At 40.3% G+C, this 62,565-nt stretch overlaps 7 protein-coding genes and 1 pseudogene across 9 annotated transcripts in view; 4 read left to right on the plus strand and 4 right to left on the minus strand.

Annotated features, from left to right (window-relative positions):
* Positions 1 to 3,437, plus strand: part of LOC120294309 (ankyrin repeat-containing protein At5g02620-like) — a 4,097-nt gene extending 660 nt beyond the window's left edge. The window contains exons 1-3 of the mRNA XM_039314328.1: positions 1 to 79; positions 1,417 to 1,946; positions 2,553 to 3,437. The exon at positions 1 to 79 is cut by the window's left edge and continues 660 nt beyond it. Coding sequence (XP_039170262.1) covers positions 1 to 79; positions 1,417 to 1,946; positions 2,553 to 3,437 — 1,494 coding nt within the window. The remainder of the gene's footprint in view (positions 80 to 1,416; positions 1,947 to 2,552) is intronic.
* A 24,807-nt stretch (positions 3,438 to 28,244) lies between these two features.
* Positions 28,245 to 31,910, plus strand: LOC120294875 (annotated as a pseudogene).
* A 216-nt stretch (positions 31,911 to 32,126) lies between these two features.
* Positions 32,127 to 33,382, minus strand: LOC104448350. The gene has a single exon (XM_010062135.3). It carries the CDS (start codon positions 33,299 to 33,301, stop codon positions 32,282 to 32,284), a length of 1,020 nt encoding a protein of 339 aa, XP_010060437.2. The 5' UTR covers positions 33,302 to 33,382; the 3' UTR covers positions 32,127 to 32,281.
* A 1,358-nt stretch (positions 33,383 to 34,740) lies between these two features.
* LOC104448352 (photosynthetic NDH subunit of lumenal location 3, chloroplastic) lies at positions 34,741 to 36,628 on the plus strand. Its single transcript, XM_010062137.3, has 3 exons — positions 34,741 to 35,128; positions 35,679 to 35,965; positions 36,349 to 36,628. The coding sequence occupies exons 1-3, from the start codon at positions 34,843 to 34,845 to the stop codon at positions 36,445 to 36,447; spliced, it is 672 nt and encodes a 223-aa protein (XP_010060439.2). The 5' UTR covers positions 34,741 to 34,842; the 3' UTR covers positions 36,448 to 36,628.
* A 1,719-nt stretch (positions 36,629 to 38,347) lies between these two features.
* On the minus strand, positions 38,348 to 40,392 carry LOC104448353 (21.7 kDa class VI heat shock protein). Of its 2 annotated transcripts, none has more exons than XM_010062138.3 (2): positions 39,140 to 40,392; positions 38,348 to 38,870 (listed from the first exon to the last, which is right to left on the minus strand). In XM_010062138.3, the coding sequence occupies exons 1-2, from the start codon at positions 39,444 to 39,446 to the stop codon at positions 38,587 to 38,589; spliced, it is 591 nt and encodes a 196-aa protein (XP_010060440.1). In that variant the 5' UTR covers positions 39,447 to 40,392; the 3' UTR covers positions 38,348 to 38,586. The 2 variants fall into 2 exon arrangements, with proteins under 2 accessions (XP_010060440.1, XP_010060441.1); XM_010062139.3 differs by having other exon boundaries at positions 38,348 to 38,867; positions 39,140 to 40,378.
* A 2,905-nt stretch (positions 40,393 to 43,297) lies between these two features.
* Positions 43,298 to 49,851, plus strand: LOC104448355 (formin-like protein 5). The gene is made up of 7 exons (XM_010062140.3): positions 43,298 to 44,239; positions 45,169 to 45,853; positions 45,948 to 46,623; positions 46,723 to 46,925; positions 47,734 to 47,969; positions 48,482 to 49,356; positions 49,461 to 49,851. Exons 1-6 carry the CDS (start codon positions 44,060 to 44,062, stop codon positions 49,334 to 49,336), a joined length of 2,835 nt encoding a protein of 944 aa, XP_010060442.2. The 5' UTR covers positions 43,298 to 44,059; the 3' UTR covers positions 49,337 to 49,356; positions 49,461 to 49,851.
* Positions 49,852 to 50,656: 805 nt separating this feature from the next.
* LOC104448356 (probable histone H2A.1) lies at positions 50,657 to 51,646 on the minus strand. The gene is made up of 2 exons (XM_010062141.3): positions 51,336 to 51,646; positions 50,657 to 51,131 (listed from the first exon to the last, which is right to left on the minus strand). Exons 1-2 carry the CDS (start codon positions 51,522 to 51,524, stop codon positions 50,919 to 50,921), a joined length of 402 nt encoding a protein of 133 aa, XP_010060443.1. The 5' UTR covers positions 51,525 to 51,646; the 3' UTR covers positions 50,657 to 50,918.
* A 3,877-nt stretch (positions 51,647 to 55,523) lies between these two features.
* LOC104448357 lies at positions 55,524 to 58,650 on the minus strand. Of its 2 annotated transcripts, none has more exons than XM_039315283.1 (3): positions 58,371 to 58,650; positions 58,079 to 58,281; positions 55,524 to 55,965 (listed from the first exon to the last, which is right to left on the minus strand). In XM_039315283.1, the coding sequence occupies exons 1-3, from the start codon at positions 58,602 to 58,604 to the stop codon at positions 55,752 to 55,754; spliced, it is 651 nt and encodes a 216-aa protein (XP_039171217.1). In that variant the 5' UTR covers positions 58,605 to 58,650; the 3' UTR covers positions 55,524 to 55,751. The 2 variants fall into 2 exon arrangements, with proteins under 2 accessions (XP_039171217.1, XP_010060444.3); XM_010062142.3 differs by having other exon boundaries at positions 58,079 to 58,284.
* Positions 58,651 to 62,565: the final 3,915 nt, after the last annotated feature.

Consider the following 62,565-nt stretch of genomic DNA (forward strand, 5'->3'; position numbering starts at 1 on the left):
GAAGGTGTTCGGGATCGCGCTTTGAGGGGCCCGGAAGGCCAAAACCCCTTGCACGCTGCTGTTCTTGCTGGAAGTAGGAGTATGTCAATTTTCATACATGCTTAAAATGAGTAATTACATGGTCCTTTATATTCTGAAAATCAATTTATTAGGACTTATAAATCAATTAAAAGACGTGGCATCACACGTGCATATAGCATCTTATTTTCTCTATCCTTTCTGTGCTCATCCATAGGGGCTAGTCGCACGCTTACCAGTCAAAGCAGATATATGGAAAGCACTATGGAAATAGATTTTTAAAGTACTTGCATGGAATTAACAATCTAATAATAGACTAAAAATATTTACCAAACATAGAAAACTCTACTATGTACCAGTCTTAAGACTATACATATAGTTTTTTTTTGCAACATGTAAGTGTTCGATATAATGCAAAATTTAACAATGGTACTCATATGACTAGCAGATTTATTTTTGAGAACGGGAGGTTCCATCCGGGGCAAAATCAAGTATGATCTGAAGTGTGCGTTTCTATTTTTACGAAGCATTGATATGTTTTCAGCCCGTGTCGCCTTTCAACTTTTTAATTCAAGCAAACGCTTAGGTAAGAAATATAGAAACTATACTCTTTTAATGTACATGAACAAGCAAGAAATGCTATGTGAAGGCATATGATGTTGAAGGAAATGAGGGAGTTCATTCGTACCAGCACTAATTGATCACTTTGAACTTTGTGTTGTTAACAACCGAAATCAATTGAGGCATCTCTCCGTCCTCCAAAAGAAAAAAGAAAAAGAAACGGATTTAAACTTGCGTGAATGGTAATTGAGGAATTTTGAAAATGGATTTTTTATTTTCTTCAAGCTTTATTGACTTACCATACTATGTAGTGAAACCCATAACAAAATCCAAAAAGACATGTGCTTTTGTAATTTATCATCCCCATCTTCTTTAATTAGTTCTATGATGTATTTCATAGTCAACCTTCAATTTCAACAAGAGACAAAAGTATGGCAACATGACTATACTTTTAGGCAGTCTAATCTACGGTTCCAGAAACTAAAAACCAATCCTTCTAAACAAATTTCAGAGTGGGGCCGGACCGCACCAAAAACCATTCACCTTACTCTAAACTAACTTATCGATGATTGCAATGGCGGATTGTGTAATTCAAAGAGCATTTCATATGAAACCCAAGAAGAAAAAGCGAACTTTGGTGGCAAAATTACCGATATAAACTAGGCTTACTTCAATTAAATCAATTACATGTCCCTTAGGAGATGTTATCATCTAGATGCTATGCTTAGAGCAGACTAGCCCACATATAAAGAAACCATAACATCAGCAGCTACATCTCCCGTTTCTTTTATTATATTTCTATCTACTCTTTCTAACGAGTTCTTCCTCGTGTCCTAGATTGCGTGGAAGCTCTCATAAATCTCCAAGGATCGGATATGATCAACAAGGCCGACGACAACGGAAGAACAGCCCTGCACTTCGCAGCGAAAGCCGGAGAGAAAGACATCGCCACCCGCCTCCTCCTAGCCGACCCTTCCTCGGCCTACACCAAGGAACGCACCCATGGCCGAACCCCACTGCTCGAAGCCGCCTCGTCGGGCCACCTCCACGTCCTGAGAGAGATCCTCGAGCACTGCCCCGACACGGTTGAGGTCGCCGACGACGAGGGCCAGAACGTGGTTCACCTCGCGCTGAAGTGCGGGCCGAAACACTCTAAGGCGGTGTTGAGATTGCCCGAGCTGGTGAGGCTGGTGAACGAGGCCGACCGCTTTGGGAACACGCCGCTGCACGTGGCGGCTGGGGACCTGAACTACAGAATGGTGAAGAGGTTGCTGAAGATTCCTGGGGTGGATCTGAGGGCCAAGAACGACGAGGGCTGCACGTTTCTGGATATTTGTGAGTCTGAGTGGCAATACACCAAGAGGAAGGTAATTATTAGCTCATCTGACTAAATTATCTTTTGCACATGGGATTCTGCGTCGGGTTATGTGGTGAAATAGCGAGAAAATTAAAAGATTTTGTAACATAATTTTAATGAGGGACAAAAATAGTTATCAGAGAAATCAACGGAATAATAAAGAGCACTCAAGATTTATATGAGTTGGTCCAAATTTTTTGTGAAAATTTGAGCTGGAATTTGGTTTGTTCTTTTCTCTATAATATTGTCAACATTTTTTTCGCCATAACCCATTATTGTCGTCATATGTTATAGTGCTTACTGATACTTCTTATTAAATTGAGTAAATAAATCTATTGGAGCTCATATATTGGGCTTTGTATATTAATAGAGGTATTAAAACTAATTTACAGAACTACGTGGCAGACTCAATAAAATTCTATAAAGATTGTATCCATATGGGGGATTTAAACTAGTGCTTCCTCTAACCGATCTATCTATATAGATTTACGTTATTTGGCGGGAAATCTAGGCTGTTGACGACCTTGAAAATTCACACGAGCCTTACCATAAAATAGAATGGTCTATTTCCGTCACCTGCTTCTATTAACTGCTGATCGTTATTGCTCATCTGCAGGACTACCTTTACCGATACCTGAAGTCCATCCCGGCTGGCCGAAAGCCTCAGACCTGGAACCACCCCGCCGGCCAACCCACCTTCCTCGACAAGCCCGAAGCCGACCTCAAGGGCCACGCCAATGCCCTCTGCGTCGTGGCCACCCTCCTTGCTACCATCACTTTTGCCGCCGCCTTCACATTGCCTGGTGGTTTGACGCCTGAAGATATTGACACTCCTGAAGATATTGACACTCTTCCACCGCTGCCATCCCCCTTATGCAACTTCCATGACTTCCCTCAGCACCCACCTCCGGCGAAATTAAGCGGCCAAAAAAACCACAAACCTGGCCAGCCTATCCTCATTGATAAAACCGCTTTCAAGGTCTTCATCCTAGCCGACGTCCTCGCTGTATCTACTTCCCTGACAGTCCTGTTCCTCTTGATCTCAGCCATGCTTGCCGAGGAAATGGCCTTGAGAAGGGCCATCGTGTACAGTAAGAAACTGCTTTACATCTCCTCGGGGGACCATGGTTGCCTTCATGACGGGGCTGTACAGCGTCATACCGAGCGATGTTGTGTGGTTGGAGTTTTCTGTGGGGGTCATTGGATCGAGCATCCCGTTCCTGATCAAGTATTTCGAGGTCAAGAGCTTCACTTCTACCTGTGCGTCTTCATCTGCTCCTCAGCAAGAAGAGCTCGAAGAAGCCTTGGAGTGTCAGTTGGAATGGGAAGGTTCACAATAACTCTGAGTCCTCCGATAAAACTAATTCCGTCGATGATGAAATCAAGCGGACTGTGCCACCTCGTCTATCTTTGGGTCCACATTGCAAGCGCTTCTCGTCATAAGGTCCACGTTCCAAGCACCACCAGTGTTCCCTCTTTGCTGATTTTAGGCTCTCGTTGACTTGTCTTGTTTTTACCAAACTCAGAACTCAATTTTATCATGGTATTAGTTGTGGACTACGCATTCAAAGTCGTTTAGACATTCGTTGTGGAAGTCGAAACCATTTTCTTCTTTTTGTTTGCATGTCATTCATCCGTTATATCCTGCATAAATAAAAATCTACCCGGACGTGGAAGATTTGAGACCTAAAATTAAGTCAGGTTCGACAAATATTTGCAAGTTCAGAAGAAACTGTCCGCGTACTCCTTCAACAATCTCTACTTGGCATCTCTCCGGGCTGTTCATTCATGATCTAATGCACGCAGATGTCGACGTTAAGTAATTCCCTGAATGGAGTTTTTCCCGTTCTTCACGAAAATGGCTCTAAAGGGGCTCGCGGTTTCTCAATAATCTGCCATGACCATCAATCCAAGTTTGCTGGAATCATTGATTTCTGTTATTTAATTTCAGATTCTCCTCGAAATACTTAAATACTTTAACGCACGCCCTTTTGGTGTTCTAGCGGGTACCTCAACCTTATCTCTCCGTAAGATGGCTCGCTATAAATGGTAATCATCACCTAACGCTAATTCTATCTACCACGTAGTTCTATGGTCCTTTATCTTGCAGATCTAAGAGCTTCGTATTCTCCTCTCCAATGTCAGAAAACAATTACTTAAAGATCAATAAGGAAATTGCAAAGATTGTGATTGAATCGGAACAGTGACCAGAGTTGAACGATATACTTTTCAAAGGAAATCAATAAAAAGCATAGATAAAGTAAGACTCAACTTGAAAGCTTTCCTACTCAAAGACAAATATTAAACTTAGGAATAATCTAATTTGAATTTGAAACTCAAACCCTCAACAAAGATATGATCTTAATAATTTTTTCCTAACTTGATGGACTCCTTGATAGATGCAGCATGATTCTCGTTCAAAGTATTGAAACGATTTGAAAGATATGTGCATGTGTAAATAAGTGTGCAAACTCTTATTCCTCTTCATCTTTAATGGGCGATTTTGTTGTGCGTCTTTGATTTTCCTATGCAAGAATCTCTAATTGTCTCACGCTACTTCAAGATGACTTGTGACCGCTTTCAATCCTTTAGCTATTGTTATCCCTTAGTTGATGGATCCTTCTTGGCTCAAATTCAACTTTCATTCATGTTTGGAATCGATCAATCGTCCACACATGTCTTGATCTCTACTAAAACTCTCTTCATTGAAAACTCCTAATCGATGAGCTCTTTAGACCCATCGATGGGTTTCATGGGCCAAGCCTATTAACTTAACATTTATGATCGACAAGCTTTTTTAGGCATTTAATTGAGTAGGTCTTATTGGTTAAGTGTAGTATTATGCTTTTGATTTGGGATATTAGCTTCTTTATGTTTTGGTCTAGATTTTGGGTCTGGTGTAAACGAATCTGTACTTGTTAACTAGATAAAATGTAATTAAAAGAACCACTTGGGAAATTATACATACACATTACACGATGCATGCATGGATTAGAAATTTTAACCCAAGTGGCTAATTGGCTCTGGTGGCTCCCATGTATAGCTATAAAAAATTTGTGATCCGAAGCTTCACATTTTAGTTTTACTCAATGTATCCTTAGAAGCAACAAATTACTTTCTTGCCGATTCATCTTTGGGAAGACAATGAAGAAGTTTTTATTCATCGTAAATCTAAACATTCTTTTCAAATCCATTTAACCGAAGGATAAACAATATATGAATATAAGGATACACAAAGTGATTCATTGAAGAATAATACTAGTTCGTGTATGTCTGTATACATATATATACATATATGTTCGAGGACAAGTGTCCTTATTTTAGATGTGTAAATCCAAATGATCACTTCAAAGAATTTATTGTAGAAAATTATTCACATAATTTAACTTATTGTAGCAATCTAAATTTCAGGTGCACCACCTAAAATTAGGTTAATAGATTACTAAGACTAAACTTAGCTCAGGCTCTCCCAAGCCAGTATCAATTCGCAACTTAGGTTCAAGTTTTTAAGTGGGTCGATTAGAAACTCAAGTAAAATAACAGGAGATTTACTTTACTCCTACCAATTAGAGATTATGAGTATGGGGACTTGGTTATGCTAGATTTCTCTAACGCCATTTCGGTACATTTCCCTTTTTATTTAAAAAAAAAATATTTTACAGGCAACTTGAATTGATTTTAATTTACCTCCCTAACATGTGAGGTGATGCGCAAACCATCAATTTAGCCCTCAAGAAAGCAAATGAATAAATTGCAAAACTTACCTCATAACAACGAAAGCATCTGCAATGTTAGATTAGAATTCACATCAACGATCCTAGATATAATTTCTAATTAACACGCAATCACTCAATTTTGTATTTAATATGAATAAGCATGCAATCTATCCTAAAGCATGAAATGAATTTATTTTAAAAAATTTTGTATTTTCCATTAAATTCGAAATTAAAGAAATGCAACAATTAAATATGCAATTTAAATTAATCAAATGACCTAATTCTAATGACGAGCAATTTCTAACTAAATGAAACTAGCAACAATCACTAGATGACAAAAATTTCATAACATAATCCTACATGTCTGATTTATTAAACCTACATGCTTTGATGCAAGATTTTGATTTTTCTTTTAATTTTTTTAATGTTTTTCCAAGACAAGTAATTATTAAATAAATGTTAAATCTAAACAATCAAGATATTCAACAAATAAATGATTAAAATAATCAAAAAAATAATCCATCGTCTCATGGGTTAAATTAACAATTACTTTAACCTTAAACATCATTCAAATAATTAAAAATCTGATCCGAAATCTTACGAATCAAATTAATAATTATAATGATTTAACAATTAAAATACTATCAAAATGCCCAAAAATTAATGTAATTAAGAAAATGATCCGACGTCTTACGGATCAAATTAATAATTACAAAATTTTGGACAAAACCCCTACGAATCAACTCCCAATGTTTCAATTGGTAGAATAATAACATAAACAAAAAACACCTAAAGGGAGACTTGGAAAGGGACAGCAGCGCCGTCGGGTAGGGGTGTCAAGAACCGAACCGAAAACCGAACCGAACTGAACCGAAAAAATCGGTTTTTTCGATTCGGTTCGGTTCTCGTTAAAACCGAAATCTCTTTTATCGGTTCGGTTTTTATCGGTTAACCGAACCGAACCGAACCATGAACCGATAAAATCTCTTTTATCGGTTCGGTTTATTCTCTCCCGTCCCGTCGGTCCCGACTCTAGGTTTTATTCTGTCTCGACTCTTGCCCTCTCCTCTCGTCTCATGTCTCCTCTTGGTCGGCTTGGAGGTGCAACGGCGACGGCGGCAGGGACGGCGACGGTGGCAGGGACGATGACTGCAACGGCGACGGCGGTAGCACGGCGACTGCGACGGCGACGGCAACCGATTGAGGGACAGAGCCCCTCTTCCTTCTGCGACGGCGCGCGCCGCTTTGGGTCGGGGCGGCCAAAGTCTCTCTTCGTCACTTTACACGATGTTTGGCTAAGACCAAACAAAAATCTCCTCCTCCTCGTCTTCGCTACCTTGGGAAACCACGGCGCAACCCCCCTCTCTCTTTTCTCTCGTAAAGGTGACTCTTTTCTCTCGAATCTTGGTTGATGGTGATTCTCGCGTGCAATTCGTGCACATCGAGTGTGTCAGAGGGTTGTCAGATTGATGAATTTTGTGGGTGGAGTTCAGCTTGACATTCAGCTGGACTGATCGGATGAACTGGGCTCTACTTTCGTTTTGTAAAAATTGCTTTTTGTCCCCTGGGCGGGGAGTTGATTTTGGAATTATGGGATTTGAGTATGCTGGCTATGCTTGTGGTTTCATCCGGTGTCGATCTCTTGCTTGGTCGATTCCAGTGTGGGAAGCGAAAAGGGTTGGTTTTTCCCATTATTGATTTCAGGGTAGTGTATGGTGTCTGTAAATTGAGTTGCTGAGCGAAACTTCAGTTAGGTTTTGCTTGTTTTATTTATTACGGTCGTTGAAATGTTGCCTTGATTCTTTCATGCTCTGTCCACTTTATTGCAGACTTATGTGCTAAAGTCCCCTACAGATTAAAGAGTTTAGGGAAACTTTTGTTTGATGACGAGAGGCTCTTGTACATTTGATGGACAGAACATCATGAGCAAATTCAGGCTTTAGATGGAAGTTCTAATGATGGCGGTGGATTTTTAGAGCTTTTGGGCAGTTCCTTCTAATTCTTGAATTATCAGACTGCATAAACTGTTTTTTTTTTATTCCGTTTGCCCCTCAAAGCAGCTTGGCAATGCAAATATTAAGGGATCAACTATACTTGTTTGAGGAGTGGCTCCGTCATTGCCTCGTAGAACCTGAAAATTAACTCAGCAAAGGTAGTTTTTAGATTTATTGATGATCATGGTTGGAGTGATTTCGATAGTTTCTTTTAAGGGAAAACTAATGCCTCTGGGGCCTTGAGGACATTGTGGATGCTTCAGGACTTAAACTCACTCTTTGGGCTTGTTAATAAAACCGACTATTATCAAACAAGTGAAAGGTTAGGCAAGTGTTATCCACTAAGAAGTCCTATAACTTCATAAGATTTTAACTTGAATATAGGAGCTTATGCCTGATTCTTTTCATCTGTTTTTCTTTTTCCCTTTGTCTCTTTATCTCGTGTTTGGTTTAAACAATTATTCTTTTCACAAAAGTATCAAGTTCGACAATTGGAAAAGGGTTCCAACTTCTCATTGTAGATTCTTGACTCTTTTCGTCTGTTTTCCTATTTCTTTTCTATACGAACTTGAATTCTACCATCTTCCATAGATAGCATCTAATGTAGCTAAAAGTTTTGGGCCTTGGATCTGTCTCTGTTATGTGTCCTTGCCTTCTCTATTATGTGTCCTTGCCTTCTTCAGAGGGAATTTATCTATAAAACCATAATGATTTGATTGAACTTGAGAATCTAGTCTGGGGTTTAAGCAATTTGGATTTTATTCTGTTCCTATGGTGATGTACCCCTTTCTTCACCTTTGAGGTGGAACTACTTATTTCCCTCTCTTCTTAGATATGTTGAGCTTAAAACAATCTTGCATGTTCATAGAGAGTGACTTTCTTCCTTTTCAAGCAATGATGCAAATAGAAAACACAGAAGCGAAAAGTATATATTGTGACATCAGATTCCTAAGTTGAGATCACTAATTTTATTTCAATTGTTTTGGTCAGGGTATACAAAAGAAAGGAGCAGCATTGTGGTTATTGGGCTTAGCGTGCACACAACTCCCGTGGAGATGCGTGAGAAACTTGCCATTCCCGAGGCGTAATGGCCTTGAGCCGTTGGAGAACTCGTAGTTTGAATCATATAGAAGAAGCGGTTGTAATATAATGGAGATATATGTTGTCGCTTTGTCTCAGCATCGTGGGGTTAAAGAAGTGACTGAATGGATGTCTAATGTGATTTACTTTTGCTCCTTGCCATGACTATAATTTGGATTCTTGCAATAATTAATTGCCCTATGATACTTGTTTTATGGATGAAAAGCACTAGTTTCCTTTGAGTTCTTGTTAATCCGGGATTCTTTCTTCTTCTTTTCTCTTCTTCTTTGGTGAAGAGAATCCCTGTTGAGCTTTGTCAACACCGATTTTGTTGTACAATGGGGATGCTACACAGCATCTTTTTGAAGTCTCAAAGCGGTCTTGATTCTCTTGTCCTTGGAGAAGGACAATTTCCTAGACTAAATGGGTATACTTGCTTAGTGAAATGTGATGTGAGGCATAAAGACTATAGTAGAACATTCAGATGAGAAGATAAGTTGTTAGCATACTTTATCACGATTCCATATGCTTATGGCTGTATTTACGAATCACTAGTGTAAAAAAAAAAAAAACACTTAAAATCGCTACACTACATGTAGGACCAAATATTCCTCTTGGGAACAAATTAAGATTGGAAAAGCTAAAAGCAAGGCAGTTTTTATCCAGGACTAGTTGCCCATGAAACCCCGAAAGTCAAAAGTGAAGCTTTCGCTTCCTTTTGAAACCCAACTAGATTGGAAGCAATGCAAAACTCGAGCCATTTCCGAGCTCAACGGGACAAGCCCACAAAAGAAACCACATCTCGGGAGGCCATCCTCCTTCCAAAGAATTCTCACACAACATTCCGAGCTCCCGTCCTCATCGTCGCTTCTTATCCTCCCTGGTTTCTTCTTGCTTGACTTCTCTTCGAAGAGAAGTCATCTCGCTTCTCATGATGTGATAATTTCAAGAGAGTGAAAGGGCAGTAACAAGGAAGAAGGAAGAGATCTAGCTCAAAGACATAGATATTCGTTTCTTGAATATAGCACAAAAACTAGAGAGAACGTCAATCAATGCTTCAAGGAGCTTATATAGAAGGTAAGCCGTCCCAAAAAAAAAAAAAAACTGAAAACTCGAAACCCAAAATTTGAAAACCGAAAAACCGTCCCGAACCGAACCGAACCGTTCGGTTCGGGACTTATTCGGTTCGGTTGAAAATTTTCTCTAACGGTTCGGTTCGGTTCTTCAAAAACCGAACCGAACCGAACCGAACCGAACCGTTTACACCCCTACCGTTGGGTGGTCGCCCGTGTTAGAGCTCCGGCGAGGGATCCGGTGGCCGAAGGTGGTCTGCGGGGAGGCGGCGGCGCGGCACGCCGGTGCGTGTGGCTGCGGCGGAAGGAGAGTAGCGCGGCTGTGCACGGGCTTGAGCAGAGGAATCTTGGCAGCGGAGCTCGGTAGCGTTGCGGGGGCAAGCGGCTGCGGTCCGTCGGTGCGGGCTCGCGAAGGGCGGCGGACACGCGGCGAGGTGGCGAGCTGCTTGTGATGGCGCCGTCCGGAGGGGGCAGCAAAGTGGTTCGGTTGCAATCGTCGCGGCGGTGCGATCCGACTCGGCCGGCGGAGGAGAGTCACGTGTGGGCGGCGTGCGGAGTCGAGCGGTGTCGCGGTGGTCGAATCTAGCTACGGAAGCGTCGGCTTGGCGTCCGGTGGGACGAGGCGGTGGCGGGACAGAGCACCGTGGCGGGCGTCGATCGGTAGGGGCTGCATCGCGGGCCGGGGCACGTCGAGGCAAGGGTAGCTTCACGGAGTTGCTTGTCGGGATCGGCAGTGGCGGAGCGACGGTAACGGGAGCGTCGCGGGCTTCGAGTTGCTGTTGCGGAGGCGGTGCGAGTTCGGCAGCAGGGGGCTCGAGCGGAGTTGATGGTGCAGCGGCCGGCGCGGGGGCAGAGTGGCGAAGGCACCGACGGAATCTGGTGGCGAGCGGGTTGTAGAGTCGCGGGGGTGCTCGCGGCTGTGGAAGCACGACGAAGGCCCGGATACGAGCGCTGGCGACAGGGCTGGCGCGGGTGCTCGCAGATGGAGGCCGGCAGTGGGCGGCGTAGGGTCGCGGCAGCGTGGCCTGTAACGGAGCAGCGTGGGGGGTTCGCGGAGAAGAAACCCACGAGGAAGATGAACAAAGGCACAATTTTTTTGTTTTTCTCTCTCCCTCACGTCACTTCTCTCTTGTGAAGAAACGAAGAACAGAGAACACAAAATGTAGAAGAAGAAATGAAGAACAGAGAAACGAAAAGCAGAGAACACAAGATGTAGAAGAAAGATTTCTTTATTTCTTGAATCAAACAAGAGCAAAGCATACATTCAACTGAGAGCTTTTTCCATATGCTCTTCAATTGCACTACTCGTTCTTCTCCCCTTACTTTCCTCTCTATTCTATCCTCTGTATTTTATACTCAAGGCAGATGATGTAAAACGAATCAACCGACTCAATACCGGCTCAACCTACTCAACACCGGCTTAACAACTTTGGTTTTATATCTAACAGACTAACCGCCCTAATGTATTAGAACACGTGTGTTAACTTCTGTTTTAAGTCTTGAAGCTCTGCAAACACGTGTGATGAGCAAACTCTCTCTTTGAGTCAGTCTTGAATTTACTATCTTCAAATGCTTCTTCGTTTCTTATGCATTGCCACGACAACGGTCTTCTTATGCATTGCCACGACGCAGTCTTCTTATGCATTGCCACGATGCAGTCTTCAAGTCGCTTCTTTAACATCCCCGCAAATTGGGAGGGGGTAAATACCCCAAACCCAATTTGATTCGAAGATTAAAATGTAGGAAGCGAGGTAAAGATTTTGTAAAAATATCTGCAAGTTGGCGAAACTTGGAATATAAGAGACAATTAAAGATCCTAGCAACCTTTTCACGAACAAAATGAAAGTCTACTTCAATATGCTTTGTGCGAGCATGTAAAACAAGATTAAGTGAAAGAGCAATAGCTGACTTGTTGTCACAAAAGAGAGATGTTGGAGCAGATAAACCAATGCCAATGTCTCGAAGGACAAAACTAACCCATGTAAGATCAGTCAGTAGCCGAGGCTAAAGCTCGATATTCAGCCTCGTCGAGGAACGAAACTGTAGATTGTCGTTTTGCTGACCAAGAAATGAGGTTGGAGCCAAGATATGTACAAAAACCAAAGGTAGATCGCTGGTAGTACTACATCCCGCCCAATCATCGCAAAACCATACAAATGCATGAAGTCATGGAATGAATGGTTAATCCAAGAGCAACAAAGTGCCTTTCACATATCGAAGAACCCTTTTTAGCTTGTGAAAATCACCTAAAGTGGGCTGCTGCATCTTTTGACAGAGAAGATTAGTGGCATAAGCAATATCTGGACGAGTTATAGTGAGATACCGAAGTCCACCCACAAGGCTTCGATATTCAAGAGGATGCTGCAATAATGTGTCATCAGTTATCATGGCTGCAGACCGCACCGCAATGAGAGAGGAGTAGAAACAGGTTTGCAATCTTTCATATTAGCTCGAGTAAGTAAATCAAGAGCATATTTGGTCTGCGAAAGAAATAAGTCTTGTGAAGTTTGTTTAGCCTCAATTCCCAAAAATAATGCAGAAGACCAAGATCCTTCATATGAAATTGAAGGCTTAGTAGATGAATCAAGTGAGAGAGTAAGTGAGCTGAGCTTCCAAAGAGCACAATATCATCTACATAGAGCAATAATAGTATGGTGTCCGAGCCATGATGAAACACAAATAATGAAGGATCCGTGGTCTTCAAGAAAACCCATTCTCAAGAAGAAAGTTACTGAATTTATCAAACCAGGCTCGGGGTGCTTGACGAAGACCATACAAGGATTTCTTAAGCAGACATACATGATGAGGCTTCTGAGGATGTATAAAACCTGGTGGTTGTTGCATATATACTGTTTCATTCAAAGTGCCATGTAGGAATGCATTCTTAACATCAAGCTGATGGATTGTCCAATGCTTTGTCATTGCCACGAAAGAACAATTCGAATAGTAGCATGTTTAATGACAGGGCTGAAGGTCTCTGTGAAATCAATACCTTCTTCTTGATGAAACCCCTTAGCTACTAGTCTTGCTTTTAGTCTATCAAGCTGACCATCTGCAGTAAGTTTAGTTTTAAACACCCACTTACACCCTATGACATTCATGTGATCAGTTTGAGGCACTAATTCCCATGTCTGGTTTGTGTATAATGCATCCATTTCATCTTGCATTGCTTGATACCATCCTCTCGTACGCCGGTGCATTTGACTGTTTTTGGTTCAAGAGGAACTTTATACTCAGTCAAGTATGCATATTTGGGATTAGGTTTGACTATTCCAGATTTTAGTCTGGTTTGCATAGGATGAACAGACATTATACCTCGTGTATTGTCTGGAGAACTGCTTTGTGCTTGATCAGTATTAACCTCTGGCAGTGTTGGCATAGAACATATTTGTTCCTCAGTATGCATTTTAATGATTCAGTAGAATGTGTATTGTCTGGAGAACTGCCTTGTGCTTGATCAGTATTAACCTCTGGCAGTGTTGGCATAGAACCTATTGGTTCCTCAGTATGCATTTGTGCTAATTCAAGGTAGAATCGATGCATGAAAGTGAGAATTCTGTATCAATCCAGTATCTTGCAAAGATCCCATATGTTTATTGGACGTAGACTGAACTTGTTCTGTAGTTATAGAGTCTAGAAAGGTTACTCCATCTATCCACTGTTTGTACAAGTTTGTACCTTGATGATACTCAGTTGGTAGTTGACTGGTGAAAGGAAAAACTTATTCATCAAACACTACATGACGACTTACATAGACATGTCCATTAGTGGGTAAAAGACATCGATATCCTTTATGTCTTTCACTATATCCCAAAAAGATACATATAAGAGATCTTGGATCAAGCTTATGCTGTGCATAAGGTCTGAGGCAAGGATAACAAGCACATCCAAAGACCCTTAAATGTGTATAGCTTGGTTTTTGTTGATACAATTTTCTGTAGGGTGAATTCATATGGAGCTTTGAAGCAGGAAGCAGATTAATGATGTAATTTGCTGTCATGAAAACATCTACCCAGTATTTTAAGGGTACTTTGGCATGGTATAGCATTGCTAGTCCTAACTCCACCACATGTCGATGTTTTCTTTCAACTAGACCATTCTGTTCGGTGTATAAGGACAGAAATGTGCTGTTTAATTCCACATTGTTGTAGATAATTCTCAACTTTGTTGCTGGTGAACTCACTTCCTCCATCACACTTTGAAAGATTTTGATCTTATGATCAAACCGATTCTCGACTTGCTTTTGAAACATGACAAAGATGTCATAAAATTCTGACTTCTATTTCATTGGATACAGCCAACTGTATCTAGAGAAATTATCCACAAAAATGACATAGTATCGAAATTTTTGAAAAGACTGAACTGGTGAGGGTCCCCACACATCACAATGTATCTTTTCTAGAGGAGTATTAGATGTATAGTCGACATAGGAAAGGGTAAGGCTGAACTCTTAGCAATCTGGCAACTACTGCATATGCTTTGAGTTCTTGAATTACATCGAATTAGGTGCCGACTCGCAAATACTTCACCGTTTTTAAACCGGTATGTGCCAGCCTCCGATGCCATAAGTCTTCTCCTACTTCTTTTGAACTTGAGTGAAGAAAACTTCGTGACTTTAGGGTCAACTTGGTACAGTCCCTTGACTTTGCTTCCTAGCCTCACCGTTGTATTGTTGCGGTTGTCCTTTAGATATACCCCATGTTTGTCAAAAATAAAAGAACAGGGGATAATCATCTCATTAACTTCAAACAGACATAGAGATTTTTCTTTATTTTTGGAACTATCAATACCTCATTTAATGGTAATGAGCTAGTTTTTGTATGCAATAAGCCATCACCGACACATGAGATTGATAAACAAGAACCATCTCCTACCATAACAGTATCAGTCCCATTATATAAAGAACAGTATTGAAGCATACCAGATCTGCAAAGTGATATGGGCCGAGGCTCCTGTATCTGGATACCATTCAGTGCCATGTGAGTCTTCAATATGCATTGCTGCTAGTGCAGTTGGTATTTCATCTACTTGATATGAATTATCAAAGCGATGCCAACATCGAAGTGTCATGTCCCGGTCTCTTCTGATTTGGCATTCTAATGGACTATTACTTGCTATTTTCACACTCGCATATTCGATCAGATGCTACACTTTGTGGTGGATAAGACTTAGTGGCTTGATACTTTTGAGAAGAATTTACATATGGTCTGAACCCCTTGTCCATAGTTAGACCAGTTATGTGACAACTTGTTAACCTGATCTTCTTGATTTCAGATTCGGGTTATTCATCCTGTAATGTTGATTTCTTCCTGTTTCAACATAGTCATTACCAGGACCTCTAATATTCATTGCACGTCCCCTGCCATAGCTGTATCCACCTCGACTATTTCCTCTTTGATTTCTGAAGTTAGAGTTTTGCACAATTCCAGCAGACTTTCTTTGGCCATAGTAGGCTAGATTAGGATTATATCGATTCACAAAGTATGTTTGTAGCCTAGTTTCAAATCTCTCAAGCTGAGAGATAACCTCATCATAATCTGGTTGAGGTTTTAAGCAATACATTGTTGTTCTGAAACTTTCATATTCTGAACCTAATCCTCGAGAACACCAAACATCTTGGTTATCTCATCAACAGGTTTTCCAATGGCATTAAGCTGATCACAAATAGACTTAAACTCTCGAAGATACACATTCAATGTTCTATCTCTTTTCTGACATGCTTGCAGTTTTCCCCTTAGTTCGAATTCTTTTGCTACCGACTTTTGTGTGAAACGATTAAGAAGAGTCTGCCATACCTCATATGATGTCTCTAGCCCAATGATCAAGCTTAAAATATTCTCAGACATTGCTCCACTTATCCAGGATGAGATTAACTGATTAGTTTTCATCCAATCTGTATGATCAGGATTCACCACTTCTGTTTCATTACCTTCAATCTCAACCTGCATCATTTGAGCTGGTGGTGGTGTTTCGCCATTGATGAATCCAAAAAGATCCCGACTTCGCAGAACTCCGTGAAACCGTGCTTGCCAAAGTAGAAAATTATCTTCAGCTAGTTTTATTGTAACAAAGTTGGCTATATTGACATGGATCGGGAATGGATACTTCGTATCCTTGCTGCCATTCTGTATTTTCCAGAAGCTTTTGAAGATACGCTTTCTCGACTATTATCAACCAGAAACCAGATTCTGCTCTTGATCTTCTTACTATCTTCTGGATCACACAGACTCTACAGGATTTCGAACAGTATAGTAGAAAAAAAACTAGAGCTCTCAGGATAGCTCTGATACCATGTGAAGAAACGAAGAACAAAGAAACGAAGAACAGAGAACACAAGATGTAGAAGAAGAAATGAAGAACAGAGAAACGAAAAGCGAGAGAACACAAGATGTAGAAGAAAGATTTCTTTATTTCTTGAATCAAACAAGAGCAAAGCATACATTCAATCGAGAGCTTTTTCCATATGCTCTTCAATTGCACTACTCGTTCTTCTCCCCTTACTTTCCTCTCTATTCTATCCTCTGTATTTTATACTCAAGGCAGATGATGTAAAACGAATCAACCGACTCAATACCGGCTCAACCTACTCAACACCGGCTTAACAACTTTGGTTTTATATCTAACGTACTAACCGCCCTAATGTATTAGAACACGTGTGTTAACTTCTGTTTTAAGTCTTGAAGCTCTGCAAACACGTGTGATGAGCAAACTCTCTTTTGAGTCAGTCTTGAATTTACTATCTTCAAATGCTTCTTCGTTTCTTATGCATTGCCACAGACGCAGTCTTCTTATGCATTGCCACAGACGCAGTCTTCTTATGCATTGCCACAGATGCAGTCTTCAAGTCAGCTTCTTTAACATCTCTCACCGGTCTCTCTATACGACTCTATACCCTCTCTGCAGGAGCCAAAGCTTCTGTTGACTTTTCCCTTCTTTTTTGTCTTTTTTTTTTTTTCTACCTTAAACGAAGAGAAGCCCCAAAACCCTATTTGTTTTTTTTTTTTATAGGCCACGAGTTAAGGTTTTAATTTTTCAAAATTCATATCCACAAAGATTTTTTTTTCCAAATGCAACATCTGATTTTTTGAACGCAATATTTGTTGTCATATCTGCTTTATTCAGAAAATTCCATCATATCCCGGAAAGATTTCAAATCTTTATTTTTCACAAAATAATTTTCAATCATAAAAATAAAAATAAAAACAGGCTTGGGCTAATTCGTTCGCCTCGTGGCTTAGTCCTACTCCGCCAAATTAAAGTTCAAAACCACTAATTCAAACTCATATACCACCAGTCAATAAATAAATGCAAAAAATGCAAATTAAAAATAAATGCACCTAAATTTATATGTTATGTAATTAATATTTTTCATGGATAAAATTAAACTTTAATTTTTTAATGTGATAAATGAATAAACGGGTCCCCAAAATTTAAATGTCAACACTTAGTAATTAAGAAGAATTGAATCCATATATGACTATAAAACATAGAGATCAATAAATACAGCGAAGTTAAAGCATACCTACTTGAAGAAAAATAGATCAATCTGATAATTAGAGCTCTATCGGAATGTCAAATCTTCCTCTCTATGACCTATTTTGATATAGCAGCTTTCAATGGAATTCAAGCAATCGATAGGTATAACCGACCATTTTGTAGGCCAGATAGAGACCTAGCAAACCCTAATCAACAGCGTGTCAATTGGGCCCTTCCCATTACAAGCTTCAGTTAAACACAATTGCCTACATTTTGTTACTCAACTAGGCCCGTTATTAATAGATGCCAAAACCTAATTCAATAAAATTACTATAGGTTTAACAAATATCGGAATATCCATTAACCCAATTATTTAAAATTGAAAATTAATTAATTAATGTAAGCCCATATTATAGAAAATTTCCAGCATTCTCCCACTTAAGCTACATTAATTAACTTATTTTATTTTGAAAAAGATTTTATATTGAAAACGACACTATCGGGTTAATAACTAAAAATTTTGTTTTATGTGGCCACAACTTTAAAATTAATATTCCAATAACAGCATATCAAAACCAATCTAATCCTATATAACCTAAGTATAGGACTATGGGGATCAATGTGTTAAGAAAATATCACTACACATGACATTCCATAATCACATATAATGAGCATTATTTCTTCATGGATTATGGCCCTAGTAGTGTAGTAAAAAATAATGCCAACATGTAATCAAAATATATACTATTTCTTATTAGTCCTCAATGCAATTTCTCAACGACATGAAACTACATTAACGCAATTTCTAAACAATATGAAATTGCATGACTATGTCACAATCCAACATGAGATCTCATAATTAGTGACATCCAGTCATCTTTAAACTAAAATTTGTTTAAAGATACTATTTTATATTTTCATTTCTCAGTCAATAGGAGAAAGAATAACGATAGAATCAATAATAACAATCATTGAAAATAAATGCTTTATTAGACATCATAAAAGCATTATCAATATGCATATAATTATAATATCCAAAAATACAAATTATATAGTTCCCACTAACAAAAGAAATCAAAAGAATCTAAAACACCCATATTCTTTACATACTCTTTAAACAAAATGAGTGGTAAACATTTTGTTAGAGGATTGGATATAGACTTAGTTCGATATTCTGAATCACAATGGCCCCGTTTTGTTAACGTTCTTTTTTTCTGTTTATGAACAAAAATCCTGTTTTTTTGTTCCAAGGAACCAAAAAAAAAACATAAATGCATTTGTTTGCGTTTTGTTCCAAATCTATTTTTTTGTTCCCAGAACACATTTGGAACAGAACGAAAAACGAGAAACAAGAAAAACATGTTTCTTGTTTCGGAACAATTTTTAAGAACAAATTTTCTCTCTCCTCTCTTTTTTCTTCTCTTTTTTTCTTCTTTTCTTTTTCTTTTTTTTTTCGTGGTCGGTCGCCGGCCTCAGCCATGGTCAGCGATTGGCCGTCAAGGGCTGGCGACACTTCGGCGAGGCCGAGCGTTGCCAGCCCTAGCGAGGCTCGGCCTCGCTTTGACTGGGTGAGCTCGAGCTCGCCCGCATCCGACGAGCCCGAGCTCGCCCAGCCACCGGCAAGGCTTGTTGGCCTGGCAATGGCCTAGCGAGGCCGAGCCTCGCTGGTGCAGGGCAAGGCTGGGCAAGCTTGGGCTCACCGAATCTGGGTGAGCCCAAGCTCGCCTAACCAAGGTGAGGCCGAGCCTTGCCCAACCACGGCGAGGCTTGGCCTCGCCGGGGGCCAACGAGCCTCGCCGTGGCCGGGTGAGGCCGCCACCCCCTCGTCGGCCTGGTCGCGCCATGGCCGAGGCCGGTGACCGGCCAAAAGAAGAAAAAAAAAAAAAAAGAAAAAAATTAAAATTATAAAAAATTATAAAAAAAAAAAGAAACAAAAAAAGAACACAAATTTACCAAACGTGTTTTTGTTCATTTTTTTATTTCCGGAACAAGTTTATCAAACGCCTTCTTCTGTTCAAAAATTGTTCCTCGGAGTAGAAATAGTTTTTTTTATTTCTGTTCCCTAGAATAATTTTTGAACATAAACATTACCAAACGCGCCCAATGTCTCCCTTTTTGACCAAATCCTTAACAATATAATATTTTATCCAATTAACATTTCAATCATGACATTGTTGTTATTTACAACGAAAATATTTTTTTGTCACACATAATGCAATTAGATTAATTATGGGCAATAAGCAATTCAATAAAATTAATTAGTATACTATAAACTCTCCTTTGGGCAGAGTGCACAATGCATCATTATTTTCCACGGCATGAAGTTTGTAAAGCAACAATAAAGAGAATTACATATAATTGTCAATGACCCATCCCCTTTGGGCAAACAAATCCTTTAAATCATACATCTCCATAATATCAACATAAAAGGGAATTACATATAATTTTCAAAATATTTATCCCCTTTGGGAAAAAAATATTTTTCAATTATACATCTCAATGTTTCAAACATGGGAATTAAACTTCATGATATTTTCCAAATTAATATTCACAATAACCCCATTTGGGCGAGTAATTGTATATATTAATCTTTATCAATAGGGAACTCCAAAAATTTATGCACAAAATTCATCAAAAAATATGAAACACTATACAACATGTGCTTCCAATTATCATATTGCACTTTTTCAAACAAAAAATTTTCCCACATTTTTTTATTTAAAAAAATATTATTTTATTATTTTATTATTTTAATATTTCGGACCCTACCCGCGGGCCCTGACCCGTGCCCGGCCCGTAGACCTGCAGGAGCCCACACAGGCCGCTTGGAAAACGGGCGGGCCAAGAATTAAAATGGCCCACGGATAAAAAATGTAATAAAAATGGGCTAGGCCCTTTATTTTGTTTTGGGCTCACGCCCAGGACCTCTCTTCATTAGGCTAATGGGCGTGAGCCCAGAGCCCATTAAAAACATCCATTGGCCTGGCCCGGCTGGAGGTCTTCTTCAACCTCTAGCCGGGTCACGAAAAAGCCGAAACTCCAAAATAGCATAGAAACATTAATTTTTGATGAAATTTCTCCATGGGTCTTGCTTATAACATGAATATAATTAACTAGATTTAATTAAACGAAGAAAAAAACGAGTAAATCGTCCACATACAAGCTTCAAAGTTTCGGATCTAAGCCGCATGGCTGAAACTTAGTTTCCTTAAATTTAAGCCCTAAAAACTTACTTTGATACGCTAAAACATATATATAACAATACACATGCAACGATTTATAACAAACATCAATCAATTACAAATAATTTGAAAATACTATAACTTTTTTTATATATAAACCCTAGAATTTCAAATTTAAAATTCTCTCTCAATTCTCAACGAAATTATGCAAATTATATATGGTTGGAAAATCTCGACATATAGAACAAAAGCCATATGGTTTCATAATCAATCGAGCAAAAATCCACACGAAAAAATAATGCCTATATTCGGCTCAAAGAGGAAAATTTTGATTGTTTCCAAAAAAAAAAAAAAAAAAATGGGTTTCACAATCATATATAATAAGTTTTGATACCACATGCAGAAAATTATTTACATAATTTAACTTATTAATTAAGAAGAATCAACTAAGTCATTCTCATTACGGGCTTCAATTAAACACAATTGCCTACACTTTGCTGCTCAACTAAGCCCGTTATTAATAGATGTCAAAATCCAATTTAATAAGATCACTCTAAGGTTTAACAAATATTAAAATATCCATTAACCTGATTATTTAAAATTGAAAATTAATTAATTAATGTAAGCACATATTATAGAAAATTTCCAACATTTATGATAGTAGATAAAAACTTGAATCTCTTTAAACCGAAATGAACACAATTATATGATGATTTGAAAGCTCTACAACTCACAATATCAAGCATTTAACCCAAATTATAGCCAACCTTTTTAAGAATTGGATGTTCTTGCTTTAAAATGAATTGTGACCTCAACTTGTGCCCCAAAATTTGTTAATTATTTTTTTAACTTAAACAAACACAACCATAGGTAAATAGATGGTTTTAAAATTCTAAACCTCACAAAATTAAGAATATGACCAATATGAATTATACAAGTTGTCTGTATCTCATAATGCGTGCTTTACTTAGAGAGTGTGTCTTTTTCCCTCGAAAGAAAGTTTTAATTTTTGCATGTCGAACTTAATACATTTCAATCTCAGTCGGATGCCCAACATTTGAAGAAACTTTAATCATACTTTGGTTGAAGCCTTCGTAATAAATTGATGAAATCAGGCGTGTTTAAAATTCGACTGTTTCGGATTATACAAAGGTGAAAATTGAAGCAAGTTTGGCAGGAAGCAACGAACCAAGTTATACTAAATGCAATGGGGTTTGCATTATCCACGATAACACGTAGAAGTCTATAGTGATCTTACCGAAGGACTAAATGTCGCGCACATGTGCAAACAAAAAGTACATGCATCTTCTCAATTTGCTTGTATAGATGTGCCATCTCCCGATAAATTACAAGTTTGCGGGCATGAAATGAGTTGACAGTATGAGCCCCTGAAATTGAGAGTTTGTCCGGCCTATTTTATTGTTCGATCCGCTTGTCTCAGCATTAAAACTTTGGACATAAGTGCTTTTGTTCTTTTGGGCTAGCCATCTCTCTTCTAACAGTGTTTCCTTTGGTTTAAGCAAGATTATCTTAAAGAATGTTAGGGATATATTTAGGATATTCTATGATTCTATAATTCTGTATATTATGCTTGATTTTTTCTTAATTGTTACTTTAGATAGTCATTGTGTAAAGCCTATTCATTAGTCAATGAACGAAATAGTATTTTGCTATTCATTCACATATTATGTCAAAAATGTTTTTCTTAATGGCAATCTCGGGAATGAAGTTTATATGGCACACTATACTCATTCATCTAATAAAATGTGTTGATTATGTTGAGTATTATATGGATTGAAGCAAGCTCCCTGTGTATGGTACTCCAAGTTTAGTTCAGTGAAATTACCAAAAAAGTCTTAAAACTTTTGGAATTGTGCCACCTCAGTCCTAAATTTTTTTTTTTTTTTTTTATCAATTGAGTTCTAAATTTTTTACAATTGTGCTAATTCAATCATTCTGACCAAAATTGGCTAGCCAACACTAACGTGGCTCTGGTTGCACCAGCAAAAAAAAAAATTTAATAATATTTTATTTTTTTCTGAATTATTTTTTTTTTTTTTATTTTTTATCTTTTTTTCTCTTCTTTTTTTGTTGAACCCGAAATCACCATACAGCCAGCCGGCCGCATAAACCAGGGGGAGCACTAGCGCGAGGGCCCACCTCCCACTGCAGTCCACTTTAGTCACGCAATGGAGGTGTGGAGTTTCAACCCCTCCCCTCCTGATGAGGGGGCAAGGCACAAACCAGCGCGTCCACTGCGGGGTGGGTTCTCTCTCTCTCTCTCTTTATTTCCTCCTCCTCCTTCCTCCTCCCCTCTCTTCCCTCCTTCTTCCTTTGGCTCCGGCAACCGGCCAGCCTTGCCAATCGCCGAATTGAGGTGGCTAGGCGAGCTCGCCTCGCCCTCGCCCAACAATAGCGAGCAAGCCCTCGCTAGATCCGACGAGGCTCGCCCCACTAGTGGTTGGGCGAGCTCACCTCACCCAACGACGGTGAGGTAAGCTCGCCAATCAAGCCTCACTTGGCGACGGCGAGGGCTAGCCGACGCCAAAGCCAAAGGAGAGAGAGAGAGAGAGAGAGAGAGAGAGAGAAGAGAGAGAGAGAGAGAGGGTAAAAAAATATGAAAATTTTAATAAAATAATTCGAAAAATTAAATATTATTAAAAAATTCTAGCGGCCATGTCAGCGCCAATAGGCCAATTTTGGTCAAAATGACTAAACCGATATGATTATAAAAGGTTTAAAACTCAATTGACAAAAAAATAAGTTTATGACTGAATTGACAGAATTGCAAAAGGTTTAGAACTTTTTTGATAATTCTCCCAGTTTAGTTCAACGATGGAATCTCTGGGCTATAAATCCAATCCTTATGACCATGCTTTATTTGTTCGACACACGCATCATGGATACATTATGCTGCTCTTATATGTGAATGATATGATTATTATTGGAGAGAATCAGTATAGCATTACCAAACTCTGGTAGCGTCTTAGTAATTAGTTCGAAATGAAAAATCTTAGGCGATTCTGCTATTTTATAGGCTTGGAGGTTGCGTCTGATGCTTTTGGTTATTATCTCTCACAAGCAAAATATACCACTGATCTTATTTCTCAGGGTGGGCTCATTGATGACAAGATTGCTTCTGCTCCCATTGAGTTGAATGCAAAATTCAATGACAATGATAGAACTCTTCTTCCAAATCCTACATTTTATTGGCAGTTGTTTGGTAGTCTTATATATCTCACTGTTATATATTTCAACATCGCTTATAATGTTCACATTATTAGTTAGTACATGACACACTTGTACGACTCATTTTGCTGTAGTTCTTCAATTTCTTCGCTACGCCAACGGTACATTGTTTCATGGTCTTCATTTTTCTACTCATTTTACCTTGGAGTTGACAACTTATTATGATGTTGACTAGGCCGATGACCCTCACAATTGTCGCTCCACTACAAGCTACTACATCTTTTTGGGCGACTCACTTATCTCATGGCATGGCAAGAAACAGACCACTATTGCTGGCTCTAGTACAAAAGCAGAATATTAAGCTCTTGCTGATACAACATCAAAGTTTTTATGGTTATAGTGGATACTAAAAGATATGGGAGTGCATTATCATATTGGAACGATCATTCATTGTGACAATCGAAGTGCTATCCAAATTGCACATAATGATGTTTTTCATGAACATACCAAGCATATCGACATAAATTGTCATTTCATCTGATATCATGTTCTTTGTGACATCATTCGACTTGTCTCCGTTTCATCCGTTGAACAAATTGTCGATGTTTTTGAAAGTGCTAGTACAAACATCTAGAGGGGGGTAAATAGGTATTTAAAAGAAATCTTGACAAATAAATGCGAAATAAAATTAATTTTGAGCAAAGTCTGAATAAGGATTAAAGTCTAATAAACGAGCCACCAGACTTCTGATAAATTTTCAGAATCTGTTATGTAATGAAATGAACTTCTGAAATAACATGTAAGTATACAACAGACTTAAATAAGAAGAGTTAAGGAAAGAGAATGTTGCACACGAAATTTATAGTGGTTCGGCTTAGATTAAACCTACATCCACTTCTCCACGTTAACAGCCTTTTGGCTGGATTTCACTATGCAACCAACAAGGGATTACAACTTTGAGTGCAAACACTTAATGGTAGATCACATTATCTCACTAAGTCACTATTTTGGTATTTCTCTCACGATCACAAATGTTTAACCTCACCAAAGACAAGTGTATGATCGAAGGTCGCTCGAACTTTGGAATTGTAAATTCTACACTCCATGTCTTACTTGTTCATCGATCTTTGATCTTCTTAAATACTCTTCCACTTCCAAACTAGCCGTTGGACAGTATCTAGAGGATCGTCTTCCAATCTACCCATTGGACAGATCTGTATCTAGAAGATTTAGTAGCCGTTGAGTAACAAAAGTATTATCCCAAATTGATTCTAATCGCTCATACAAACATGATCTTTGTTTCCATAAGTAAAGTTTCTTCGTATAGAAAGTTCTTGTCTTCAAGATCCAATTGTCAATCAATTAGATTAAGTCAATCAAATCTATCTTGATGTAGAATCCAAACCAAATCACTAGCGGTTCTATGTTGGGGATTGTGTTGCGTTCTGTCAAGTTGTCTCATTCTGAACATTATCACGTTCTGAACTTGTATCTCATTCAGGATGTAAAGTCTGAGAGTGTTCTGTCGAAAGTAAAGTCTGAGTGTCTTCCATTTGAAGTAGAGTCTAAGTTTTTTCCATCTGAAATAGACTTTACAATCTAGACATAACTTTAAACATATTCTGTTTCTAAACATATTTAGCCTTAAGTTCTGAACACAATCTAAATAAGTTCAGCTTCAGCATAGAGTCTGTCTTCTGATTCTTTCAAGTATAGACTTTGACAATATCCTTTATATGTTTTATCATCTACATAGTCTATTACTCAACCATTAAACATGCTAGTAACTTTTGATTTATTTTGTCATCTTCAAAACATCATAAAGGATTTCCCTAACAGTTTTCACCAAAAGGCATTCACTCGGGTTTTTTCTAAATTTATTTTTCAAACTCACATTGACTTCTTTCAAATCATCTTAAGTTTGAGGGGGGTGTTAGAAATAAATTTAAGTTATTATGTGATTATGTGTATTCTCCTTGATTTATTCTTATATGTTACCTTATATAGTCATTATGTAACACATATAGATATGTACGTGATATTATTCATTAGTCAATGAATAGAATATTATTTTTCTCTTCATACACATATCTCAACTAAGAAGTTGAAATCTCTCGAGAATCTGAGCTTTTCCCATTTGAAGACAGAACTCGAGTGGCTGACTTCTCAGCCTCTCGGCCATTTGACTATTGGCTAATGCCAAAAAGATGTAAAAACCCTCAAATAAGAGTCTATTCTACTAATCAAAACAATGATCTTCATCTTCAAAATCAAAACCTTTAAATATAAGTATTGTCACGTGCAAATGATTGACGCATTGTTAGCTCTGACTTTGCTTCCGTGAGCGGTAGCAGCGCCTTACCTTCTTTAGTCAAGTTGACTTGATTCCCGTCAGGAAAACCTGCTTTTTGAAGAAGAATAAACGGGGTTATGCTGGGTTGGGCTGATTTTGCAGATAACGAGATATCCCCTCTTTAACACAATAAAGTTGCGGGGTAAAGGCGATTAGTGATGATTTCCATTGCACCAATTAAAAGAAAATCGAAGTATGGCTGAAACTGAGGCATAACCACAGAGAAGAGACTTCTTTCTAACATTATCAGGAAGTGAAGTTTTCTCCGGCGACTATGGCAAAGCATCTGAAACATAATTGCACACATGAGCATGCACAAGCCACAAAATGGCCAAAGACAAGTGAATGTGCCAAATATGCAATAAACGCTTAGTCGAGTCGATTGAGATTCAATAATGAAATCGCATTCCATGAAGCTTAGTCATGAGTCTAGCCTTAGTGAAACTAATACTTTTGGGACTACCTTCCTGGATCTTCTATCATAATCCACTTGTGCCTTTGCGTAGATTGCAATAAACTTGTCTTGATGCTACTGGATCATAGGAGCATTTGATGTCTCACAAGGTCTTACCCTTGTCATATTATATCTTCATTTGTTTCGTGAACAATGAATAATTTAAAAGGTATTTGCATTAAAATAATTGCTTATGTTGTTTGAAGTACCGACAATAATTGATGTTTAAACATGTTCGTTGATAATGAAAAAAATTTCGTTTATACATTTTTTGAGTGATATGAGGGATCATTTTTAAGAAAAATATTTTAAATCATTCATTTTTCGCAAAATAAACGCACTTTATAACCATACACATTCGACCGGGACTGATTATCATCTCCAGTCTTCATGAACAGGGGCCCCAATTTGCTGATGTTTGTATTGGGCCTTTTCCAATCTGACAACCCACATGCCGAATTGACCATCTGCAGATACTGAAAACGATGACTTCTAGCCCAACATAGCCTCGCAAAAGAGACAAGGGAAAAGGCAAATGACCGTTTACTTATCCTTTGAGCAGGAAAGTAGGAATTATACAGAAGAAAGAAGTTCCACTAAACTATTAGCATAGGAAAGAATATAACTGAGGGAAATTAAAAAGAAAAAGACACGCATTGATCCGTAAATCATATTATATCATAAATTCTTTTCTTTTTTTCCCAAAGGATAGGGACATTCTATATTTCGTTCTTTCCACTCCAATGTTCTTGAGCAAAAAAAAAAATCATTTGGCCATGACTCCGTCAAGAACATTAGCTCCGACAACGTGAAAGACTTATGTAAATGGCAACTTGATATGACATAAGAAAAGGTTAAATATTCGACCTATAATAAAACTTGCGGAAGTCGAAGTCCCCCCACCTAACAAGTAGGAAGGAAAACGTGTCATTCTTTTTTAAAAAGGAATTGAGTTTGTTAGACCATTTCCTTTGCCCAGCAAAAGAAGCTAGCGGGAGGAATGGGACCTTTCCCTTTAATTAATTCCTTATTTTAGGTTTGATAAGAGCGGCGACCCTGTTCATTCTCATTCTCATTCCAACAACCGGAAGCAAAGAGGACAGAGAGAGGGTCACTGTCGAATCAGAAACCCTGTTCCGTCAAAGTCCAAGGGGTTCGTGTATGCTTCAAAAGTCCTCATCTGGAGGCAAAGCTAAGTAAACACCAGACATCAGACAATGCTCTCTCATCTTACTTTTCCATCAACTTCCGTCCTTCAACCCCAAGCCAGACCTCCCCTCCCCAACAAAAATAATAAATAAAATAAATAAAATAAAAAACAACACCCGCATGGATAATACCTTGTGTTGTCACGATCGCAGCACATAACTCGTGTAGAGCTCGTGTATATTATATGGTGAATGAACACGGTACATATGACAGACACTCGAGACATAAGAACGAATCATTCCCTTTTAGAAGTCACGATGGTCAAATTCCTGTTGTTAAATCGATCCTATCATTGAGAGAGGGGCGTGTCAATCTAACTCTTCTGCCACGATTGAGTTGATCCACCGCATTGGTCGCGAAATCGATGGATCAATAGTCCTGGCTTCTCAAGTCCCATGTCACTTTCCCTTCAACAACAACCCCACCCTCCCCATGTGTAAAATAAACAAAAACACAGAGAACTAGGAACATCTGTTTCTATTACCCCAACTTCTAAGCAAGTTTTGGTGACTGAAAGCTACCTCAAACCCCCCATCAAAACCCCCTGAACTTTTTGCCTGCATGGCACTCCTTTGCCAACACCATTCTCGTTTTGGCCTTTCTTGCCAAACGATTCAGAGAATACACGGAGGGGAGCAGAAACTGGGTGTCCCTTCTGCTTATAGTGGTAACTTATCTTTTTCGTTTGGGCTGAATAAAAGGGATGCAGCTTCATATCTCGCCCAGTTTGCGACACGTGACCGTGCTCCCAGGCAAAGGAGTGAGAGAGTTCATCAATGTCAAGGTCGGGTCGAGACGGTTCTCATACCGCATGCTGTTTTATATGCTGCTGCTCTTCACGTTTCTTCTGCGAGTCATCTTTGTAATGACGGCGGTGGATGGCTTCGATGGGGAAAGGAAGTGCTCCTCTATAGGTGAGCCCTACTTAGTCATAGTTTCTAGCCTAAAGTTCGAAGTTCCTTTTGAAACTAATGAATCAATGCTAGAACTATATGTCTCCCTGTGAAGAAATGCGGTCTGGCCAAGAATGTTAATGAGTTCTCAGAAGCATCTTTCTCTGTTCAGGAAGCCAAAAAGGATAAAGCTACATAAGCATTTCCAGAATAAAATGCAGAACTTATTGCGGATATGTTTGTTTTACGTAGTTTTGCTGACATCAAAATCAAAATGTTCCAAAATTAAGAAAATCTTTCATGAGTTTGTTGTGCAAAGAATAGCATAGGATCCGGTCATTCTATGAACCTCATTTCGGTTGTCAGGTATATTAAATCAGGACAAAATAACACCCTCCAGATTAGAAAGCAGATGGAAACAAAGGGATTCATTCATTTTTACCAAAGATGTCATGAGAGGTACTTTCAAGTTAATTAATCATAACAGAGTTCTGATAACTAGGACTTCGAGTATGTGATGATCCTTTGATAGGTCATATCATAAAAGCATCAAGACATCACGGTACTTTTTCACTGAGTTGAACAAAAATTTATTTAGTGTCTAATTATGTGAATCTTCTGGTTAGAATAGTTATCCTCCATTCATTTGGTATCTGATATTGGGGTCGACTTCTCTCAACCATCAAGTCGGTTTGATGTAGTCTATAACCATCTATAATGCACTTGGTCCCCAGGACACACTTATACCATAGAATTTGCCTGAGGGATTAGCCCAAAAAATTCATTATCATACTCAAATTATGCAGTACCAACAGTAGAGATGATTCCATTTAGGTAATAGATCAGAGAAGCCAATAGTTTTCCAAAGGCTTACATACAATCTGTCTCGACATGGACAAAAATCCAATCCTCGGCTTTATCTAAAGCAGGTTATAAGTTATCACTGCAACCACATGAACACGAGCAATTCTGAAAAGTTTTATCGTTAAATACCTTACTCAGATATTCTACGTGATTATTCAGTGATTACCTCTATGGTGGCAGGTTGCCTCGGGAAGAAACTAGGACCGAAAATTTTGCATCGAAGGCTTGAACCAGCAGTAATCTCTTCTCAAACATCTTCATTGCTCAATAAATCTTGTTCGACATTTACAGTTCAAAGCTTAGGAAGGAAAATAATAACTCTCTTGCCGCTGCCAAGATATAACTCTCACACCATTTTACAGGTTCCAGAAGTAATATACCAGATCTTAGACAAACCCGTTTCAGAAGATGAACTTAAAGGAAAATCAGAAATTCCCCAAACATTGGAAGACTTTGTCACTGAGATGAAGGAAAGCAGATCAGATGCCAAAGCCTTTGCTCTCCGGCTTCGAGAAATGGTACCAACCCAATCTCTGTTCCCCATGATCAGTAATCCCTAGATGCATATTTAATCTTGACAGTTGTTCTTGTTTCATCAATTTGTGTAAATTTACCCTGTCAACTGAACATCATGTCCCTGTTGCATTTTTGGAGCTTTAGCTGATTAGAAAGTTTTACGCTTCAGGTTACTCTACTTGAGCAAAGGACCCGAACAGCTAAAATCCAAGAATATCTGTATCGGCACGTGGCATCTAGCAGCATACCAAAACAGCTTTACTGTCTTACCTTGAAACTTGCCAATGAACACTCGACAAATGCTGCTGCCAGATTGCAGCTTCCATCAGCTGAGTTTGTCCCAGCTCTCGTGGACAACTTGTATTTTCACTTTGTCCTAGCTTCAGACAATGTTTTAGCCGCTTCAGTGGTCGCAGCATCGCTTGTCCACAATTCACTCCATCCCGAAAGGGTTGTCCTCCACATTATAACAGAAAAGAAGACTTATTCTCCAATGCAAGCGTGGTTCTCCTTGCACCTCTATCTCCAGCCATAATCGAGGTCAAGGCACTCCACCACTTTGACTGGTTTGCCAAGGAAAAGTGCCTGTGTTGGAAGCCATGGAGAAAGATCAGCGTGTTAGGTCACAGTTTAGAGGAGGGTCACAGCCATTACAGCTAATAACAGTGAGAAGCCTTATGTGGTTGCAGCAAAGCTTCAAGCACTGAGTCCTAAATACAATTCCATGATGAATCACATAAGAATACATCTACCTGAGGTATGAAGACCACAAGTCTTGGTTATTTCTTCTGTATGATGCAAATAATTTTAATTCTACTTGTTCTTTGCAGCTGTTTCCAAGTCTAAATAAGGTAGTTTTCCTGGACGATGACATTGTGATCCAAACCGATCTTTCCCCTTTTGGGATATCGATATGAATGGGAAGGTCAACGGAGCTGTTCAAACATGTAAAGGGGAGGATAAGTTCGTGATGTCAAAACGATTAAAGAGCTATTTGAACTTCTCCCATCCTCTCATTAGGGAGCACTTTGATCCTAACGAATGTGCATGGGCTTATGGCATGAACATTTTCGATCTAGAGGCTTGGAGAAAGAGTAATATAAGTCTTACTTATTATCACTGGCTTGAACAGGTAAGCACCTCAATATCTAGAATATAATCAGTGCTATGCTTGTGTGGTTTAACCGATCTACAGCATATTGAATATGGACAGGCACACTGTTCGCATTTAATACCTTGCTTACTACATCAGATACATGATAATGACAGTTTGTAATGAAGGAGGGGATAATAGATGTTCTTGGACGTTTCTGTATAACAAAGTGAAAGTATAATGCAGATGTCTCTGCAACTCATAGTGCCTTCAATTTTCCCATGCTCTCTTCTGATAATAACCTGAAAATATAATGCAAAATCTCTGCAACTCGTACTGACTTCAATGTTCTTATGCTCTCTTCTGGTGCAGAACTTGAAATCCGATCTAAGCTTGTGGCAGCTAGGAACATTACCTCCCGGTCTAATAGCATTCCATGGTCATGTTCACATAATCGATCCCTTTGGCACATGTTGGGGCTTGGATACCAGGAAAACATAAGTTTTGCAGACCCTAAGGATGCAGGAGTCATCCATTTCAATGGCAGAGCAAAACCCTGGCTAGACATAGCCTTTCCGAAACTTCGGCCACTGTGGGCCAAGTACATCGATTTTTCTGATAAGTTAATCAAGAGCTGCCATATTAGAGCTTCTTAGAATGCAACCGGAGGGAAGCTGCCTCACCATGTGGAACATAAGAGCTATTGCATCTGTACATGTCGAGAGAAACAGAAGGGAAAGTCCACAAATTTAGCAACTACAACTGAGGGTGCATACGAAAGAACAGCTACATCATCTTGCAAATTTTGGAATCTCTCTTATGCATTGTTATTTACTATGTTCTCTCTCTTAGGGGTTTCAATTACAAGATATCTTCAAATAAGATTCCTCCAAGCATAGTCTTCATGGGAATAGTCCACAGTGACTACAAAGAAAATCTTCCCTCTTTGTATAACCTGCTCCGCATAAACCCGAGTACATCACATTTAAATTAAGAAGATAATAAGCAATGCATTATCAGAAAAGTGTAGGGCAGACATTTCACTGCTTCGGAGGCTTTAGAATGAAATTATTCTCAGATAACCAGCCAGGCAACAAATAAGAAATCAGACATGCGTTAATTGGTCCAGACTTCTTGTTAGGAGCAGTCATCTGAGAAGATGCAGCCAGAATTCTACAGTCAGTCAAGAGTTTGAGGCATAGTATGTAAAAAACCAAAAATTAAACTCAATACTTTTTGCTACAAAAGAAATGCTACTTTCTCCCAGTTACATTGGATACGAGCTCCCTCAAGAACTTTGCAGACTTGGTAATGGGCGAATTGATGGCCATCAAATTATACAACACGGTTTCGACCTCACCAATGGATGGCCGAGAGTTGAACCTCGAGACCACCTTCAAACTCCCTCCTTCTTCTTCGTCGACAAGAACAGCCCATCTCTCCCCACTGACCACCCCATCTCTAACGCACTTAAAGATCACTCCTTTCCTCTTACTCAAAATCCCCTTAACTTCCAAGCCCATGAAGGAATAAATTACCTCAAATGATCCCACAAAACCCCTGAGCTCTCCAAAATTCTCCTCTTCATCAAATGCCCATTTGGGATTAAACAGTACAACCGGCTTCGGGTACACTATCTCAGCCAATTCTTTCACCACATTCAACTGCGAAGACCCTGGAGCTAAAACGACCACCACATCACCAGAACTGAAGATCCGGACATCATCATCCTCTGTAACTGACGACACGTCTGTATGCTCCACCTGACTTGATGAACTTGATCTAAAGCCTTTGGCAGAAGACTGTTTGTCAGGCCACAGGAACAGAATCTTGACAGGGGAGACTTTTCTTTTCACGGGCAAGTCTCGGAACACGTCGGAAACGAGCTGGGACAGCGATTCGGGCGAGTCGTCGACAACCGGGATCTCGACCCTGAACCTGGGTTGCTTCAGTTTCTTGAGCTTGCCGGCGAGCTTGGGGTTGTTGAGAGGCTTCTCTAAGGTGGTGGAGAGGCAAGTCCTGGCTTGCTTGATAGCTTCTTCTCTTGAGGCTGGTGGGTTGGGAGAAGATAGAGAGGCTTGAGCAGAGAGTTTGCTGGTCCAGGGTCTCTGAGGAAGCGTTTGAGGAAGTAGAGCGATACGGCGAATGGATTCGTGCAGGGGAAGTTGGAGGGATGAAGAAGAGATTTTCTGGGGCAACAATCTTGTTGTTGGTGGACTAGGATTCGTGTGTCTGTTGGTGTGTACATGAGTTTTGAAGAGAGGGGAAGCCATTTGAGCTCACTTGAGAAAGAGCAAAGCCTGGAGTGCAGCAGAGCAGAGAACAGTAGCTTCATGCATGATGGGGATAAGGTTTCATTTATGGCTGGTCATACGCCCCACGATTTTCCAGTTTAATAAAAGGAAGAGAACATTGCCTGAGGTGAAGTACTGATCTCGGACGGTTGCATTTTCGAAGTAAATTATTATGGTTTTTAACTCTCACTTACTACTTTTGCTAATGTCTCCGTGGCACATATTTTATAACAGTTTCATCTGTTGCAGAATTTTCATAAGCCAATTAAAATCAATGTGAAATCCCACACACCAAACGACACGTGCGATTGATAGGATCTTTGAGTAGACCAAGATCCAGACAAATATTTCATCTCTAAGAGGGAATATTATATGACAAAATTTCTCTATCAGAGATCAATACAACAACTTCAGAATAAATGGTTTGATAGGAATTTGGGCATTCATGCCTTTCACTCGCTGATCCAACTTTTCCTTCTTGTCTTCACTTATTGCTTCTCATCACGAAGCTCACTCTTCTCACCCTGCTCATGAAAATGCACCTGTTGGAAACCACTGTTCTCCCGAGTAGTCATATCATACGTTAGGGAATCAAGTTCGTTACCGACAAAGTGATAAATAGGAGGAAAGAACTTGATAATTGTCGAAAACTTTAACTCTCGAACAGTCGTTGATTCACTTTCAACTTTCGGGCTTCACCCCACAACTGAGCTTACCATATGAACAGCATCGACTAATATCGCGACTCTTATCAGTTTTGGGAGGCCTTCCTGGCTCCAGGAGAGATCCCAATTCCTGGTTACAAGATGCTTAATTGAAGCGCCACTGCTTTTGTATATTCAGAAAAGAGAAGGAAGACGGGGGACTGCTTCTATCGATCTTTTCACACCTTCTCCGTACACCTTCTAGAGCTGGATGCACCAAATGCTTCAGATCTACTCTGGCCCTGTTAGGCTGATAGTTGAAAAGGGACAAAGGTATGATTGCTTCGGAAATAAGTTGACCAAAATATTAGCACTTATGCAAAGCATGACATATTGATGTTACTGGATAACAACACTTGGTACTCACCAAGAACCAAGAATATAGACGAAAAGAACTGTCTCTGGTCGAGAGAATTAACAAGTTGAAGACTGAATGTAAGGATTACATTCTTAAAATTGAACAAGTTGACGCTCAACTTGTCATAAAAATTAATGAGAGTGAAGTATCGGTTACAATTTTTAAGAAATGTCAATTTACTGAAGATGGTATATTTGCCTATGTCATTTCCTAACAAGCGTTCCATAGAAAGCCACTAACTAACGAACTCCACCGAACAAAAGAAAAGCTTTGTTTTGGTCAAATTTTCTCAGTGGAAGGAAATGACCGAACCGTCCCCGTTGAGAGGATATCATTCCGGTGGTCACGAACAAGCCGCGCTCTTTCAAACGGATATAACCGAAATCCAAAAACACAACCTCGTCTCACTTCTTCACTTCCCACTTCAGTCCGTTCCTTCTCCGATCCCCACCAAATCAATGGAGGGTCTTGCAAACTTAAATGGCCTATCGAAGACCCTGCTTTCACCGGTTCCGGCCCTTCTGAGCCGTCGAGCCGCTCAGAAGAGATTGATGGTGAACGACAATCTGGGCCTTACTTCGGACAACCTTCAAGAACCATATTTGACGCTGCAAACTTCTCGTAGAACGGCTCTCGGCCTCACTTCGGTAGCCCTTGTTGGGAGCTTGGGCAGTGGATTAGCTCTCGCCGAGGACAATGGCTATTGGCTCACCGGCCCCATCCCGGTGCCTCCCATTTACAATAGTAATCATTTACTTTTTCGCCAAATCTCCATATTTGCAGTTCTGGCTCTGTAATTGACTTTCGATATTGTTTTTCGGCATGAAATTTAGGGATAGTTGCTTTTGGCAGTCTTCAATCTGGGGTAATTTCTGATGATAACCTGGACTTGTGAATAACTGTATATTTTGGAACTAGAACGGACCATTTCCACCTGTTGGAACCCGTTGGACTTGAGATGGACTTGCTCTTTTAGATCTTATCAGAGCGAGGCTGCCTTTTCGCCTTCATAATGTTGATGTCTAGATACGTATGCAAATGGAAAGTACAATGTGACCGATCAGAACTCCATGTAGGTTGCATTAGTTTTGGGGCACTAAAGAGTGCAAGAAATCAACACACGCCTTCATTCAGGTGTTGTTAACATATTCTTAACCTTCTTAGGGCCCAAGGATTGCAGTCACTTTATGATAAAATGCAGGATGTATCGCTGTCATCCTAGTGCGTCACTCAAAACTAAGTTGCTTATCCAGAAATAAGTTCTCCATTTCTTATCTGTGGCATGGATTTACAGAGATTGCAAACGAGAAGACTGGGACAAGGTCTTTCGTGAGGAATGGAATTTACATTGCAGACATAAAAGTGAAAGGAAGCATGTTCAGGCTAAGGAAGTACGCATTTGATCTGCTAGCTTTGGGAGATCTGATTGGGAGAGATGTGTTGAATTATGTCAGGAAGTACTTGAGGCTCAAGGGGACTGTCATGTACTATGACTTTGATAAAGTGATCTCTGCTGCTCCTGCTTCTGATAAGCAGCCCCTCACTGATTTGGCCAACAGACTGTTTGACGACTTTGAGAAGGTAAGGGTATTTAAATGTGGTTCACAAAGTGACAATCAGATCACTTTTCGCACTTTCAGAATCGTTCATAAAAAGTTGTGGTGAAAAACTGTTTCAGATAATGGAAATGAAATGGTCATCTGGTGTTTTCAAGTGCAGGGGTACAGTAGGCATAATAGAATTTCTTTAGTCTTCTGAATCAGAATAATGCATTCTCACTTTTCAGATTTAAATTTTTAGTTTAAACATCACCTTCTTTAATTTGTGTTTGTGCATTAAACTCTTCAAACATCAGAGGAACCAGTTAATGAAGAAGACATGCTTTGTTTTTTTCTGAAAAACAGCTTATTACAGTGCCAGTCTTTTAAGGTCTAACGGATGTTGATTTGCATCTGATTTGGCAGCTTGAAGATGCTGCGAAGAAGGAGGACTTGCCAGAGACGCAATCTTGTTACCAAGACACCAGTATCATTCTTCAGGAGGTTATGGATAGAATGGCCTAAATATGAGGCAATTGTGGACCTGAAGGAGATTTTGATCATTACTTCAAGGGGGAAACTAACCCTATTTGGGTGGAGAAATATCATCTTTATTCTATTGTTCATTTTCGCTGTATATTGTACTGTGAAGCCACATCTTTTTGTCTATGGAGGCGATTAAAAATGGCCTTAGATTGATTGAAAATTTTCTAGTTTTAACAGATGATTAAATTATGTATGCCACTTCACAGTCAACAAAAATTGTAAGCATGACATGTAAAGGGTTGTGGCTGTTTGATGCAAGCCTAGGGGAGGCTTTCTCAAACAATAGGATCGGGAGAGTGACTCGCGCACAAGAAACGGGACGAACAGTAATTTCAGCACTGCGCAAGCTCAGGAGAACAGTCGTATCTTTGTCGATACAGATCGGATCAACCTGATTCCAAAGCCAAATGAACAAAGACTTCTGGATCTACAATTTCTGTGTTTTGGGTTTTCTGAAATAAGCACTGTAGGATAGTCGAAATCGGGTTGGAAGTAACGAACAGAACAGGAAAAGATAGGAACTTCGTTGGTTGCTCTTCTAGGCCTCCAAGGAAGTTGAGGGGGGCACCGATTCTTCTAGATCGATGACTGCAACTCTTCAAGGATGCAGATTTCAAAGCTCCGACTCTTCAAGGACGGAGGAAACTCTTCTAGGTTTTCAAGGATATGAACACTACAAGGTTCATGATACTTGCTTCAAGCAAAGTTTTCTTTCATTCATCAAAAGCTGTATGTCTTCTACAAGGGATTGGCTTATATCATCAAAGAAATAAAAAACAGAACGTTGAAACTAGGAGAAATAAAGACAAAGCGTTGAAAACTAGGAGAAATAAAAACGGAGCATTGAAAATAGGAGATATAGTAAAGGGCATGGAAACTATAAACTAGTAAAAGGCGTCACGCGAGCTTCCAAGGTGTCTTTCAAGCTTCCGGGATGGACTCAAGATGTCGTTATGGCTTCTCGGTTTCGTCGAGCTTTAATGCGGGCCGATCTTCTTGGTCGAGAGAGCTGGTCTTCAATGTGGGCTGCATCACTGTTTAACTTGTACCACGCATTCATAGATCTACTTTTCTTGCTCTAGATGTTGGTTGCAGCATAGACAAATTAAGATCGGCCTATGGTTGCAATGCGTCCATGAAATCGTTTCAGTGTATTCTACCTTTTGTTGCACACAGCAAAAATCACCCCATTAATAGCAACAAGGCAAACTCTCTACAGATTCTAGCAGAAGAAAAAAGAAGTCTGGTATATTGGAACAGGAAAAAGAAATACCAGAGCCGAAATTCACCTCATCAGTACACAAAAGCATTGGGGAAAAGGAAAAGAACTGTTTCACCAATGTGGAGATGCGGGGCATCAATCCTCTGGCATGCTAAGCGAGCTCTCTACCATCTGCCTACATTCCTGTTTCAATATATATGTGCTAACAATGCCCATGAAGAAATTTTTTCTTTTTACTCGTGACTCCATTTTGGTTTAGGCTCTTCACCTTTGTCACTGAGATACAGTATGGCAACAAAACCCTGTCTGATTGTACATGGCAAAGCTACAATTCTAAGAGTATGTATGTTGGTTCAGAGCCTATTTAAATGCTCTTGTATCTTGCTGAGTTCTGAATGAGCCTAGTGTCGATAGGCATATTTTTTAAGAAAGAACCTGCAATCTTTATAAGATATTGATTTTGCAGATACCATGTTGATTGATTAACATTCTGCATTGGACGCTGCACACGGATTCGTTTAACCATTAGCTCGTTCCAAATATTGTACTCCCTCCGTCCATCTCTCTCTGATTTTGCAAAACCAGTTTGCTTAATGATGGATCCTTTAGCGTAGTTCTACTAGTAATAGCCATCATTTCTTGCTTTTCCCCTGCCCATTTCCAGCACTACATCCCGCATTATTTGTTGGTATTCAGTCTATACATCCCTTGACTGAAACAGGACGCCAATAGTGTTAGTGAAAAAGGTCAAACCTAAAAAACACGCATCAACCAGACCTTATGGTAACACCCCTTATAGGGGTGTTAGTCATAATCCGTGTTATGCAATGTGATTGTAGTCATACATATTTTTTTGTTACAGAGGCAGCACACTTCAATTAGTACTTTGAATCAGTTCAGCTACATCCCGCCACCCCGTTCTTTCCCTGCACGTTGTCGGAATGCAAATTGGCTTTCGGGATTCTGATTTCTAGATACTTCTCACTGCTCAGCTTTGCCTCTAATTTCCTCCAATCTGCATCATCTGGCAGCTCAAGCCTCCTCACGTATCCATGTTCCCACCAGCGCCCACATCTCCAATCCTTGGTCTTGGACTCTCTGTGTGGCTTCCATTGCCCACTAATTTCCACCACCTTTCCATTATCAGTATAAATCTGGACACCGTTTTCCCCTAAAACTGCTTTAAGCATATGGTTATTGTCACGAAACTGACCTTACTAATGTAACAATATTCTTAAACAAACAAACAGTCTCAATTTACAGCCAACTCTTGTAAATATATGTTCACTCTTTCATAGATGATACTGATTAATTCATGTACTGAGGCCTGGAACTGCAGATAAGCTTCCAGCGAAATAAAGGTATTCTGGAGTCTCCTGACCGAATGATCATTTTAGTTCTTACCCTTTAACCTACAAGGACAGCATAAGAAAAAGCTCAAAAACTTACCTGGAATTTCCGATTTCAACACGTAATCATTATCGGTCTGAAACCATTCGACGGTGGTCTGGCCGCAACTGCGAAGTTTGGACAAGAGCGCATCCGAATCGAAGTCCCACAGAGGGAAAGCATCACATGGATCAAAGAATTTCCCGAACAAAAAGGGGCTAAACAGCGAGCCGTCGCCGAAAACCCCGTGGACCACCGGACTGCCCTGGCTGAAGAACTGCTTGAACACGTCATCGTTCAACGCGACCGACCACTTTTTGGGAGCATGATCGTCGGTTTTAACATCCAGCTGTTTGCAAGTGCTCATCTCACAGAGCTTAGCTTGGATGTTTAGCAGGCGTTTCTTGGGGGTGCAGCTCAGAAGAATTCTTGCCTTTTATAGTGGGAAAGAAGAAAAAGCAGCTGCAACGGGAATATTTGGAGGGCTGTAAAGCTAGCGGGAATATTTCCTTTTCTCTTATCGCATTTTTTCTCTTTGGTCAGAAGAAGTTATGGCAGGCAGGCAGGCCAGGCACGCAAGATGCCCATTTCGCCATTTGTCTAGATTCTGTGCTTCTCGATGTGAAGAATCGAGAAAGAACCTTTCCCTAGTACGAGAGGACCGGGAAGGACGCACCCTGCTTCTAGCAGCCGCTACAGGTCCTCAACCAGCTTCACAATTCTGCATTTTACCGGTCGAGGCCTAACTTTGGATGCAGCTCTTAGTTACCGCTTCATTTCTAGTCCCGCACCGAGCTTATCATTGATATATTTGGCAGTAGATCGAGCAAAATGAGAAGCTTGTTTCTTCTTCTTGATTTCGATTCTCGATAGGCTCTGTGCTTGTTCTTTACTAGGAGCTACCTCAGCTGATCTTTCCATGTGCGAAGCTAGGACCCTACGCTTCATATCATTTCTCCAGAAACATGACTTCCATTGGTGGGTTTCACATAATATATCAGCAGATTCGGCACGAAACCACCTATCGGAGATGCCGATTCCTCCTGATGTGATTAAGAAACCAAGCACGGAAATCAACAACCGCATCACCGGAAGCAAAGGCGAGTGCGAGGAGAATCTTTTGGTGTGACTGATGATGTTCCCACGAGATCTCCCTTTACAAAGACAATTCCAAAATCATCTTTTCTTTTGTGGAAGATGGTTGGCAAAGCGAGATAGGGCATCGGCTTTGATTAATGTCCTGCAAATTTTCAGCCACTGGAGTACCTGAGTCGCCAAGATAAAAAGGAAGGGGAGCACGACTGGTGCCCCCACCTTGGCCATTGGAGGGGGCAATCATTGAAATTCTGAGCATCCGAGGCCCTTTTCTTTATGAGACGAGCGTCTGATGAGACCCAAAGGCCGAGGCTCAGCAAGGGAATGGGAAAAGACCATCTGCCTGCCACAAGTCCCTTCCAAAAAGTTTTGGACGCTGGAAGGAAACAGGTGAAACGTGTGATATCAATTCTAACGTTGTTCAGGACCCTTTTAGCTTGAGATTTCACCAGAGGACATGGTACTTTGTTGCAGTGATAGAGAGCAACCACATCATATCATCAGGAGAGAATTAGCAAAAAAAAATCTTAGATCTATTACAATTATATTAATTCAATCATAAACTTTTGTTTGTAGCCAAACAAGTTCCAAATATTTTGTAATTGTATCAATTTAATCTACCTAATCAAATTTGGTCAACTAACATTGACAAGGCATGATTAGTTCTAATATGGCACTACTAAACGCTCATATAGATATTTTTTAATAAAAAAATTCAGATTTTTAAATTTCTTTTTTTTTCTCTTTATTTATTTTCCCCTTTCTTCTTCCTCTAGCCTATCATTGGAGTGAGACGACCGACAAGAGGCAAAGGCCACAAGGTTGCCTTCACCCAATGACGACAAGGCTCAACTTTTGCTAGGGATGAGCAAGCCAAGCCCTCGCCAGACTTGACGAGGGCTCTTATTACTAGTGGCTGGGTGAGGTGAGCCTCACCAATGGCCAATGATTAGTCCAACGATCAACCAAAGGAAGAGAAAAAAGGAAAAAAAAAGAATAAAGAGAAACAAAAGAAAAAATAATCAAAATTTTTGAAAAATATTAATATATTATTAATCCAACTTAGCGCCGATTGTGCCATGTTAGCACTGGTCATGTCATGCTAGCACTGCGCAGCCAAATATGATCAAGTAGACTAAATCAACACAAATGCAAAAGATTTAAAAATCATTTGATCAAAAAAAAAATATGATTGAATTGGTATAATTGCAATAGATTGAGAACGAGTTGTTCTAGGCTATTCGACTTACGTGGGGACTTTTAAAACGAGTTGCTCCGGGCCGTCCGGCTTACGTGGGGACTCGGGAGAGCAGAAGGGTAGTCTCGGTTTCCGGCGAATCACGCGGTAATTCCTAGCCGGCGGTGGTGTGGTTTGAGTAGAAAAAAGCCCGGAATGACGGTCAATTGGAGCTTGCGTGAGTGCTCTGTACATCGTGTGCGAAAGATGCGCTGTAAAATGCATATTAAACAAAATGGGCGAACGGGAGGCTTTATGCGGCTGCACCTTGTGCTCGTATCCTTCGTCCTTAAGATATTCGGCGGCTTTAAATATAACCCATTCAATTCCGTTTACCCTCTCTCTTTTTTTATTTTCTTTTTCATTTTCTCTTTTCCTTTTTTGCATTTTGCTAAGAGTTAATATAATGAAAAATCCTAAACTCATATACACCTAAGAAATTTACTCCAAATTAATTTGTTGATCACCAAAAATCTCCAAATTGGTACATTTATAATAAATAATTTCTATTAAATTGAACAAATACAACAACAACAAAATCATAAATCGGTACATGTGGAACAAGCAGTATAAACACCAAATAACCGCCACATATCATCTAACTCAATAATTCAATGGTAAAGCTTAACTGAAAAAATATCGGAGGGTTGTATCAATTTGAAATTTTCTAGTGATCAAAAAGTTAATTTTAAATAAATTTATCATAAATATACCGATTTAAAATTTCTTGTAGTATTAACCCTTTTGTTAATAAATTTGTTTGTTCTCTTGCTTTGCGATCAAATAATTTTCATGAATGCTTTTTTCCCCCATTTCCCCTAAACTTTTCAATATTTTTGGGAAATATGATGTGAAAGCTCTCAAATGATCGTGGAAGAAATCATTTATTCTCGAAGGAGGAAAGGGGCATGAGGACCAATGGGCGAGGGCATTCTGAGTTGACGGCTTTGCCTAAATTCAAATTGTCTCCATGCAAATCATTTTTGACTTTTTCTCCCTGGTTGAATTATTGGACCGGTTATATACTGATAATTGATAGTAGCGTTAATGCAATAAAGAAAAATCTCAAATCGATATGCTCACGACACATTTGATCCTGAAATTAATTTTCGTCGCCTAAGAAATCTCAAACTTGTATTCTCATAATAAATGTATCCCCAAACTCACAATAAAATCTAACCAATATCTCATTTTTCACTTATATTTATAATGTGTTTGTTTCAGAAAAAGAAAATCATTCTCCAAGAAAACCACTTTTCAGGTTGGAGAATTTATTTGTTTAACTTTAAGTGAACGTTTTACTAAAACTGATCATTTCAACAAACCAAACGCACTAAAATCTAGAAAACTAATTCGCAAAAAACTCTTTCATTTAAACAAGCACGCCCTTATCCTTTATTAGCATTACATCCAACATCTCATTAAAGGCATACATATGAACATGCTTGAAATTCGAATACAAGACGTAATGATAAACTCGAAGTGGAAACTCCACGTGGGTTATAATCATATATCCTCTAGTGGAGAGTTGATTTGGATCAGAGGTACCTGTTCTATTTATAGCAAACGTGTCACGGGACATCAAATGAGATTTTGTGCGAGACGAACACCAATCCGAGGTGAAAGCGACGCGGAGAATCAATTTTGGACCGGACAATTGGATAAAAGAATTCAATTTTAACAGTTCCTCAGGTGCATAAAATAATATATCAGGGTTAACGGTAACATCATCCGACCGTCACGGGACGGTGAAAAGTCGGTCACGGGCCCCGCTCCCCCGGTTTTTCAAAGCGAGGTTACGGACACGTGGCCGCGGCCGGCCCCACTGACCGGGCCCCACCGGACCCAGCAGCCGTGTTTTCTTCTGCGGACTATGCTGCAGACGAGACGAAGGAACAGGGGCCCCTGTCACGCGTTTCCGTCGGTGCGAAGATATCCATGGTCGCCTCCCGAGATTGAATTTTGCGTGCTGCCCCCTTCGTGAAATCCCAGGAGTTATATAATTCGGAAATGCAGGAATTCCACTCGACCCCCTTGTCCGCTCCCGCACGAAGCCTCCCCATGCGAAAAGGTCCTGCCTTTCGCCGTATCCGGGGTCAACAGCTCCTTCGCTGCTCCTGCATTTACAGCTAAAGTTTTCGGGTTCTCCCCACTTTTTTGTTTTCTTGGTTAGATCCGATCAAAAACCCGAAGTTACCCGGAAAGGGGCGATTCGCGTCTGATTCAAATTTGAAATCTTGGGGCCTGGTTTGTTGAGACTTTTGGGTCCGAAGTAATCTTGCTGTAACTTTTCTTGTCTGGATCGTGGGTGGTGCGTCGGGAACGAGCGTTTGTCCGCCTCATCCGTGTTATCTGATCCGACGTTTTGTCCCCTTGCGGGCTGGAAAATCTTAGGTTTGCTCGTTTGATTGGAATGGTGTTGCGGTCTACCCGTTTGATATATTGAGGCTCTTCTGGTCCTGTTGAAGATTGATTCTGTGTGGTTCTTGGTTGGACAAATTTTTGGTCGTGTGATCAGTAGATACGAGAGCTTGGCGGGTTGGAGAGGCTGCAAAAGGTGAAGCTTGCATTGGAACTTGGGTGCTGTGGGATGTAAGTATAAAGGTGCCCAGAGGTTTTAGCTATCAAGCGGATGAGAAGGATATCACATGTCGAAAAGAATGATTCAGGGGAAAATGGGTCTGACAAAAGTGGGAGCCTTCGTCGTCTTGGTGACTCTGCTTTGCTCTTCTATGGCCTTTTGCTCGAAAGAAAGGGAAAGGATGGGAGAAGAAGTGCCCGTGAGAGATGTGTTAGATCCACTTTCTGGAGTGATGGATAAAGGCTTGGTATGGAATTATCTCTCTTGATTGCTATCCATTTGTAGTTGCAATGTCTGTCAGTTTCATAATCTCGATCCTTAGTCTCGAAGAAAATGATCATATGCTTATGGGTTTGGCAAGTTGCTTCTGTTATGGTAGCTAAGGTTCTATTATCAGTAGCACGTTTTTTTCATTGTTTATGGTGGTTGTATGGTTATAGGGTTATGACTTAAGCTGAGTCTCAAAGTCCAAACTAAGTGGGTTGGTTTCACTGTCAAATAACTGCCTTAAGCATTCAACGTGCACTTGGTTTTGCATCTTTAAGAGTTTAGATGGCGCTATTTAGCTTACTTGAGACTTGACTAGTACTCTGCCTCTTAGATTTCATACTAATGGTGTGCTGCTATAAGGGGACAGACAGCTCCAAACCTTTTTCTTTTTTTGGAGCTGCCTGTTTCCTACCTCTTTCAGACTGCTGCATCTTTATTTTATGCTAGACAGAGCGTAATAATTGTCCATTGGGTGTTTGTTGGTCAAAACTGGTTACCATAAAATTTCACACAAATGTGCCTGGTATGCTACATATATAATAGACTTTTTAAGTGATGGGCATAATTTATTCTCTTTTACGAGGTATAGTACCAGATTTTTATCCTTTGGCAAAATATCCTTCTGAGTTATGAGAATGTGTTGAAGCCCACGGGGAAAAAATTATGCTGCGTGATATGTCAGACTTTAGTGTGCACTATCCAAGATTGATATTTCTAGTCCGTAGTGTAAAGGCTTTCTTTGAGGTTGAAAAAGTGAATCCTATAAAACAGGCGGCACTTGTTGGCAGAAAATAGGCTTGTTGTAGGTAGGCCTATATCAACAGCTTTCAGTTAGATCTTGATTTCCATTATCTTATGCTCTACCTTACAGATGGGCACTCAAGTTTTTTGACATTGATGTGGCAGGTGGAGCAATTATTGATCAATTGTAGGACTGACTTGATTCAAATAAAGGATATTGTTGAAGCCCTTGATGTATGTCTACTGCAAGAAGCATCTGGCAATAGTAACAATTTCGCTTTAGAATGTAGATCAATTGCAAAAGAAAAGATCCAGCAATATTTTGATATCCATCCCCATGCGAAGCACCAGCTAGTAGATTGTTTAAGAAAGCATAGCTTTCTGTTCCCAGTTTCTGGGGAAGATTTTGGCTCCCAGAACTGGTACTCTGAGTATATCGGGTCCTTGAGTTCTAAGCTTGGCTCTTCTAGAAGGTATTTGGCTAGTGAGTCTCCAGCACCTGCCCCATCACCTGTATCAGGACCTCCTGCATCCAGCCCAGCACCATCTCCTGGTGCTCCTAGTACTCCTGTGACTAGTACATCGCCAAGTCCACCATTTTTTCCTCGCAGTCCTGATGCTCCAACCTCACCATCTACAGGCAGTGATAATCAATCAGCAAGCACGCCATCAAATAAGCGGAATAATAAAAAATCAGTTGTTCTTGCTGTTGTAATCACAGCATCGGTCACATTGGTTCTTGTAGCACTTCTATTTTTATGCTATCGACGAGTATGCAGAACTGGCCCTCCTGTGGGCCGAAATGACGAAAGGCCCCTCCTCAGCCTAAGTTTAAGCGACTATTCCGTTGGTAACAGAAAATAACTCGATCTCATTTTCTTATTCTCCTGAATTATTAGTTCATTGGTGATAACCACATTTCCTTCTTAAACAATGCTTCACAGGTTCTCCATATAAGCCTTATGTCTATGGAAGTTCAATTAAGGAAGATAAGCCTGGTCAACAGGCATTCCATAACGAGAAGCCGTCATCTTTAAGCGGCAACTACAATGTTGAATCCAGTGTGCTCAATAACTTCTCAGGCAAGACCTCTTCAGTAGGAATTGAGGTCAATGCTACAAATCTAAATCCGAACCCCTTGCCACTGCCTCCCGGAAGGGCAGGTTCTACTGTTGGTTTTCTAAAGCCTCCTCCCGGAAGGGCAGATCCTCTTCCTCCAGAGCCACCTGCTCCTCCTAAGCCTCCTGGAAGGACAGGCCTTCCTCCTCCTGCTGCTCCACCACCGCCTCCTCCTCCCACTGTAAGACCTTCAGCCGTGGGAGCAGGTCCTAAACCTCCTGGACCACCTCCTCCACCTCCTGGACCTCCAAGGGCCAAACCTGGTCCACCACCCCCGCCACCTCCAAAGGGTGGTGCAGCTCCACCACGGCCTCCTCAACCTCCTGGAGGTTTGAAAGTAACTCGACCCTCTCCTCCTGGTGCAAACACATCTGATGCAGGTGGATCAGACCACGAAGTTGATGCCCCAAAAGCCAAGTTGAAACCATTTTTCTGGGATAAGGTCCTGGCAAACCCTGAACAATCAATGGTTTGGCATCAGATTAAGTCGGGGTCATTCCAGTAAGTGCAGAATCTTGTGTCCCACCACCCCATCTTTTTTTTTTTTTTTTTAGTACATGCTTATGAGCTGCTGATGACCATGTTTTCTCTCGTGGACAGGTTCAATGAGGAGATGATTGAATCTTTGTTTGGATATGCCCCAGCTAACAAAAACAAAAATGAACTTAAAAAAGAGTCTTCTTCACAAGATCCTTCAAATCAGTATAATCCGATCATCGATCCTAAAAAAGCACAGAACTTATCCATTCTCTTGCGGGCCTTAAATGTAACGATTGAAGAAGTCTGTGATGCCCTCCACGAAGGTGATCATTCTCTTGCTGACTTTCAAAAGCTCATATGCCACACTGCCATAGTCATCCTTGTAAACCATGTCTATCTTCATGTGCCGGTGATAAATGATACCCTTGATAAGCATAGAGTAAAGAATGGATTTGTGCACGAGAAGTCTTAACGTTGTCAGTTTATCATCTTTTGTTTCCTTTCTGTTTAATCACTTTGGGTAACAATTGCCCAAAGTAATTCACGTGTTCCCCTTGCGGAGTAAATTTGACGGTTGACATAATTCCTTATCTATCAGAAAAGCCTATCGGCACAGATACTCATTTTTCCTGTCAAACGCGAAGTTGGTTAATTTAGAATGTCATCTTTGACTTGGAATGGGAGGTTTATGTTATCTATTTTTCCTTGCTCGTGATTAGCTAAATTGCTTAGATCTCCTCCTTTATAATCTTTTCAATTCTCCGTAGCTGTAAATGTTGATATGCTGTCATGAGTTATTGAGAACAATTCTGGTGATATATCTGAAATGGTTGAAGTGATTTGGAACTTAAAAGTTCTATCATGTTTTTTTGCCCTGGATTTGGTAAAGAAAAAAGAACTAAAAGTTTTAGCAAATGTATCTGGCATTTTTGCTAACCTTTTGACTAATGTCTGCATCATCGGCATTTCTCAAAAAAAGTTGAGCCACAATATTAGATAGTGATCCAATATAATGAAATGTTCAGGCAGACCTGTTACTTTTTTGGCATCATTTGACTAATGTGTTCTAGTGTATTTTAAGTGTTAGGTTCACTTGCTCTAAAATCATGTCCTGAACTTTATTTGGACCAGGCAATGAGCTTCCAGTCGAGTTCCTTGAAAGTTTGTTAAAGATGGCTCCAACAACGGATGAAGAACTGAAGCTCAGATTATACAGCGGTGAAGTCGCTCAGCTTGGTCCTGCTGATCGGTTCCTGAAAGCTCTTGTTAACATTCCATTTGCTTTTAAACGTATGGAGGCATTGCTTTTCATGAGTACTCTGCAAGAGGAGGTTTCCACAGCTAAGGAGTCCTATGCAACCTTAGAGGTACTTTAGTAGACATCTGAATCTGACCTTTTCATCCAGTTTGTTGCAGTTCTCAAGGAAAGTAATACTCTATCTAATTTTAGATTTTCTGGGGAAAAAGGCGCTAATCTTTTTATGGGATTCACACGTTAGGTTCATTCTTTGTGCTTTTGCTAATGGATGGGTTTTTCCTAAGCATGATGTGTCATTCCCCAATTCTTGTTGGTTTCGGGGTGTGACGCGTGGTGCTATCACTCACCTTGTTTGATGTCAATCTGATGAATGCATAAGCATAGAACAAGGTAGTCAGATAGAGGTCCTTCTTCTTGGGGAAAACAAATAAGGAGAATATTGGGTAGTCTTTTCTCAGTCATTTCATGTACACAACCTCACTCATAATTTACAAGGGAACTCCGGTTTGCACATGGACTACTTCAGTTGACGCCAATCTTAGACAGTAATTTGTGATGTATCCTTAACCTTCTGCCTCATTTATACTTAGCTACTTAATGAGGTGTATATTTTCTTGAAAGGTTGCATGCAAGGAACTCAGGAACAGCCGATTATTTCTCAAGCTCCTTGAAGCTGTCCTGAAGACTGGCAATCGCATGAACACTGGAACCTTTCGAGGTGGCGCACAAGCATTTAAGCTGGACACACTTTTGAAATTATCAGACGTGAAAGGAACTGATGGCAAGACGACACTGCTGCATTTTGTGGTTCAGGAGATCATCAGATCAGAAGGTGTAAGAGCTGCTCGTGCAGCTAGTGAAAGCCAAAGCCTCTCCAGCGTGAAATCAGATGATCTCCTCGAGGATGTCTCCCATGATTCAGAAGAGTATTACCGAAGCCTCGGTCTTCAAGTAGTTTCGGGCTTGAGTGGTGAACTTGAAAGCGTCAGAAAAGCAGCGAGTATTGATGCAGACAGCTTGACAGGGGGTGTTGCCAAATTAGGGCATTCATTAATGAAGACCCGCAATTTCTTGAATTCAGAAATGAAGAATGCTGGGGAAGAAAGTGGATTTAACAAAACACTGAAAAGTTTCGCGCAGAATGCTGAGATTGATGTGGCGTGGTTGCTAGAGGAAGAAAAGAGGATAATGGCTCTGGTGAAAAGCACAGGCGATTACTTTCATGGAAATGCCGGGAAGGACGAGGGGTTAAGACTATTTGTGATAGTTAGGGATTTTCTGATCATGTTAGATAAGGCTTGCAAGGAGGTGAGGGATGCACCAAAGAGGCCAGCGAAAACACAGAGGAAAGAGGGTCCAACGGCACGATCCTTGTCAGATTCTCGACAACCAGCCTCTCCTGATCTGCGCCAGCGACTTTTCCCTGCGATCGCCGAACGACGAGTAGATAGTTCTAGCTCCGATGATGAAACTTGATGGGAAATCATTTGACTCAGGTACTCACATTGTTCTTCTGGTTAAAGTTGATATTTTTGTCGCATGGCAAGGGAGGTGTTTGCACTTTGTCCTCTAAAAATGCCTTGTCGCGGCCTTTTTTCAGGCGGTTGCCATGGCGAAATTTGGCAGAAGAGACACGAATCAATGCTGCTGGATGCTGCCTACTCTTACAGGGAGGTCATTTGGAGAGCTCGAGGTCATCGCATGCACGCCCTTGAGCTCGATTTACATGGGCTCACGACCAGCTGGTTGACATGGATCTCCCCAATCACTCCCACACGGACGGAGGAGGAGCTCACATAAAGATGGATTTCCATGGTGGAGTTGACTTGTAACTGCCCGACTTGTTCACCAAGTGCTGAAAAAATTGGTGCCTCTGTGCTCATTTGCATTCTTTGTAGAAGATTCTTTGTCGGTATTCATGATTTGTAGATTAGTAGAAGGATAGGAATGAAATGATCTATAAAAATGAAGATGGAATCAATTTTGTGACACGACTCTTCGCCTTCTTTTTAACTTCCAAAATGAGAATGTCGCGATGCTACTGTTGCAGTTTTCTCAATGCTGAACGACGTTCTGTGGAGACATGTTTTATCTTCTGTCCCAAAACTCCCCTCTGCTGCCTATGGTCAAAACGCTAAAATGGGTGATCCCTACATGAAAATCACTATGAAATGACATGCGGAACTTTAAGGAACGTTAAATGTGTCTAGTTGGCTCGGTTGTTCCAAAATAAGCAAGAAAAACAGAGCTTCTCCTGTTCAAGAAGGGGGTTTGTTCACACCTCTACACATGAAATGTATCTAGAAGAATCAAAGGGTTTACAATCAAGTCCCTGAGAGGAACCCTATAATCCAAGGGTATCCGCAGAAACTCCCGCTTTAAAGCGGGCGAAAGAATTAGTTTGAATTCGTTGACAATCCAACCTCTGACAGTAGATGGTGAGTGGGCAGTTACTAACTTGGGACACCTGTTGGATGGAGCTCTAGTTGGCCGTAGAAAAGAACCTGAAAAAGGGCCTAAAATCCAGATTCAAGAACCGACAGAACTCAAACCCAGATTCAAGGACAACGTTCCCAGATTCCCCAATTCTACCTCAACTTTATACGGCTCTTCCACTTACCACAATCAGACACGCAGCAACCGAAGCTTTCTTTGCCTTAGCCAATTCATCCCAGTGACCGACCGAAACAGTTTTCGGCACACATTCCGTTACCAAATCCTCGTGCATGCATAAAAGAGAAGGCTATTAGCAAGGATGCCAGGAACGAGATTTGTTAAGTACCACGAACGCGTGCATCTGAAAAATCTCCAGAATTTCTTGTATTAAGAAACTAGAAGATGAACAAATATTCACAACCTGTAAAAAAACAAAAAAGAACCCCCCCACTTTGAAACACCAACGCCCTAATCTAACCCAACACCAATTCTACCAGACGAACTCAGTCACTGACAAAAGCCTAAAGCCTACAACAAACTAAATCGAAATGAAGGAAGAAACCTAAGGAAACCCCCCTTTCCCGTCAGACCATCATCATCTTCCAAAGCTTCCGAATTCCGATCATTCGTCGTCGGGGGCGGAAGACTTCGAGGTCCCGGTCTTCTTCGGCAAGAGGAGGTTGTGGATGTTGGGCATGACGCCTCCGTTGGCGATGGTCACGTCCCCGAGCAGCTTGCTCAGCTCCTCGTCGTTCCTCACCGCGAGCTGAATGTGGCGCGGCACGATTCGGGTCTTCTTGTTGTCCCTCGCCGCATTCCCAGCCAATTCCAGGACCTGAAACAAACCAAAACCCCCAGATTCCGTCACTTCAGGCCACGAAATCGGACCTGGACACAGCAATTGCGGATTCGCGAACAAACCCTAAAAACCTAAACGCTCGTCCTCCTCCGAACGATTTCCGAAACACAATCGAATCCTCGAACTAGACAAAGAAGTCAGAAACAAAAACGCCGAATCCAGATTCCGGCGACGCCGTACCTCAGCGGCGAGGTACTCGAGGACGGCGGCGAGGTAGACCGGGGCGCCGGCGCCGACGCGCTCGGCGTACTTGCCGGCCTTGAGGAACCGGGCGATACGGCCCACGGGGAACTGCAGCCCGGCCTTGCTGCTGCGGGACTGCGCCTTCTTCGCCGCCCCCGAGCCCAGGGTCTTGCCTCTGCCGGCCATGGCGGAACCGCGGGAAATCGCTCGGACCGGATCGCCGGAAAAGCTGCGAAGCGACCGAAGTCGAGATGAACGGAGAAAAAAAAGAGAGAGGTCGCTTCGAGGAGGTACGACGTTGGGTTGGTTGCGATCTGGGCCGACGCGGAGGAATATATATATATAGTGCGGGCGATTTGAAATCGGACCAATGAGGGCGGAGTACGCGGATCGAGGGCGAGGGCCGTCGGATCGCGAGGGATGGGACGGTCGAGATTCGACGCCAGGGGCCCCGGGTCCGTTTTTCCGCGAGGCGGGCCGTGCGCCGGATCGGGTCGGGAGGGCGAAATGACGGGAATGGCCCTGAATTTTCGGGCGTTGATTACCTCAGCAGTCACGGGGTGTGCGTCTGATGCTGCGCGCGGGGATTGCCACGTCAGCGTGAAATTAGTGTTCCCTTGGCTGTGAAAAATGGGTCTCACAAAAAAAAAAAAAACCTATTCGATTCATTTTCAGAACCCAATTCATACCCGACATAATCCATTTTAAATAGCTAATGTTTTTTTGGTGAATTATTAGCTAATATTGGTATACAAGGCATGTGAAGTTTGTCACTCGCAATATATTAACAATAAATAACTCATAAATTTTACAGAAAATTTTAAATATAATCTTGAAATGGGACCATTGTTTAAAAGAGTCATGAGAGTATACCTTGTGTTGCTACGTCTTGAAGTCGACGATTAGCCAATGTATAGCCATCACCTACAATCGTTTCTCCATTCAAGTTGGCTTGATGACACTGCCTTTCTTCTCGCTTCTCTTACTCGCGGCCCCCTAGCTCCTCACTTTTGGTCATGGTCACTCGATCTCAAAGATCTCGACCATGACTGTGGCTATCTGAAAATTCTGATATCCCATGTCAAAGTGAATTGATAGGATCACGACTTAACGTGTCAATCATGGAGGTGGCTAGCTTCATGCAAGCACACCATCGAAGTGGATCTATGAAGTTCACTACTTTTATGGATATAGATCGCTAATCTCATATCCACATTAAGGGCTTTTTTGAAAAAGCAATGCTACTTGAAGATTCTACATGAAAATTTCCGAATTTGTAAGTAAAGATAGTTATTGCAATGATACCATTTAAGACGAAATTGTATACTAACTCCTCCAAGAAAAATCACTTGGCCCCCAAATGATTTGTGCACACTTATTCGCATAATTCATTGTACATTTTAGGGTTATAGTAAAAAAATTTAAAAAAAACGTACGGATCATGGAAATTAGAAGGAGAAAATTGGTACTTCAAAAAGTGGCGGACGCAAAATCCCATTGCATGAGAAAAATCAAATTAAGTAAAATGATCTCATAATAAAACAATAAAAAAATCAAAAGAAAAAGGGAAACGGCGAATGTGAAGTAAAGAAGAACATAAAAAATTGCTGGCAATCTTTCTAGAGATGATCATTGGACAGGCTTAAATACGGCCAAGTCCCATCAAATAATGGTCCCAATGGAACGATAGGCCCTTGTGTAGGCATATTCAAAAGGGTTGCTTTGACCCTTTTGATTTAGGTTGGATCTAAGTAAATTCATAGCCCACCAGACTTCTGAGCAAGTCTAGCTTTCTCAACGCGTTTGGTTGTGTTTGGCTTTAAAAATTGTTAAAATCACGAAATGTAAAAAAAGTGTTTTGTTCCTAGAACAATTTTTGAACAAAACAACGTGTTTGGTAAACTTGTTCTGGAATAAAAATAAACAAAACATGTTTGGTAAATTTGGATAATTTTTTTATTTTTTCTATTTTTTCTTTTTTTCCTTTTTTTATTTTTTTCTTTTTTTTTTTTTCTTCTTTGGCCGCCGGCGAGGGAGATCGGCCTCGCCGATCTGGGGCGAGATCGAGCTCGCCAGCCGGGGCAGGTCGACCTCGCCATGGCCGGGCGAGCCCGAGCTCGCCTGCATCCAGCGAGGCCGAGCCGCCCACGCCACGAGCCTCGGCCTCGCCGATTCACCACCAGTCACGTCGCCGAGCGGTGGCTCGACGAGGCCGAGGCTCGCCGACCGCCGGGCGAGCTCGCCTCGCCCGATTTGGGTGAGATCGAGCTCGCCCGGCCTATGGCGAGCCTCGGCCTCGCCGAGGACGGCGAGCCGGCCTCGCCGGGCCGGCGAGCCTCGCCGTGGCGGGACGAGGCCGCCGGCCCTCGCGGCCGATCGGGCCATGGCCGAGGCCTACGACTGACACCAAAAGAAAAAGAACAAGAAAATAAGAGAAAAAGAAAAAGAAAAAAAGTATTTCTCATTTGTGTTTTAGAAACAAAGAAAACACAAAATTTGTGTTCTTTTTTGCTTTTCTTTTTTGCTCTTGAACAAAAGAACAAAAAGGAACAAACGCACACAAACGCGTTTCTGCTCTTTTGTTCCTGTGAACAAAAACAAAATTTCTGCTCCTTTAACAGAAATAGGTGCAACCATGCAGGCCCCAATTGACCCATCAACACATCTAACATGAGGTCACGCCTAAAGTTTCTTATCCCCATTCGCTTTCTAATTTGGCAAACCACCCCAGGAAAAATATATATATATATACACATCGTGTAATTGCACTTCAGTTCTAAATAGGCTAGAATGGGCCCAACCGGCTATTAAGACTAGTGATCACCTCTATTTCCCATGTAAAAGTACGTCCTATGCTCGATCAAGGCAAAATCAACGCGGGCTATCAAGTTTGGCGAGTTGGACAGGTCTTTGGACGCACATTGTTCAGTCCAATTAGACTAGACATAAACTTGATCATTGTAGAACACCTCAACTCGAGCTTCTCAACTCAGTGGTGGGCCTTGGGGTCGCATCTGCCATCTAAATACGAGGAGCCAACGAGTGGCTGAGTCGTGTTTGTATTTTCTGGCCCATTTGGATCACGGGCCTCCAGCTTGAAGCCCCCCGTTTATCAAGCAAAGGCCCGTTTCTATGAAGACAGCAGTGGTACCAAACGTGATTAGAATTATTTATAAAAAAATGATTTGCAAAATGCCCCATCCTAATTCTCCTAATTCTCGAGTACGATCCAAATTTGATGCTACCGAAGGTCATGAAATAACGTATCCTTGACATAACGAAAAATGTGAAGAATCGCAGCAAAGTGAGTCGTATGGGGCATAGTTATGTATAGACTAACAACGTGAACAACGTCACCAGTGTTAGATCGAATAAAATCATGACGTATATAAGAGTGCCGAATAGGTGTCAATAGAGGGTAAGAGCCGAAAGGAGACCCCCTCAGTAGCATCAAATTTGGCATTGGTCTTAAGAGAAGTCGTGGTGACCTTGTTATCAGTGAGTCTTGCTAGAAAAAAGAATATTAGCAGCATAGTTAACTTGAGAAAGATTATGATAAGAAGAATATGAGGTAACCTCCAAACATAAAAAGTAACTCCAAACATAAAAAGTAACTGAGTTACTCAAGATCTTTCATCTCAAACTATTGACAAAGATATTGCTAGAGTATTGAATTTCAATGTAATCATCTCCATTAATAATCATATCATCCACATATAAGAACAACAAAATAGACCCATGAGAAGTGTGTCCAACAAAAAGAGCATGATCGTAGGGACTAAATGCAAAATCAATGGATTCCATTGTGGAGAAATACCAACACAAGGAGAATTTTTCAATCCATATAATGCATGATGTAATCGACACAAAGTGTAGTCAAGTAGAGGCACCTTATAAACTTCCTAAAAGAGATTGCCATTTAGGAGTGCATTTTTAACATCCATCCAAAATACAAACGAGTGCTTAACAATGGAAAGAACAAGCTGACTACGAATAGAAGCAAAACCCACAACAAGTGTGAAAGTCTCTTTATAATCAATGCCATATTCCCGAGTCAACCATTTCGCAATAAGGTGGGCTTTATAGTGGTCCACGGTACCATCAATTTTTGTGTAATCTTGTATACTTATTTACAACTGATATCAGAGTTACTTGGAGGCAAATCAATCAATCTCAAGTATGACATTTGTCTAAAACTTGCAACTCATCTGCCATTACTCGTTGTCAAAGAGGATTAATGTAATGTATTCACATTACCAAATGAAGAGTACAAGCCCTCCATTATATATAAATTGAGGAGGCAATTAGGTGTAATTGCAATTGATGTAAACTACAACTAGCATTGACCAAAAAAAAAAAAAAAAAAAAAACTACAACTAGCGAATCTCAAATGTACACATCTAACGCGGTTTTCTATCGAGGGCGAGCTTCGCGTCCGCCAGCCTTGTCTCTCTTGAAGCTGACAACTGAAGAGACGTACAGAATTATACATAAGAGGCCATGAACAAAGCATAGACCCCCGCCGATCAACAGGAAATGCGGATGCAAGAACCTGCACGACCCTTGCAATTTCAAGTTCTCTAACATGCCGAAGACCAGCATCGGGAATCCAACGGCTGCGACGATCCTGTCGGTTCAGCAACGTACTTAGAGCTTGGCTACAGACAGCTCCAAAGTGAAAAATCAACTGACAACTGGTGTCCAAAAACTAAATAGTAAAATCTCCAGGGGAGATCTCTAAGGATCTGGTATTTAATATACGAAGTGCTTTCCGTTTATTTATAGGGTAAAAGCAAGAAACAGGGGCATTTCAAAAGGATCTAGCACATGGACAATAAGAGGTGAGCACATCTGGACAGAAAGCCGATCGGAACCAAACTATTTTAATATGGTTGAGAAAAATAAAATAAAATCGAACCACAGTGTAATTCAAACAGAAACCAAATCAAAACCCTTTTTCGCATACCATACCATTTTCCTCTTGTGTATCTTTTCTTATTTTTCGTTAATTTTATGAATGCGAATTCGCTGAATATAGCTTAAAAAGGGCGTTAGCTTCAGGAAGAAATTAAACTCTATGCTCACAAGAGATCACGCTCTTCTCTCTGATCTGATGGATTTCTATTACCCAACCCTCCTTGTTGTGTTGAAAGTGTAAAAACTCAAAATGATATCTACTCCGTATATGTGTGAAGGGAAGTGATTCTTTACTTTCAATCCAAAGATCATAGCTATGCTGCCCATAAAATAAAATCTTAGCAAGAAGAGCTGGGTCTCTTAAAAAATAAATGACATAAATATAGGTAAAACGATTCAATTCTTGAGTTCTGCAAAGACCATTTCGATTTGAGTGACGAACCTCTTAGTTTTCCTTTCAAAATCCTTTGAATCAAAGGTTCTAGGAATAGTTAGGTTCGAGATTCGAGGTTCGACCTGGTTCGTCTTTTGAACCATTTCTGGGTTACCCTCCATAGTCGAACAACGAAAAGATCTTGGCTGGACTCAAAAGGTTAAGCGATCTGAAGTGTTGAATGGTAAGTTTCCATGTGGAACCAATGTATCTACAGCTCAAATGAGTCCGTAGTAAGAACCTCAACATGATCACTAGGGGACAGTGAGTATGGTTTGAGTGGGCGGTCCTATCCTAGAATCAAAAATTGCCCGTTAGTTTCGTAGACCCATCGACAAACCGGACCGACAATCTGATTCTTGAGTGGGTCCATCCAACCAATCCCACCAAGCTAAGCTGGACAAATTAGAAAATGGCAAGAGAAAGAAGCCAGAACAAGAAACTCGGTTTTGCAGAGTGAGAATAATCTTGACGTCCAAGTGTAATCTGAAAGCAATTTGTCATATAGCAAGACAGAGAAATATAGTCTCCTAGCAGCATATCAAAGTGTTGAAGGTCTCTAAAGTCTTAAAATGTCTACACGAAGCTGGTCAATTGCAGTAACGACATCCATAGCAAAGCCTCCAAAGCTCTTATACAACGACTTGTAAACAGCAATGCTGAAGATAGAAATTGAGATCTTAACATAAAAAAGTAATGAATCATTTTTTGCTGGAGGTGTAAGTCGATCTTTGAATAAAGCAGACAAACAGAGGCAATTGTCATTTACTAGTGCATAATAGTCACTTTCAATAATGAAATAAATAAATAAATCAAATGAATAGAGAGATATAATGCAGAGTACAACCAACAAAAAGAATACCTTTTAAAAATTTATTTTTTATATATAAATATATCGGTCCGGTTTGGATGGTCGGTCTCAAGCCTGGAACCGGAATTGAACCAGTACCCACTAGTTCTAGTAAATTGAAATTGGGAAACCGGATTAGTTCCCTTGAGAACTGCCGATTCTGGGCCGGTTCGGTCCAGTTCCAGGCAGTCCGGCATTTCCGAATTCCTTTACATATATGCCTAGGACAAGCTACCAAAGACAAGAAAAGTCAGAGAGCTCCTATTCATGTCTTTTTCCTTTATTCTCGAGCTGTTGTCTATGTTGTCAGATTCTTTCCTGAATCGGCCAACCCTGTCGCAGCGAATCTATGCATTTTAGAACTCTTTTTAGAGAGCAAGGGAAACTTTTACATGGTTTTAATCTATTATATTTGTCGGCAGCCAAACATGTGATCGCCCGTAATCTACGGCCCCCTCAATGATTCTGTTTATAACACCGACACCGCGGAAATCAAAATCGAAAAAGAAGGAACACGAGAGTTCGATTTTCGAGACGTACCAAGAGGAGACGAGACAAGCGAACCAGAGCTGCCTGTTGGAGGAGGACTGCTCGATCTCATCAACGGAGCAAATGCAGATGCACCCTCCGAGCAGATTCGAGGAGACGTGGGCGAGAGCGAGGAGCACCGTGGCCGCCAGCGCGAGCTCGAACGAGTGGTTCCTCAATTCTTTGCAGGCTAAGCTCTTGCTACTCTTCTGCGCCTGCTTTTTTCATCATGCATTCTTAACCAAATTGTCAGAGCAAGAGCGCACCCACGTACAGTAAGAGAGGAAGCGAGGGTATCTGTTACCTTGTTCTTAGCAGCTTCTGCTTCGATAGCGAGAACTCCGGCGAGTACGTCCATGGCGACGACCAGGAGGCAAGCGAATGCTATCACGTTGGCCATCCTGCTGCAGCTCCGAATCGAGAAAAATGAGTTTTGTGAAGAATATGGAGGAGGAAAAAGAAGGTCACAGTGGGACCTTTCAGAGGAAATTATGCCGGCAAATCTCACATGATGATACACTGCGAGTCCCAGCAACATTATAGGTGGGGCTACAGTCTCGAATCGTGATCGTGACCGCTGTCTTTTGTCGTGTTGGTTTCTTTGCTGAGCATTGTCTGGAACGATCTCATATAGGGAAGGACTAAAGGAGACTTTCGTTCGGGCAAGGCTGTCTTCTGTGCAAGTGTAATCACGTCCGTCGCTTTCCCGGCCGAGTCAGACTCGTTTTCGTTGGATTCAAAGTCCCTCGGTTTTTGTTTCTTTTCAGAAACGAAACGACAAGTCGCTTATTGCCTTTCTGTTCGGATATATAATAATATACCGGGAATTGTACGAGAACTCATATGACAAAGTTCGCACGTTTCGACAGATTTTAGGTATTGCATGTTCCGACACAACAGAGAAAAAAGTCACACGAGTATCGCATGTGCCGACACGAAAAGAAAAAGGGACTAATTTTATTGTTGTTATTGACAAGTATTAGATTTAGTGGATAAAAGTAGAGTGTGGTTAACCGTGAATAGAAAACTCGACAACTTAAAGAGAATTGACAATTTCAGTTATTGATCAGAGCTTTTATCAAGACTTGAGAGGTTGATTGACAAGGTCATTGCTGGCAGGCAATAAATACAAAAACGTAGGAAGAAGGATACTAGAAATGCCAGAAGTTATATACGATGTTCACTTTAGTGCCATTTTTTTTTAAATCACTCAAATGCCCTTTTTAAAAAAACCAAAAAAACAATAACAATAACTTTAGAGCCAACTCCAATATGAATAGGTGAAAATCCAATGTGGCTCTATTTTATTAATTTCTTAATCCTATATGGTTAGTTAATGTATTTAATCACCATATAATCCCTAAACGACATCATGTAGACAAGTTGACAAATGATTATTTGAGTAGCAAAATTTTTAAATACAGATTGTTTGAGTGCCAATTATTGTGAAAAGTGATTACTTAAGTATTAATCATTATTAAAAAAATTCACTTCAATGTCAGTAGTTGTTAAAAAGTAATCACTTTAGTACTAATTTCAATTAAAAAGTAATCATTGCGTAATGTTGTTTTGGACATCTGCGTGGACTAGATATTTTAAAAAATTAGCCAAGTCATAATAAAATTTTAGTTATAAAGGTTGTGTAATCAATATGACCAGAATTTCTCATTGAGGCACTCAAGTGATTATTATTTAAATAACTATGTAAAAACTTAGTACTAAAGTAAGCATTGTACATCATTTTTGACACTTCTAATATCCTCCCCAAACACATAACTACCACCGCTGGGTAGTTATGTTTTATTGCCACTGACTTAGCAATTTTATTTTAATAAAAAGAAAATCTTAGGATTTTTTGTAACTTCTTATGAATAAGGGTTCCAAAAATAGGAGTTAGTGAATAATGTGACTTCTTGTAACCACTTAGTTGTAACTAATAGCCAATATTCAATCAACAAAAAAACCCATTGTCTTTAATCAATGTTATCTTTGCAAATCTTGTATTGTAGTCGTAACTTCACATATCTTGTCATCTTGATTAAATTTGGAATATATCTTAGTTGTAGTTTTCAAATTTCATTATTGATTAACTCTTAGCATTATATCCCTCTATCATTTTACTTTGTTGTTGATTAAATTTTGAAGAAGAATATTCGTTTCTTGTGATTTGTTGAGATTCCTCTCCGGATCATCGTAGAACCTATCTCTTCTTTATTTAAAAAAAAAAAAAACAGAAAAAAAATATTTGATTGATGATCCAATTTCAGGAGGAAAAGTCGAATCACGTGAATCAAGAGCTTTATGTTGAATCATCTTTTAACATGCTTTATTCACTGTCTTCCTTTTGGTGTTGCTTTTGGCTTCTTCACGTTGCCTTTTGTTTTTCATCTTTTCAAGCAACTGTTGGAACTTTTTTAGGTCGAGCATCATTACTTTCGGGACTGTCCCAGTATGTTTTGCTCTCCCAACATAAACCAAACCCGATCATGAGCGCCAGGCATTTACTCAACCACAGAGGGACCGTTTCTTGCCAACAGTGATTCAGAATAGTACATTTCCCACCATAGGTTGCGTCGAGTCGTCCAGATCGAATCAAATGCTCAAATTAAATGCAGCAAAGCTTGTATTTGGTTTCCAGCATTCTTTTTTTTCACTCGAAGGAACCTTGGGGCGTGTCCATCACCTCATGGGTCAACTCTTACCAAATGCTTAAAGTCGTAGGGGTTGTTCGACCCTAGAGCTCGTACATGTTCGCTTTCTTTCGGCAAATATCATGTCCATGTTTTCTCCATCGTTCAGCCACACGTTTTGCTTTCATCAACAGTTGCCGGACCACCGCGAAGCTTCTGTTTTTGCTTTAAAGCCTTGGAGACCCCTACCATAAAACGCCAAACCCATGGGGTTTCACACTAGTCACGATCACAGTAAAACCATGGATTCTCGCTCGCGTGGCAGCACCAAATCTGCAGTAATTTACCCGATGAACGCAAGGACGAGGTGGATGATGAGCTGAACGTGGCCGTGCAGGCAAGATCCGGCATACATGGGAGTGCTGGGAGATCCTCACGTGGTCTACTGCTGTCAAGTCCTCATTAATGTTTGGGCCTTGCCGATCTTATCAAGGCCTGTTGGGCCTACCACACCCCAAAAGAAACAGGGAACGGAATGATTTGATGGCCTCTGCTTTATGCTTGCGTGATGCGCGATGTTTGCTTTATTTCTCTTCGACTTAGGCTGAACCCCTAAAATTATCTTCATGACTACGTATAGAATCATCCCTACTCATTAGGAAAATTATCTAAAAAAAAAACATCATAAACATGCTATACGTGCACCAATTCAATTACTAAGCATTTTAATTTGATCGATTTAGTCATAAATATTTTGACGATTTGTCTATTAAGTCAAACATTTTCACGATTTGTCAATTTAGTTATTCTAGTTAATTGGGATTGAAAATCGCTAACATAATAGTGTATTGATTGTCCTGTGGTATAACCGATGCTGATATGGATATTTTTTGCGATTTTATAATTCATTATTTTTTTTGTGTTTTTAAGTTTTTTTTTTTCCAACCCTAGGCATTTGAGGGTTGGAAGAAGAATAAAGAATAAAAAAAGTTACAAAAATTGTTTGAGTCAATGATTTTTCAGCCAAAATTAGTTGGAATGACTAAATTAGTAAATAGTAAAAAGTTTAGTACTGCATTAGTATAAAAGCAATAAGTTTAGGAATTTTTTCATAATTTCTCCCTAATCATTTCATGTTAAAAAGTAAAATACTTAAAAAGAAAAACTACTCGAATGACACGATACCAATCGTTTTAAGACATGGCACTTTCGCATGATATTTAATCTCATTCTTGCAAAAATAATCTGAGTAGTTTTACATTCTCCAGAGCCATTGGATATATTGAAATCAAGATGTTGAGGTCTTCATACGAGTGATGGACTAATTTGCATAATTAAGGAGCCTAATTTTCAAAGGATTAAAAGAGCAATGCTTACTTTGCTAAAATCTCAATATTAGATAAATAAAATAAGCCACATGGCTTCTAGACCTTTTGAAGTGATAAGAACAATGCAATTTGACAACACCACTTGTCCAACTAATTGATGAAAAAAGCCCCTTTTGCACCCACAATTCACCCAGCTTGCTGTTGCTTTACCTAATTATCGGTGTCCTATGATGATTTTTTTTTAATAATATCGAAGGTGTTCATTCGAGGAAGAACAAAGCTCCCCAAATTGCTGAAAAGTAGATGACGAGAGCAATCAATCAGCACACTCGCATCCAACCAGTTCCAGCCTTAGTGCTCTCCTTTTGTACTTGCCCCATCATGCACAAGAAAAGCAGCAATTGGGATGACGGGTGTGTCCCTTCAAAGACGTGGAGGATAAAAGAGAGAAAGAGAACTCGATTCCTCCTTTGAAGTTCATGAATGTCATGTCTTAAAGCTCAAGACACCGTTCAGTCTATTAAAATATTTAACTAATAAA

This window comes from Eucalyptus grandis, chromosome 6 (assembly GCF_016545825.1).
Source record: "Eucalyptus grandis isolate ANBG69807.140 chromosome 6, ASM1654582v1, whole genome shotgun sequence".
In the NCBI taxonomy this organism is placed as follows: domain Eukaryota; kingdom Viridiplantae; phylum Streptophyta; class Magnoliopsida; order Myrtales; family Myrtaceae; genus Eucalyptus; species Eucalyptus grandis.

Excerpts from the sequence above, each read along its gene's own strand:
- LOC104448350 (XM_010062135.3), bottom strand. The coding sequence starts at position 33,301 with ATGGCTTCCCCTCTCTTCAAAACTCATGTACACACCAACAGACACACG.
- LOC104448352 (XM_010062137.3), top strand. The coding sequence starts at position 34,843 with ATGGAGGGTCTTGCAAACTTAAATGGCCTATCGAAGACCCTGCTTTCA. Across the intron at positions 35,129-35,678 it reads GGTGCCTCCCATTTACAATA|AGATTGCAAACGAGAAGACT; the intron begins GTAATCATTTAC and ends ATGGATTTACAG. Across the intron at positions 35,966-36,348 it reads TGTTTGACGACTTTGAGAAG|CTTGAAGATGCTGCGAAGAA; the intron begins GTAAGGGTATTT and ends CTGATTTGGCAG.
- LOC104448353 (XM_010062138.3), bottom strand. The coding sequence starts at position 39,446 with ATGAGCACTTGCAAACAGCTGGATGTTAAAACCGACGATCATGCTCCC. Across the intron at positions 38,871-39,139 it reads GTTGAAATCGGAAATTCCAG|CAGTTTTAGGGGAAAACGGT; the intron begins GTAAGTTTTTGA and ends ATATGCTTAAAG.
- LOC104448355 (XM_010062140.3), top strand. The coding sequence starts at position 44,060 with ATGTCGAAAAGAATGATTCAGGGGAAAATGGGTCTGACAAAAGTGGGA. Across the intron at positions 45,854-45,947 it reads TTTAAGCGACTATTCCGTTG|GTTCTCCATATAAGCCTTAT; the intron begins GTAACAGAAAAT and ends AATGCTTCACAG. Across the intron at positions 47,970-48,481 it reads AGTCCTATGCAACCTTAGAG|GTTGCATGCAAGGAACTCAG; the intron begins GTACTTTAGTAG and ends TTTTCTTGAAAG.
- LOC104448356 (XM_010062141.3), bottom strand. The coding sequence starts at position 51,524 with ATGGCCGGCAGAGGCAAGACCCTGGGCTCGGGGGCGGCGAAGAAGGCG. Across the intron at positions 51,132-51,335 it reads TCGAGTACCTCGCCGCTGAG|GTCCTGGAATTGGCTGGGAA; the intron begins GTACGGCGTCGC and ends GGTTTGTTTCAG.
- LOC104448357 (XM_010062142.3), bottom strand. The coding sequence starts at position 58,604 with ATGTTGCTGGGACTCGCAGTGTATCATCATGTGAGATTTGCCGGCATA. Across the intron at positions 58,285-58,370 it reads CAGAAGCTGCTAAGAACAAG|CAGGCGCAGAAGAGTAGCAA; the intron begins GTAACAGATACC and ends TGATGAAAAAAG. Across the intron at positions 55,966-58,078 it reads GCTTGTCTCGTCTCCTCTTG|GATCGTCGCAGCCGTTGGAT; the intron begins GTACGTCTCGAA and ends CTGAACCGACAG.